Below are 72089 nucleotides of genomic sequence, written 5' to 3' on the forward strand. Positions count from 1 at the left end.
ACAGTTTTTAGATATTGTAGTTGTATGAGTTGAGAATTATTCTCTGGCAAAAACAAATAGCTGAAATAATGAAATAAACAATCATAAAAGCGTAACACAACCTGCTTCTATCAATGCTCATGCGAGACTGACTGTTTTTATACAATGTGTGTGCTTGCGTACATGTGAAAATAAAAACAAGAGAGCTCATTGCATTTCGCTGTACTAGATTCTAGCGAGTAAACCGTTAACGGGTCCTTAAATATTGTTTGCCACCATATTATGCTTGTTATTTTAGCATTAAAAAACACTTGTCAAATTGTCTTCGACATAAGCACTACGTGCATCTTACTGAAAAACTAAATGTATATATGGGTCCAACTCTACCGACAATGTAAGTGAAGGTCGGATGGGTCCAACTCCACTTACATTGTAAGCGAAGGTCGGACTCCACTGACATTTAATCGTCTTAAATTTCTCTTTCTGAAGCCGAATATTTCTTTTAATATGAAAAACACACAACAACACTTGCTATTTTTAATTTATTCTTAATTATTTATTTTTAATGCCACAATCACGGTTAAACCACTTGTACTTTCAAAAACAATTTACAATATGAAATTTTTCTTTGAAAGAATAGAAAAAACAAAGAAACATCAAAAAATAAATAACGGGACAACGGATGAACCAAAACAAACAACAAAACTATATTAACAATATGATACTACATTACTTAGCCATCCAATTCAGATGCAAGTACGATGACAACATTTTGTTCGATTTTGTCTTGTTCTTTAATTCTAATATGTATTTAATTTTACAATGGAATAGCAATAGGACTCATCTGAATCGGATGCTAGTTGTATGCTCTTAACCAATTTTATTTTATGTTTTCCTATTGACATAATAGTATACATTTGGATGTGTTTTAAATTGTAATAACCTGCGGACTGCTGGGATACTACTTGTATGTGAGAAGAGAGAGAAGTTGTTGTTGTAAAAAAATTAGAGGCTTCCCTTCTTGTTATTCTTTGTAGAGAAACAACAAGAGCGGAAACTAGAAAAAAACTCAAACCAAAATTTTACTCAAAATAATCACACATACGAGTGTTGTTTTTGTTTTCACATTATTTTATTTACTAATACATTTTCGCCACGTAGGTTTTTGACAACTGAGTTAGGTCTTTGACAGCAGAGTTTTCGCTCTATGTATATTTCTCTGTGGTATGAAACACGATACAACAATATTACGAAGTATAATCATTAAGGGGCCCATAAACACACTGCTCATGCAATAAGCATTTGTTAGTAAATTTGAAATTTTTGTTTATGTTTGCGACACACAGACAATGCAGTATGAAAAATCAAAATAGAAGATTAATTGAAGTTTTTGAGAATGATATTAACTCTAATTTGGAGCATATTAGACTTTGGATGACTGCCAATTCATTAAAGGTTAACACAACTAAGACTAAAGCCATGATGTTTGGTCCTACTAACCGTTTCTTTTCTAATTTAGATGTGTTCTTATGTGACGATTCTATACAATTTGTTGAACATCATAAATGTTTGGGTGTGGTTCTAGACTCTAAACTCTCCTTCAAGAATCATATTGACACCGTGTCGGGTAGAATTTGGGGTTCTTTACGTAATATTTATCGTACTAATCTGTTTTTATCTAAGGATGTGAGAACAAAATTAGCACACGCGATTCTGATGCCACAGATTCTTTACTGTTTTGAAGTTGTATCCGGGACTATCGGTTTGTGTCTTACTAGATTGAAGCGCTTGGTTAATTCGATAGTTAGATTTGCTTTTAACATTCGACGTAGAGAACATATTCCGAGTCTGTGAAATGCTTTCTTGGTTGTTCTTTTAATGAATTTGTAAAGTTTCGTAATTTGCTAAAGTTTTATAAAATTATGAAAACTGGTAGACCTTCTGTTATATGCGATGCATTTATTTTTTCTCCTCGCAACAGGAATCCTCACTTTGTTCCCCCTAGGATATTTAAATCTTTTTTCAGTAGGTCTTTTGTTGTTAGGATCACAGGTTATTGGAATAGTCTGCCATTAGAGTTGCGTGTTTTCACGCACTCTAATAATGTTTTCAAAGTAAAACTTTTACAATATTTTTCAGACCCTTTGTGATCTCCTCAATTAATATTGTTCTTGTTTTCGTTATCCCTAACTGGACCGTATTTCATTTGTCTCTTTTTTTCTATTAAATCTTGACATACTTATCTATACTTTTTTTTATCACGGCTGGGGAGCCCATTTGAAAGTATTGTAACATGAAATTTATTGAATATTTAAACCTTGTTTTTATACTTAGGTTTCTTGCATTACTATGTAATATTATTTTGGCCAAATTGGCTTTTTATTACTGAATAAAAAATAAAATAGTTTTGATTTTGAAATGAACTCGTACTGCTGACAGTTGTTCAAATGAACAATAATATCATTTTTTATAATTTTTACAGCTTATAGCTTCGTTTTGATAATAATTTATTTTTTACGCATATTTATACTTAAGATAAATAAAGTTATAATCGTACTAAGATGAATAATAAAAAAACTTAATATTTGTTAGTGTTTGTCTTCATTCAAATTAAATGCTTTACAATATTTTTGTTTTGAAAACAATTAGTTGGCAAACTGTATGTATGTAGATGACATAAAGAAAAAAGTCAAAAATTTATTTGAATTCAACATTTTTTACATACATATGTATGTAAATACATTTTTTATTTTAATTCAACATTCTTTACATACATATGTACGGGCCTTTTCGGAAATGCATCACTGCACTGCATTTGAAGCGCATCTGTGATTAGTTTGCGATGCTGATGCAAATCAGCTGAAGCTGTTGCGCAGACAATGCATCAGCCATTTTTGTGATGATTGTTTGATGGTTTTTTGCGCATCATCTGTTTCTCTGTTGCTTTTTAGAACTCAAGACATCTTCAATCCTGCTAACTTTTGAATTTTAGAACGCACTGCGCATCAGATGCAGCGCAGTGATGCTTTTCCGAAAAGGCCCTACATTAGGAATATAACTATTGATATTTTTTGCAAATATGCAAATTGGCATAGCAAGTCGAATAGAGCATTAAAAAATATGAAAAACCATGGTATTTTTTCGCGGTTGTTAAAAAATTTCACGCACCAAACGCAATAAAGATTTTCATAAAATATTTTCAATTATTTTGAAATACAATATATTTTATTTTAATAATAACTGCGGATATACTTCAAAAGATAATTTTTAAATAAGGGAAGAATCCCTCACACTTTGTTGGGATTTAGCCTCTAATATTCAATTGAAGACACGTCACTTGTTATCATATCAAAGGTTTATTCTTGAATGAAGTTAAATTTCAGTTAGTTTAAAAATACAAAGTAGAACATAAAGCAAAAAGAAAAACAGAGTAGTAAATATTCGCATTGTTAAACAGAGTTGTATCATATGTGCATATTACATCTCAACACTTCTCCTCAATGCCAATATTTATATTCCAATACAATATAAATAAATAAGAATTACATAACTAAACCCAGAAGTTTAGAAAAACGTTCATGATTAACCTTTTGCAAATTCTTGGTTAATACATCAGCAATCATATCCTTAGTATTACAATATCTTAAACTTATCAGCTTCCTCTCATACAAATCTCTAACGTGGTGATACTTTATGTCAATGTGCTTACTACGAGCATGGTATATGGGGTCCTTCACCAGTTGTAACGCTCCCATATTGTCTCCTTGGATTTCAATGACTGCATTGTCGTATAATTTGATTTCCTCTAGCAATTTACCGATGTATGTTGCCTCCTTGGCTGCAGAAGATAATGCCATATACTCAGCCTCAGTATTTTATAAGGCCACTGATTGTTGTTTTCGGCTTTCCCATGAAAAATTCGCACCTGCTAAAAGGAAAGTGTATCCTGTACAGGATTTGCGATCAACAGCATCTCCTCCCCAATCTGCGTCGACGTAGCATTCGATTGGATGGCCAGTTTTATAATATTTCAGTTGCATATTTTTGGTCTTGCTTAGATACTTTAGCACTCTTTTCAATGCGGTGAAATGTTCCATGTGTGGATCGCTGTTCTTCTGAGATAATTTTGAAATAGAGTGTATGATATCAGGTCTGGTACATAGACTAATGTACATAAGAGATCCAAATAACGACTGGTATTCAACCTGGTCCACTCTTTCACAATTGTCGTTATCGCATGCGATGTGGAAATTCGGATCCAAAGGTGTTGTCACTGATCGACAGCTATCCATATTATATTTCCTTAACAACTGTTCAATGTTCGACCTTTGACTAATTGCAATTGAGCCTGTTGGTCCATCTCTCTCTATCTCGATATTCAAAAAATGGCTTACTCGTCTCATACCTTATTTATTCGATAGAGCTTCATTTACGGTTTCGGGGACGTTGATATTTTCTGAACACATCAAATTAACGGAGTTGTATATTTGGTGCACCTGTGCGACAAATTTTAGGCCTTCCAGGTCTCCTCCTTTCTGGAACTTCTTCGAAACCTTAAAATTCATCTGCTGACTCATAGTCACCTTCACTTTGAGTATTAACTTCAACATTTTCCATTATGTCATCATTTTCTCGTTTTTCAACTCCTTTTGGCAACAGTTTAATGTCAACAAATTCCTTTGGTTCCGTTTCTATGAAATAAACGTCTCTGCTTATGATTACCTTACCGGTAGCCTTTTCATATAAATGATAAGCTTTAGCAGTATCTGAATACCCGACCATAATGTATTCCTTACCCTTCGGTTTAAATTTATTATGCTGTTTCTTGTCCAGAGCAATAGCAATTGACCCAAAAGTTCTCAAGTGCTTAACTACTGGTTTACGTCCATACCAAACTTCACACGGCGTAACGTGGCCTAATGCTCTCGTGGGGCAGCAGTGTTGATTGCTTCAGCCCAAAGGCTTTCTGTAACGCCTCCATCAACCAGCATACATCTCGCCATCTCCACCAGCGTGCGATTAAACCTTTCTGCGACGCCATTTTGTTGGGGTGTATAGGGTACGGTCAACTGCCGAACAATTCCATTCTCCTTCAGGTTGTTATCAAATGCTCCATTTACATATTCGGTGCCATTGTCGCTGAGCAATAAATTAATTTTCTTATCGACCTGCCGCTCAACCATTGATTTAAATTCCTTAAATTTCTCGAACACATCAGATTTATTTTTCAAAAAATAAACAAACACATATCGGCTTTTGTCATCGATGAAGGTTAGCACATACTTTGCACCGCCACTGGAAAATGTTCTCATAGGGCCACAAACGTCGCTGTGTATAATTTCCAGCAAATCATTAGCTCTGTTCTCCGAATGTTTAAATGGTCTGACACTTCATTTACATTGCAAGCAAACATTACAGCTTATGTTGTCAGGGATGTTGAGATTCACGCCAAAAACCATTTCCTTATTTATTAATTGTCGCAAGCTGGCAAAATTCATCCAAAACGTTTATGCCATTTCATTGCCTCCTCAGTAGTCTCACATGAAAAGAAACATTCATTATTATTTACACCACATAAGAATAAACCGCCGACCCTTTTAGCCGTTAACAAAACCTTACTGCCTTTCCCTATTACAGCCTCCGTGTCGTTGAAAGTTACAGTACAACCATTACTTACAGCTTTACCAACCGAAATAAAATTACATTGCAAACACGAAACATAAAGAACCTCCTTCAATGTTATGTCGAATTCTCTTATGTAAACCTGCCCTTTTCCCTTGGTTTGAATTCTGTTACTACCAGCAAGTATAATTTCCTCCGAATGTTCTTCAAACTCGTCAAACATGTTGCGGTAGCAACACAAATGGGCAGAAGCACCGCTGTCGACGCACCAAACGTTCTGTCGCACCACACACTCGTTTGATATAGAAAAAGCACGATGTGTTTGATCATCTTTCTGTTCTGCTTTTGAATTTTTTTTTTTGCATTGCGCTGCATAGTGACCACCTCTGCCGCAACTAAAACATTTAAAATTTTTTCCTCGAGAACCGTTGTTTCCGTTGCTATTGTTGTTGTTCTTGTTATAACTGTTTCGTTGATTGCGTTTTTTTTCTTTATTCTCCCGCGCCATAAAAGCTTGCACGCTATTGTCTGCACTTGTTTCGTTCTTGTTAATCTTTCTGCGTTCACCTTCCTCAATCAGTTTCACCTTCAGTGTCGATAATTTTGGGAGATCATCCCTTGCCTCAAGGGCCACTACTAGGTTCTTGTAAGATCTTGGTAAGCTAGCGAGTAACATAATCACATACAGCTCCTCCTGAAGGTTGACACCAATTCCGCCAATTTGTCAACGATCGAGCCAAAATTACATATGTATTGTTGAACACACTCATCTTCTGTCATACGGGTTTGTAGAGGCTGCTTAAACAACGTAACCTTTCGTACGGGTCCCTTTGGACGGTGCACATACTTTAGTGCTCTCCAGGTATCACTAGATGTTTCACAATTCTTTATGTGAGCAATCTGCATTGGTGTTGAACACAATATTATCGTAGATGTTGCCTTCTCATACTTGGGAATCCATTCAGCTAATCCGTTCGTGCTACTTGGCACAGGCTTTGGTAAAGTTCCTGACACAACCGACCACAAATCTTGGTGGATTAGCACGCTTTTCACCTGAAGACTCAAAGAATCATAGTTCGTGTCATCCAACTTCGGAACATTAAACATAGAGGCCATTTTCATATAATTTATTAATTTATTTCATCCTATGCCACTGGGCCCATAACCTGTTGGGATTTAGCCTCTAATATTCAAATGAAGACACGACACTTGTTATCAAATCAAAGGTTTATTCTTGAATGATGTTAAATTTCAGTTAGTTTAAAAATACAAAGTAGAACATAAAGCAAGAAGAAAAACAGAGTAGTAAATATTTGCATTGTTAAACAGAGTTGTATCATATGTGCATTAGAGTGACAGCCGATTTTTTTTTTTAGATTTCGAAGATTGCCGGGTTGAATATTGTGACACTAGGTCTAAAAGTTAAGTGCTGAAAATTTGGGCCAAATCGGACAACGATTTCTGGACGCGCATCGAGGTCAAAGTTCAGATATATGCTAAATTTTACTATTTATATGGAATAAATAGGTAAATCTCGTTAACTTTCTGCATTGTTTTCTAGAAATATGTAGATTTATTTATATTAATGAATATTACATTAACATTTTTTTTTTGGAAATTGACCCTGTATCTCCTTTCGGTCAAAATGACCCAAAAACTGTATTTTTCAGTTTTTTTTTTTTAAATTTTGCTACTAAAAAAATACTTTTGCAATTGAATGCCAAAGAATCGAAATGTGTACGTAATTATCGTTGTAATGAGATATAAATGACAAAAGTTGGTTAAAAAAATGGTAAAGTTATTACAAATTCGCCAGACCATTAACGTGTCTCAGGCCACTTGAACAAGAAATTTAGGAAAAAAAAATTAACATATTTCGAGAAAAATTAAAATAAAAGCTAATTTTTATTTAAAATATATCCGTATTTACTTGTGTATGAGTTTTTGTTTTCGAAGGATACCGTTAACCTATTCGCAGGTATTACCAAAAAAAAATATTTTTTTAACGGCTGTTTCGAATCTCCATTTTCAAATTTTTAAAAATTTTGTTAAACAAATGTCAGAATTTTTCGATCATCACATTGGGATTTATTGAGATCATAATAGGGAATAAAAATATGAAAAAATTATGTCAATACCTGTTACAGTTTTTCCGTACCTGCGATTTAAATTTTGCGATTTTCAAGAAAAACTATTTATTTGTCCATATTTTGGCGAATGAGGCCAATTTTTTTACTGTTATACATTTTAAGTAAAATCTATTCATAATATTATAGCCCTGGTAATTTTAAATATAGTCTGAAAGTTTTACTAAAAGCGGATAACGTTAACCTTTAAATCGTGAAGGTCAAAGGTAAAATTTTTCAATATTTGGAATTTCAAATGAAAATATAGCAAAATGTTATATATTTTGGGCCGATTTTAATGAAACTTGAGGAAAATATAACATAAAGTCCAGAATTTAAAATAACAGCACAAAAATGGAAATTAACCCTTAGCCGCACTTGGGGTCCAAATGACCCTCAACTTTTAAAATCTCGAAAAACACAGCCATTTTGACCCCAAGTGCTCTTAAAGGTTAAAATCCATTTTTGCACTGTTGTTGTAAATGATAGACCCCAATGTATAGTTTCCTAAAGTTTCATTAAAATCGGCCCAAAATATATAACATTTCGCTATCTTTTCATTAGAAATTCCAAATATTGAAAAATTTGATCTTTGACCTTCACGATTTAAAGGTTAACGTTTTCCGATTTTAGTAAAACTTTCAGACTGTATTTAAAATTTGTAACAGTAAGGAAATTGGGCTCATTCGCAATCGAAAAACTCTGAAATTTGTTTAACAAAATTTTTAAAAATTTAACAATGGAGATTCGAAACAGCCGTTAAAAAAATAATTTTTTTTTGGAATAAGTTAACGGTATCCTACGAAGACAAAAACTCATACACAAGTAAATACGGTTATATTTTAAATAAAAATTAGCTTTTATTTTAATTTTTCTCGAAATATGTTAATTTTTTTTCCTAAATTTCTTGTTCAAGTGGCCTGAGACACGTTAATGGTCTGGCGAATTTGTAATAACTTTACCATTTTTTAACCAAATTTTGTCATTTATATCTCATTACAACGATAATTACTTACACATTTCGATTCTTTTGCATTCAATAGCAAAATTTTTAAAAAAACTGAAAAATTTGCATTTTTCCCGAATTTTGGCGATAATACAGTTTTTGGGTCATTTTGACCCAAAGGAGATACAGGGTAAATTTCCAAAAAAAAATTTAATGTAATATTCATTAATATAGATTTTTGGTAATTATTCGAACTTTTTATATATATAATTTGAAAGTAAATTTTTTAATTAGGCCTAATTAAAAAATTTACTTTCAAATTATATTCATTAATATAAATAAATCTACATATTTCTAGAAAACAATGCAGAAAGTTAACGAGATTTACCTATTTATTCCATATAAATAGTAAAATTTAGCATATATCTGAACTTTGACCTCAATGCGCGTCAAGAAATCGTTGTCCGATTTGGAATTTTCAGCATTTAACTTTTAGGCCTAGTGTCGCAATATTCCACCCGGCACTCTTCAAAATTTTAACAAACATTTTTTTCCATACAACTGATTGTCACTCTAATGTGCATATTACATCTCAACACACTTGCAAAAAAAAAAAATGAAATTATTTATATAATTTTTCAGAGAAAAAAAAAATGGTTTATTTTAGAATTTGGTGTTGGTGCGTGATGTTTTTGATTCCAATTGACCTAAAAAAAGGATTTTCATTACTTATTCAACATTGGCCATCACGTGGTGGTATGCCAAAAATTTCGCCAAATTTAGTTAAATCCCTAATGTACATATGTATGTACTTTACAGAAAAACCCTGTTGGCCAAGTCTTCAAGACATCATCGATGATGCGTACAGGACAATGTTAAATCATAAATGGTTTGTTGTCGACAGCCACACAGTGCGGCCAAAGTAGGATTGCCAAATGTCTCGATTTTCGCGGAATTGGCCCGCTTTTAGTCATGAAATCCCGCTTTTTTGGATTTTCTAAATTTAAACAATTAGTAGTGGAACTGATATGTATATATTTCCCGTGAGCAAATATTTATTCAGAAGAGTTCGTATACTTAACCAGTTATTTCTTAATGATCAATCGGCTCTGAATACCCATGAATTGGAGGCGTTAGTCAATAAAGATAATTGCCAAACTCAACAAGAGCTTGCGAAATCATTTGGAACTACTGAGTCAGCAATTTCAAAATGTTTGCAGGAAGCAGTATTCATCCAAAAGCAGGGAAATACGAATTGAAGCTGAGACACGTTGAAAGAATTCTGAAATGCTGCAGTACCTGTTAAAAACCACTTAAAACAAAGTGGTTGGGTAGTTTTGCTTCATCCGATTTATAGTCCAAACGTTGCCCCCTCCGACTTCTATTTGTTTCAATTGAAGCAGAACGTTCTCTCTGCAATACGCTTCACTTTGGAACAGAGTATCCGATATTGGCTTGATTCGTTCTTGGCCTCAAAAGATGTGCAGTTATTTTGGCTCTCAATATTTTCCAATATATTTTTTTATTTTTTGTATGGAAAATTTCCAAATCAAGTTAAAGTAGCAAACAAAACAACAAAACATGTTACGTATTTTTTATACTGGACGAAATTTTCTTTAATTTAACTCTATTAAATGATTTACACATTTATTGCGTAAATTTACAATTTGGGAAAAATACAGTAGCGGAGTTCACTATTAAGTGAGAAATTGCAAATGCAAAATTTTACCGTAATCCAATAATAAAATAAACAAAAAACCTTTACAATTTTGCATTTGCAATGATGCAAGACCATTCGCACTTAATAGTGAACTCCGCTAGTGTTAAGATAGTTGAGGTATAATTTATTATCTTTTGTCCCGCGAAAGTTTTGAAAATTCCGAAATTTTTCACCTATTTTTAAAATTGCCCCGCTTTTTGCAAAATGTTTACAATGGTGAAATGCAATATCGCGATGTTAGAGTGCATTCAACAAATACATGCATACGTATTTGTACTTTCGTTCACGTTTTCGAAAGTTTACTGTATATATAAATGTGGTGTTGTATTTTATGTTATTTCATGTACATTAAAGCGTACCACCTTACAAGCAAAAAATGCGCTGCAAATCCTTTAGTAAGCATTTTTGCAAGGTAGTTTTTTTGCCGAACGTAGGGCAACTTGCAAATACTTGCAGCTAAATTTTATTTTATTTGTTAAATAATACTTTGACTTATTACTTCCAATAGCTTGGAATCAGGAAAATGCAAGAAAAAAATTTTCACTCAATCACATCAATTTTGTTTAACAAATTAAAAAATAATACTTACATATCACTTTCTAACAATTTACTATTTAGAAATTTACATTCAGATTTTGATTTTACGTATTATACTTACCTTCAGCAGTAGAATCCATTTTGTTTCGTTAGATTTGCTTGATTACAAAAACTTTGACACTTAACAAATTCATCAATGGATAGAGGATTTTGTTTCCAATAATGTATATAACTTTTGAAAATTAACAAATTCATGGAATACTTTTTTGAAAAATATGACAAAAAATGATTTTTAATGAGTTTTGGTATAGATACAAATTTTTCAAATTGAAATAAAATTTTTATTTATGAATATTTTGTAATGAAATTTTCACTTACATAGATTTTTTTTATTGAAAATGGAAAAATGAAAACAAATTTTGAAATTTGTAATCAGGAATCCCGCAATTCCCAAAAAAGCATTGAAAAATTCCAAAAATAGGATTTTTTTGTTTTTTGGCTATAATATCCATACTAGGGGCGGGGTTATGGGAACCCTTTACAAAATAATTCAGAACATATTGGGCCATCTAAAATAGATTATTATAATTTGATATCGACTATGCGATTTGAGAATTTTTGCTCTAAAGTTGAATTTTACATAAAAATAGGCATTTTTTGAATGGACTTGGTTCCCTCGGTATCAAAAATTATAATTTTTTTCCATTTAAAATATTTGATGTAAAGAAATTTTTTAGATAACTTAAAAAGAATAAAAGTACTCTTTTCCCCAAAAAAATAGCGAAAAATCGCCAATTCTTTCTTTATTTGATATACACATCTGTTGTTAATCCAATTAAAAAAAGTGGAGAAATTCGGGAAATATTTGGAACCGCGGTCATCAAAAAACAGGAGTAAGGTGGGTAGAAATGTTGAAAATTTAATTTTCAAATGCGAATATCTCCTAAGCTATAAGAGATAATTGATAGATATTCTATATATGTAAGTTTTTTGAAATTGGAACACAAACGAAGAAATATGATCATTTTTAAAATTGAACATACCCGAGGTGTCCTACTTTAGGGACCCCTGGTCCCGCTCGTGGTTGAGTCATGATGTCCGAGTTCAAAACTTAAACACGACAACACTTCCTCTTTACGCATTGGAAATTTCGTTTAAATTGGACTAAGGGTTTAGAAATTACAGATTTGTTTCCGTTTTTTTTTCTCATACCACTGTGTGGCATTTGAGGCAAGGGACCTTACTATAATAATTTTTTATCTCCTAGAGCATTTCTTTAACCAACCCAATGACAAAAAACCCCCAACTAAAAACTGGTTTTTTCGACTTTTGCCCGGACAAAGGTGCCTTTGGCCGCACTGTGAGCCGGAGCAAATCACTGACGAGTTTTTCGAACAAAGGGCACTTTTTTCCTGTCGGACAATATGAGCGACATTACAATGCATATTGCATATTGTCATCGACGAATATATAAACGAAATTTTTTCAAACTTGTCATTGACGACTGTTTAGCGACAGTATCCTCCCATAGTATCGTCAGTGACAGTATAGCGGAAACAACCATAACATGATCATCGACGACAAATTGGACGACAAAATACTCACCAAATGATTTCTTTTTATTACAACTTGCCTTTATTGCTTAAAGTTACCTTTAACTATAAAGGCAAGTTGTAATAATGGGTCTAAGAGTTTTATTTAAACATAAAATTTTAATTTTCAATGGTGAATATTTCGTAAACTATAAAAGATAAAATATAGTTATAGTAATATTTTTTGTATCTCTCTTCTAATAGATTCTACATACATTTATGCAAATATTTCAAATCGGATCGAGAACAAAAATTTGGCATCATTTTTAATTTGTAATATACCCAGACACCCCAATTTGGGGTCTTGAGTCTCCACCCACCTTAGTGTTAAAAGTCCAAATTAAAAACTTAAACTCACCATCATCGGGTCAAGTTTATTGTTAATCTTCACCATTTGCAAAGATTCATCTTTTCCATCTTTTCCGCCTTGCTTTCATTTCGAACAAGCCCAAACATAGTCAAGTTTCTTAAAAGGCTCAATAAAATGTTAGCATATTGTTACGTTTTAACCTTTTCAAAACGTTTGGTTTATTTCCTTTAAATAAACCGGATACTTTTGATTGCAAATAAAAGCCGTTTAGTAGTTTATGAATTGTAACAACTCTTTATTTATTTAAAATGTACAACAACAGAATTGAATAGTCACTCAATGTTTTTTTATACACGTTTGTAAATTCGCAGAAATACAGACACAATTTATAATGTACACGAATTTACTTGAAAAACACAACACACTTTAAGGCACTCAGTTGATGTTTATTCGAAAAGCGTCTCTGATAAACTGATTCACGACTGCAACCTCTGCCACTATTTATAACACTGCCATCTGCACTCTAGATCGTTCTTTAACTGTCAAAATTCGAATATTCTAGATCTTACTAATACATACGCCATCTGTGGTGTACTTTCTACAATGTTCTTTAGCCGAATATTCGAATTCGAATACAGCGTTGCCATCTGACGATCAAATCAACTGAAAGCTTTTATTTAATAATGCCCACAGATATGTTACAGTTTGCTATTACAGCACTGTTATTTGAAAGCATTATGCTACTTTTAAATCAGCCCTTAAAATCGTTATATTTGAATTCAAGTACAATTTCGTAACACTGCCCCCCCTTAAGCCTGTCCCGAATAGGCATAGATTCACTTCTCCCATAGGCGGCTAGTCGTTCTAGATGTACGACCTTCATTTTAGATCTCGGGCTCTTTTCTTTCTGTATTCTGTACACCACGTCGTTTAATTTCTTATCCCATCCCAATGGGTTTGTAGTTTGGGAGACAGTCCTTTCTTGCGTTGTGGGTTATACAGCAATACAAGTTGGCCTTCATTAAATCCCTCAGAATTCGCTGCTCGATCGTATCTGGCTTTCATTTTGTCGCTGGTCATTTTTATTCGTCTGCGTACGAATTCGTGAAGTTCGTTAAGATTCTTGCTCTTGGGAAGTGTTTTCATTATTTGATGAGGGCTTAATACCGAATTCTAAATCACCAGGCAACTTGAGTTCTGTCCCGAAGACAATTTTTGCAGGTGTTCGAGAGGTCGAGTCATGAACAGCTGACCTGTATGCCAATAGAAATTTTGGTATGTGTTCATCCCAGTCCTTCTGGTGTGCACTGACCACTTTTCTTAAATATTCCTTCAGGGTGCGATTGAATCTTTCGACCATGCCATCAGATTGAGGATGCAGTGGCGTTGTTCTGGTTTTTCTTATTCCGTATAAATCGCACATTTCCTTGAATACGGCGGATTCAAAATTTCTACCCTGATCCGAGTGCAACTCCAGTGGAACACCATAGCGACACACCCAGTTGTTCACAAATACGCTTATAACCGTTTTAGCTTCCTGATTGGGTATTGCATATACCTCTGGCCATTTGCTGAAATAATCCATAACCACTAAAACATAACGGTTTCCAGCATCACTGACAGGGAAAGGGCCTGCTACATCCATCGCAATCCGCTCGAATGGCGCACCTGAGTTATACTGCTGAAGTTGTCCACGACTTCTTCTTCGCTGCTATGCATTGTGGACAATTGGCTACCCAATCAGCTACTGCTTGCTGACAACCCACCCAATAAAAACGTTGTTTTAGCTTCTCTAAGGTTTTTGTCACACCAAGATGACCACCACTGGTACCGTCATGAAACTCATTACTTCGTTTATTTTGCGGGCTGGCCTTCTGCCTTCTTCTTTTGCCGATATTATTTTTGACAGTATGGGGTCATTTCTCTGCGATACAGACCAATCTGCACTGTACTCTATATGCATTAGTCGAACGTCAATGACACATTCCTTTCTCTCGGCTTTTGAGCAATGCTTGCATTCCACGTTGCAAGACCGTCTTGAGAGCGCGTCCGCATTGCCGTGTTTCAAACCCTTCCGGTGCTCGATGCTAAAGTCATAGCTCTGAAGCCGCTCAATCCAACGAGCCAGTTGCCCTTCAGGTTGTTTAAATTGCAACAACCACCTGAGGGCAGAATGATCGGTTCTCAGTTGGAAGTGCTGACCATACAAATACTTGTGGAAATGCTTCACACACTCTAATACTGTCTAACACTCTCTCAGGCTTGGAAAGTATTCGGCTGTAGTAGCCTATGACCTTTTCCGTCCCGTTGATCACCTGCGAAAGCACACCGCCTATTCCGTATCCACTCGCATCGCTGTCTAGCACAAATTTTGCCCCTGGGATGGGATATGCCAAAATTGGTGCTGTACACAACAATTCCTTTAAGTGAAGGAATGCCTGTTCATGAGATTCACTCGCGACTTCTGCGTTAGCTCATGTAGGCTTGCGGCAACACTGGCAAAATTCGGTACAAATCGTCGGTAGTACGTGCAAAGGCCTAGATAACTGCACAATTAGTGAAGATTCTCGGACGAGGCCAGTCCTTTACGGCCCCTATTTTATCCTTATCTGTTGATATGCCGTCTGCAGTTACGCGATGCCCTAAATACTTAACTTCTTTCTGGAACAATGCACATTTCTTTACGCTAGGTTTTAGTCCAGCCGCAGCTATTCGTTTAAGGACTTCTTCAAGGTTTTTCAAGTGTTCATCGAAAGACTTTCCAGACTCCCCATGACAATTATATCATCGAGGTACACCAAGCATGTCTTCCAGTGAAGTCCTTTCAACACATGTTCCATTAAACGCTCGAATGTGGCTGGAGCATTGCAGAGTCCAAAGGGCATCACATTAAACTGCCATAATCCATCACTAGCACTAAACGCAGTTTTCTCTTTGTCTTTTTCTGCAATCTCTACTTGCCAATAACCACTTTGCAAGTCCAATGTGGAGAACCATTTTATTCCAGCTAATGTGTCCAGGGTGTCGTCAATTCTTGGTAGCGGGTAGCTGTCTTTCTTGGTAACGTCGTTCAGCTTTCTATAACCGACGCAAAACCTAGTGCTGCCGTCTTTCTTTTTAACTAACACAACAGGCGAGCTCCAAGAACTTGAAGATGGTTCGATTACTCCATCGCGCTCCATTTCATTAACCAGCTCCTTCACCTCACTTCGTTTTGCTAGAGGAATACTTCTGGGCGCCTGCTTAATGGGCCTCGCTTCGCCAGTATTTATTTGATGCTTTACAATTGCCGTTCTACCTTGGCTTTGACTTTTTAAGGTGAAGACCGTGGTATGTTTCTTCAGAAGCTGTTTGGCCCTATTTCTGTCGGGCGGCGCTAATCTTCCTACCCATTTCCCCACATATTCCGCTAGTAGCTCGTGTTCCTTGGTAGATTTATTGACATGTTCCGGGTTTTTCTCGCAATTGATAACTCCCTCTGCTGAAGTGCATTGACCTATTTCGGAATTTGGCTTAACGACTTTTTCATAGCTGGACAGGATAAGCACTCTTACAGGAACTATTTTGTTGTAGCAGGGTTTAGCGAGGGCTTTTGCTATTATAAGATCACTTTTTATTTCTGCTGGTTCTACCACCCACAAACTGTTGTCCTCACATTCTCCCTCCATACGAGCCCATACTAAAGTTTCTGACTGTGGTGGTAGTCTCTGATGCTCGACGGTAACTAGCTTTCTTACTTGAGTCCTATTTTCATAACCCACGTCAAGGGGTATTTCCACATTTCGCCAAATCATAACTTTTTGTTCCATATCCAAAGTAATGCCGTTAGTAATCATGAAATCAGCACCAATGATTACTTCGTCCACAATATCGGCAACAATAAATACATGATTGACGCTAACATTGGCAATGGTTATTTTCACATTTACTTTACCATAGACAGTGGCTGGCTCCCCAGTAGCTGTGCGCAGACTTACCCCACGTAATGGTTCAATTGTGTTTTTGACTAAATCGGGCTTGACGACGGACTGCGACGATCCTGTGTCTATAGTATAAATGTGCTTCTGACCGTTGATGTATCCACTAGCCGTAAGATTGCTATTTTTCTGCTGCATTACTGATATGAAGATTGTGGGGCCCTCAGATGTGGGAGCTAGCTCTTGCCCCATAGTGCTAGCTCGTTTTAGTTTAAAGGTGATTCTTGTGACGATTGATGATTTGATGTCTGGTTGTTTCTTGGAGGCGAAACAGAACTGGTTCGTTTTCTCGGTGCTTTGCAGTTTCGCTGAATATGACCAGATTTACCGCAATTATAACATTTTACTCTGGCTTAGCTATGCTTATCATTAAACGCCTCCAAGACCTTTTTTAATTCGTCGACTATATTTCTCTCGTCTTCAGCAACAACCTCGATATTGCGCACCTTGCAAATTTGCGGCTTTGAAATTATTTTCGCCGTTTCTTGCGCCAGTGCTGTTTCAGCAAATGATGGTTTAGGGTTTTATTTCAGGATCGCGAATGCCATTGACGAATGCCTCTATCTTGATATGGTCCAAAAATGGGTTGTTTTCCCCTGGATAAGTAAGCTGTAGCAAACGCTCGATTTCCAACGCAAAATCTTGTAGCGTCTCATTGGCATAATTCTTTTTTATGTTCACCACCGTACTTACGTTGTAGCGCCTCCATTATGTCATCATAACAATTTCTGTTGCTTGCTGGCACGCTTTCAAGAACTACTGCTGCATTCCCTTTTAAGGCCAATATTAATTCTATAGCTTTTTCTTCATTGTTACACATGTTTCTAATGGCAACTGTATCAAACTGGAACTTGAAAACATTATATGGTGTAGTGCCATCAAAACTAGGGGCCTTTATTCTACTAGAGGATTCTGGAATAATTCGTAACGGTCCATCTTGGCATTGAAGATTATTAACCTTTTGTTTCTAGGTCATGCAGTTTTTGATCAACACCATTTTCTAAATCTGACACCTTCTTGTCAATACCATCCACTCTGCTGTTAAAAGCTTTAGACATTTCCTGAATTTTCTCGTCTGTGACTCTAGATGATTCTTGAAATTTCGCTTCCATTTCAGCTAGGAGTTTCTCGTTGTTGACTTGAACTTCAGCTAATAATTTTTCATTGTTGACTCTAGAAGTTTCTTGAAATTCTTCTTAGACTTCAGCTAGAAGTTTCTCGTTGTTTATTCTAGATGTTTTTTGAACTTCAGATTTAACCTCAGCAAACTGTTTCGAATTTTCGTTCATTTTCTCCATCATGGCGGCAAACATTGTGTTTAAGTCCATGTTGCTCGTTGTTGAACGGGTACATATCTCAGCTTCTTCTTTGTACTCAAATTCGTAAGCACCAATGTCAATATCACGCCGCTTGAATTCATCTATTAGCCTTTTTTTGCAATTCTGCCTTGTTACCTGCTGTTGGTACCTCCAACTTACTCAATTCTTTCTTGAGTTGTTCAACTTTTAGTTCTTCAAACTTCATGCTTATTAATTTGCAATCCCACTTCTGACACCAATTGTTTGTTACGTTTTAAACTTTTCAAAACGCTGGTTTATTTCCTTTAAATAAACCGGATACTTTTGATTGCAAATAAAAGCCGTTTAGTAGTTTGAAAATTGTAACAACTCTTTATTTATTTAAAAATGTACAACAACAGAATTAAATAGTCACTCAATGCTTTTTTATACACGTTTATAAATTCTCAGAAATACAGACACTTTATAATGTACACGAATTCACTTGAAAAATACAGCACACTTTAAGGCACTTAGTTGATGTTTATTCGAATAGCGTCTCTGATAAACTGACTAATGACTGCAACCTCTGCCACTATTTATAACACTGCCATCTGCACTCTAGATTTCTCTTTAACTGTCTAGAGCCATGGTAGGCGTTCATATTGTTCAGGTTACGATGATTTTCGTCAAACAACCCGAATGTGAACAAAAGAGAGTAATAGTTTCAGTTTCTTGATGTTGTTGTGGATATTTTATTTTTTACCCAAAAGAGCACACAAATTAAATGCCTCTTTTTGCCTACCAATGGTCTAGAGGTTTCTAATACATACGCCATCTGTGGTGTACTTTCTACAATGTTCTTTAACTGAATATTCGAATTCGAATATACGGTCGCAGCAAACAGCGTTGCCAACTTACGATCAATGGTCAACTGAAAGCTTTTATTCAATGTTAATAATACCCACAGATATGTTACAGTTTGCTATTATAGCACTGTTATTTGAAATCATTAGGCTACTTTTAAATCAGCCGTTAAAATCGTTATATTTGAATTCAAGTACAATTTCGTAACAATATTTTATATAAATATAAAGTCACTTCTTCAATTGAGGTTATTATTGCAATAAATTACAAAATGTTGACTTAAATTTTCAAATAAAAATCGTTGTCTTTTGGATCTGTAAACTTTTTTATACATAGAAAATGTTCTTTTGACATCAACTGATGTTATAGGAGCAAATTTAAAAGATAATATTTCGTTAACATTTAATTTTGAAACCTATGTTGAGGAAATTCCTTTAAACTGTATACAAATGCTTTCTATAATTTTTAATCCTTCATTTTCCTATTATTTGTTCAAATTTTATTTTAATATTAGTTTTAACACTACAATTTGGTATTTTATCAATATTTTTAAATGTTTGTTCCACTAAATTATACTGTTCGGTCATTGTAAACCCAGCTGTTTCAAGTTTTTTAATAAATGTTTCAATAAATCTAAAATTTTACGTTAAAAAATTAAGTAATTTTTTATTGCAGGTGTTAATAAACTGAGACTCCTCAGCATTGAAATCAAATTTTTTCAAAATTGTTACAAGTTACAACAGGTTCTGGTAGCAATTCTAGAGCAGGATACATTTCTTTTAATCTATCAATCCTATTTGGGGCTTTTAAAAATACCTTTTTCACAAGTGTGAGGGATACTTCCCTTATCTTTTGAAGTATGTCCGCAGTTATTATTAAAATAAAATATATTGTTTTTCAAAATAATTGAACAAATTTAATGAAAAACTTTATTGCGTTTGGTGCGTGAACTTTTTTAATAACCGCGAAAAAATAATGCCGTGGTTTTTCATATTTTTTAATGCTCTATTCGACTATGCTATGCCAATTTGTCAAAAGTTATATCCCTAATGTATAACCTTGGGATAAAAAATCATGATAGAGGTAAAGCTATTATGATTTTTTATCCCTTAACCATATACGGATATTTTTTTCGTACTAACTTTGACAGTAAACAGTAGGGTGGGTCAACATTTTTTTTCTAAATTTTTGAAAGGCTCAGAGATAAAAATGTGCCAAATAGTGTATCTAATATGTATCTAAAATTTTATTGCATTGTTTTAAGTTTTACTGCCTCCGGATCGCGATTGAATTTTTGGAAAGAGTAAATTTTTTACACCACATTAATTATACATTTTTATGCGAAATAATATTAACTACTGATACCAATATAAAATTTTACCATTCAAATCCGGATTTTTACAGTTACATTTCAGCAGAACACGTATTTACATATTTCGAAAGATTAGGGAAAAAGTGCTATTATTTATTTGGTTTTCATAATCTAAGAAGTGGAATAGTTGGAAGTGTCCCTTATTTTTTTGTTTTGTGTGATTTAAACAAATAATATAATTATAATAAATATAAATATAAAAATAATACTAATTATGAGTGGACCATACTTAGCAGGAAACTAGAGAGGGAAACTAAAAAAGAGCCAACATATAAAGAAATAGAAGCCATCGATATTGGAAAACTGATATAAATATGGGAGAAATCGTCAATAGCTTCTGTATCTGTTAGACGAATGAAGGTTATGATACGAACATATAATTTAAAATTTAAAAATCTTTTAAAGTCTTACCAGAAAATTCTTAAAGAAAGTTTGGAAAAGATCCTTTGTGAAAGCAAGACTTTGTTTGATATTTCGGCATGTAAGTGCAAAGATTTTCTGAAATGTACTTGCATTACACAAATGGCTATAAGTAGCCAGATACTTATATTGAGCAGTGCATCTGAACTTGAATATGGTGTATCACTTAATTTTTTAATTGTATATTCGTTTATTAGAAAAAAGATTTGTGTGTTGCATATGAATGAACTGCCATTCAGACACCTGTTTTAACATATTGTTACGAAATTGTACTTGAATTCAAATATAACGATTTTAACGGCTGATTTAAAAGTAGCATAATGCTTTCAAATAACAGTGCTGTAAAACTGTAACATATCTGTGGGCATTATTAAATAAAAGCTTTCAGTTGATTTGATCGTAAGTTGGCAACTGTGAGGGTAAGGAATAGTTTTATTTTTCTCTCAGTGTAACTACTTTTTCATTAATTTATATTTTTTTTTTTGAAGTAGACTTTGTTATTTTTGAAATAAAAAAATTCAGGAGAACATGAAAATTTAGATCAGAACATACAAATTTTTTGAAGAGTAAAGTCACTTTAAAAGAAAAATTATTTTAAAAAAAGAATTATTATAAGTGGTGAAATATAAATTATATTAAAAAAAAAAAAAAGACAAAGACAAAAATTTTAATCTGAGAATTATATTCTCTTGCCAAAATTTGTTGAATTGCTCTGAGAAGATCCATCTAAAAGATTCAATTTTTATACAATCCTGCAAAATTTGAAGATCTGGCTTCAATCTGCAAGGTAAAATCTCCTGGTATTCACTTCTCAAGGAAAAATGGCGGCAAACGAAATTCCTTCAAAGCCAAATTCAATTTTTTAAAATCTGAAGAAGAATTCAAGATTCTAATAACGATTATACTCCAGATACAGAGTGTTCCAGAGTTGATTGTCTTAACTATTTATTTATTCACCCTAAAATCCATATACTCTTCAAATACATTAACTGCAAACATATATATGTATCTTCTAAAATAATTATAATTCAATTTTTTTTAAATAATTTAATATCTGACTTTTGGATGTCTTGTATTAGAGTAGCCATAACTTTTTGTAAATTAATTATAATTTTATTTTGTTCCTAAAATTTTGTTTATATAATTTCCTTTGCTATTTTTTTTTATTACTTATTTTTTTTTGTAAATATACTTTTGAAATTTTGGTCATTTTGATTCTAATTTTGGTCTAATTGATTTAATATTATATATGGGGGATTTCATGTCAAGTGAACCAACTTTTGAAATCGATGTCTTCCGATCGGGATGAAATTTGCACCAAGGTTAGCTCTATTGGATAGTAACTCAGACACAATTTTTCAACAACATCGGTCGAGAACTCTCTGAGTTATAGGGGGTAAAATTTTGACAATTTGGTCAAACAGGGGTTTTTTCTTATCCATGTAACTTATTACCTATTGTTCTTAGCAAAATGTGTTCCAAATAGTATAGATAGCTATTTCTTCGATCTTTCGAAAAAAAATATTTAAAAAAAAAAATAAAAAATTTTTAATATTTTTTTCCGAAATCAAAAACTTTTTTGACTTTTTTTTAAAATACGCTATTTTTTTTTTTCTTAAAATAAAGTTTAGATATTTTCCTTGAACACCTACTTGGTCGCTTAGTGGGATGCGAGTGGGATATCTATCAAAATAAATATTTTGTAACTCAAAACATAAAATTTTTGACTTTTTTTGCAAAATCAAAAACTTTGTTGACTTTTTTTTTCAAAATGGACCCTTTTTTAATCTTTTTTTTTAGGTCAAACAAAAGCTTAGATATTATCCTTGAAGACCCTTTTGGTCGCTTAGTGGGATGCGAGTGGGATATCTATCAAAATAAATATTTTTTAACTCAAGACTTACAATTTTTGACTTTTTTTTTTGCAAATACGATTTTTTTTCCAAATGGGCCCTTTTTTTAAAATTTTTTTTGTAGTCAAAAGAAAGCTTAGGTCCATTCCTTTAAGATATTTTTAGTCCCTTAGTGGGATGCGAGTAGGATATCTATCAAAATAAATATTTTGTAACGCAAGACATACAATTTTTTAATTTTTTTTTGCAAAATCAAAATTTTTTTCCAATATGGGCCCTTTTTTAATTTTTTTTTTTGCTCAAAAGAAAGCCTAGGTCCATTCCTTTAAGATATTTTTAGTCCCTTAGTGGGATGCGAGTGGGATATCTATCAAAATAAATGTTTTAACACAAAAATTGTATGTCTTGAGTTACAAAACATTTATTTTGATATATATCCCACTCGCATCCCACTAAGCGATCAAAACCATCTTAAAGGAATAGGCCTAAGCTTTCTTTATAGCAAAAAAAAAATTACAAAAAGGGCCCATTTTAAAAAAAAGTCAAAAAAGTTTTTGATTTTGCCAAAAAATCAAAAATTGTATATCTTGAGTTACAAAATATTTATTTTGATAGATATCCCACTCGTATCCCACTAAGGGACCTAAAATATCTTAAAGGAATGGACCTAAGCTTTCTTTTGACTAAAAAAAAATTTTTAAAAAAGGGCCCATTTTGAAAAAAAATTCGAATTTGCAAAAAAAAAGTCAATAATTGAATGTCTTGAGTTACAACATTTTTATTTTAATAGATATCCTACTCACATCTTCCTAAGTGACAAAATAGGTCTTAAAGGAAAAGACCTAAGCTTTCTTTTGAGCAAAAAAAAATTTTAAAAAAAAGTCCCATATTGGAAAAAAATTTCGATTTTGCAAAAAAAAATTAAAAAATTGTATGTCTTGCGTTACAAAATATTTATTTTGATAGATATCCCACTCGCATCCCACTAAGGGACTAAAAATATCTTAAAGGAATGGACCTAGGCTTTCTTTTGAGCAAAAAAAAAAAATTAAAAAAGGGCCCATATTGGAAAAAAATTTTGATTTTGCAAAAAAAAATTAAAAAATTGTATGTCTTGCGTTACAAAATATTTATTTTGATAGATATCCTACTCGCATCCCACTAAGGGACTAAAAATATCTTAAAGGAATGGACCTAAGCTTTCTTTTGACTACAAAAAAAATTTTAAAAAAAGGGCCCATTTGGAAAAAAAATCGTATTTGCAAAAAAAAAGTCAAAAATTGTAAGTCTTGAGTTAAAAAATATTTATTTTGATAGATATCCCACTCGCATCCCACTAAGCGACCAAAAGGGTCTTCAAGGATAATATCTAAGCTTTTGTTTGACCTAAAAAAAAAGATTAAAAAAGGGTCCATTTTGAAAAAAAAAAGTCAACAAAGTTTTTGATTTTGCAAAAAAAGTCAAAAATTTTATGTTTTGAGTTACAAAATATTTATTTTGATAGATATCCCACTCGCATCCCACTAAGCGACCAAGTAGGTGTTCAAGGAAAATATCTAAACTTTATTTTAAGAAAAAAAAAAAAAAAAAAAAAAAAGGACGCATTTTAAAAAAAAGTCAAAAAAGTTTTTGATTTCGGAAAAAAAATATTAAAAATTTTTTATTTTTTTTTTTAAATATTTTTTTTCGAAAGATCGAAGAAATAGCTATCTATACTATTTGGAACACATTTTGCTAAGAACAATAGGTAATAAGTTACATGGATAAGAAAAAACCCCTGTTTGACCAAATTGTCAAAATTTTACCCCCTATAACTCAGAGAGTTCTCGACCGATGTTGTTGAAAAATTGTGTCTGAGTTACTATCCAATAGAGCTAACCTTGGTGCAAATTTCATCCCGATCGGAAGACATCGATTTCAAAAGTTGGTTCACTTGACATGAAATCCCCCATATATATATGGGTAAATTCAAAATCTCATCCACATAAACATACACAAACAAAAGAAAATTTTAAGACAATTTACAGCAGTTCTCTTCGTCTTCTGGCGCCGGATGACATCGAGGGATATATAAATATATGTAAGTCTTTAAACATATAAATATACTTAAATATTAAATTCGATACAAAAAAAAACATATAAATAATGATAAACTGGTATTAATAACAATATATTGAAACAAAAACACTTTAATTTATTATTATTTCATAGACAAATTATATTGTTGTTAATATTAGTTCATATATGAAATTTCTATTATTAATATCACTATTATGAATACCCCTACTATTATTGATAATTTTTTTTTATTACATTAATATTGATGTTAATAATTATTAAGACAATTACAAAGATAAACAATATTAAATTTTTAATATATATTTATTTATAAATCTAAATTAAATATATATAATCTACAATAGTTGAGAATTAAGGTGACCATAAGTTCATTATTGATTTTAAATTTCAAAATTATAAATTAAATTCACTTGTATAAACTTAAACTTTCAATACTATTTTAACATGAAATAAATTTGTTATTGTTATTATTGAGTTTTCAAAATGAAATACTAATTTTGTTGTTATTTGTGAAAGGTGAAATTAGTGATATGGGTTAGGTTACATTTATTATGTGATTTTGTTTTTTGGGTCTGACAACCATTATTACTTTAAGTCAGCATGGCGGGTGGGCACGGACATGTGTAGCAAATGACACCTATAGCTACACATCAGTCATCATCAGATAGGTATTTCCTCTTCTACTTAATATCTATATGTGTTATTGTTAATAATTGGCTACCTAAAGTTTAAAATTTCTTGTAATCGATTCAAAATTTATTTATTTACATTAACTGGGAACGTGAACAACCCTCCCCACCGACGAGCACGGCCGATATAGTAGGTAGCCCTGTTCCCAAATTGATAGACCACATGTAAGAGAATCGTTACAGAGATTTTTGGCGCCCAACGTGGGGCCTCAGTAGTCGTATTTTTTAAGATTTTTTTTGTGCAATTTTCACCTAGTTACTGAGGGCCTTTGAATCTTCTGTATGGATATTTTCTTGCAACATAATTTGTTAGTTTTGGACAAAATTGTTCATTGTTTCCTTTCATGATGATCAGTTCCTCAAATGACATGTATGTTTCCAGTTTTATCAGGGTTTGGGTTCGAGCTTGAGATGTTGAACTGGTTTATATTGGCTCAATTGTCGTTCGTCCCGAATTCTTTCTATATACTTCTTTTTTGTTTCTTTTCCTCTTCTAAATATTCTTTTTCAACATTTACGTTTTACTATTCCAGCTGTTTGGACTTAAAATATATTGGTTATGATCGATATTTTCCCGCAGTACATAGTTAACATCTGTTACATTTTAATATAACTTAGTATGTTTTGGATATGATGTTTTTGGCATCTGTCAAATACATCCAACATATGAGTTATTCTATATATATTGCTTATTCTACATTTGTTGATGACTGATCAGATAATTATTTTTTTTTATTTTAGTAGATTATCTTTTTAATTTTATTATCACTTATGATTTTAATGTTATTATTATGATTTCATTTCTTTTTATTTGCAAAACATACCCATATCATAATATTTCACTGAGTAGCAATGATTTTCGTAATATTTATATTAGATATTTTGAGTGTTTGACATTTGATATTTTAGTTAATTTGTATATATAGGGACATAATTTAATTGATTGATTTAGGTCAATATTTCCTTCTTTTTTCAAAGAGAAAAAAAAAATATATACAGTCTGATTTTTTTTTTTTTGACATTAAACGAAGTCACAAGATTTCTCGTTTGTATATCTAAATTTTGATTGATTTCGATTTACTTTTAACAATGCCGTTAGTTCGTAGCGTCGGGGATATTCCTTCTCAAATCGAGCACGACGAAGAATTAGGTGCTGGAGGTGATTCTGGGGTTCCTATAAATCCAGTAAATAGACCAATGACTCGTCAGCAGACTCGAATAGAGGCTATGGAGCAAAGTAGGAGAGATGATAGAATACGTCATATTGTGGACGAATCTTTAAGAGGTTTTAGGGATGAGGTTATTAATATGATAGCAGACGGATTTCGGGATTTGTCAATGACAAATCAAGGACCGGTTATACAAGATATACCTCCTGTACACAGGGAACATAATACCAACCAGGGAGAAGGAGTTAATAGAAGCACTAACTCTCGGAATGGACGATTTGAACGTGAAAATAGGGATTCCCATTTTAATAATAGTGACATTGACCGAAATTCAGAAAGAGTGCTTAATATAATTCGTAATTGGCGAATTCGTTTCACAGGGGATACATCAGAAGTTACCGTCGATGAATTTATATATCGAATTAATACCCTTACGGATGCAAACTTGCTCGGTGATTATAATCTTTTGTGTGAACATGTCCACATTCTTTTTGAGGGAAAAGCATTGAAATGGTTTTGGCGTTTCCATCGAAACCATGGTGAAATAGAGTGGGACGAATTGTGTGAGGCTCTTAAGCGGCAATACAAGGATTACAACACCGATTTTGACATCAAAGACGATATTTTACGAAGAAAGCAACGAAACAATGAGACGTTTGACGAATACTATGACGCAGTTATGGTATTGTGTGATAGGTTACGCGTTCCTTTAACGGATTACGAATTATGTGAGACATTACAAAGAAATTTGAGATCTGAAGTGAGGCATGAGCTGCTACATCTCGAAATCACTCGTGTTGCTCAACTTAGACGAGCGGTCCGAAGACATGAAAAGTTTGTAAAGGACATGTCAGGGTCTAATTTAAATAAACGATCGTATCAGAAGGGACATGTATCTGAAGTTTGTGACAAAGATAATATTAGAAATAGGGACAAAGAGGACAATTTGGTTGATGAAGATACCGAGATTTGTGTTGTGTTACGAAATGGACAATGCTGGAATTGTGATAAGGTTGGTCACAGTTTCATTGACTGTCTAGAACCCAAGACTGTTTTCTGTTACGGCTGTGGAGCGAAGAACACATATAAACCTAAATGTCCAAATTGTATCCAGAAACAGGGAAACGTATTGAAGGATGTCCGTACGAAGAAGGACGGGCATCCCAAACGAAATTAGAAAATGTTAATCCCATTTTACCTGCTGTAACCGACCAAATTATGTCTTCGAAATTACCTGCTTTGACAAATTTATCGGAAATGACAAATAAACCAGATATGACAAAAATTCACCCATTACAACGACCTTACCATGTACGTATGGAAGAGTATAACCGTGCAAGAAATAGGATTTTTAATAATATCGACATTGTACATAAACCTAATAGATCCTCAAGAAGGATCAGGGAGTACTACAGTCGTAGAAAACATCTAAATAAGTGTGTTATATCTTCATTAATAAACAAAACTAATGACAACAGACCGTATATTTTGTTGAAGATACTCGATAAGGACCGTTTTGCACTGTTGGACAGTGGAGCCAATGTAAACGTTATTGGTGGTACGTTATGTTCCGAAATAGTTGAAACCAGAAACTATTTGCATGGTATTGGTAACGTCAAAACTGCCGACGGACAAAAGCAACGGATTTTGGGTACAATAGAACTGGAAATTGAGTATAATAGTCAAAAGAAACCAATAAAATTTTTATTAATTCCAGCAATTACTCAGGAAATCATATGTGGTATGAGTTTTTGGGAAAGTTTTGATATTCAGATAATTTCTAAGAACGATATTTGCGAAATTGTTTCAGATATAGATTCCGACAAGATACCTATGACTTTTTTACAAAAACAAAAGTTAAGGAAAATAGTTGACTCATTTCCGAACTCTGAAGTTGATGGTTTAGGATGTACATCTTTAATCGAACATAGAATCGATACTGGTGAAGCAACTCCGATCAAACAAAGATATTACCCGATATCTCCTGCTAGGGAGAAACTTTTGTGCGGGGAAATTGATCGTATGTTGAAATTAGGTGTAATAGAAGAGTGTCCGACTTCTCCGTGGTAATCTCCTGGCGTTCTAATAGTAAAACCTGGGAAAGTGCGATTTTGCTTGGACAGTCGTAAATTAAACACAGTGACGACAAGAGACGCTTACCCTATTCCGAACATTGACGGACTAATTTCGAGGCTTCCTCCAATTTATTTTATCTCCAAAGTAGATCTTAAAGATGCCTTTTGGCAGATTAAATTGGACGAAGCTTCAAAACCTAAGACGGCGTTCACAATTCCGAATCGGCCATTATACCAATTCACAAGGATGCCTTTTGGATTGTGTAATGCGCCACAAACAATGTGTCGACTGATGGACCAAGTCATTCCGTATAATTTAAAGTCAAATGTTTTTGTTTACCTGGACGACCTGTTGATAATTTCGAAGGATTTTGACGAACACATTCAGCACTTACAGGAGGTGGCTACACAACTTAGGAGAGCCAATTTGACCATCAATGTAAAGAAGAGTTGTTTCGCTATTAGACAAGTTCAGTACCTGGGTTATATTGTCGGTGAAGGTTCTTTAAAAGTCGATCCTGGAAAGGTTACGGCTATTTCCCAATTTCCAACACCCAAGTCAGTTCGACAACTTCGCCAATTTCTAGGTATGGCTGGCTGGTATCGTCGGTTCATTGATGACTATGCCACTATTTCCTTCCCTCTGACTGAACTTTTATCTAAACGCAAAACTTTCTTGTGGACAGAAGAGGCCCAAAAGTCGTTCGAGACAATCAAGGAAAAGTTAATATCTGCACCCGTATTAGTACACGCTGACTTTGAGAAACCCTTCATCCTCCAATGTGATGCAAGCACATACGGTATAGGAGCAGTATTGGCACAACTTGACGATGATGGAAATGAAAGGCCGATTGCATACATGTCGCAAAAGTTAAATAAGGCCCAGAGAAAGATTTTTTTTTGTGCAATTTTCACCTAGTTACTGAGGGCCTTTGAATCTTCTGTGGGTGGTAATTCATATGGATATTTTCTTGCAACATAATTTGTTAGTTTTGGACAAAATTGTTCATTGTTTCCTTTCATGATGATCAGTTCCTCAAATGACATGTATGTTTCCAGTTTTATCAGGGTTTGGGTTCGAGCTTGAGATGTTGAACTGGTTTATATTGGCTCAATTGTCGTTCGTCCCGAATTCTTTCTATATACTTCTTTTTTGTTTCTTTTCCTCTTCTAAATATTCTTTTTCAACATTTACGTTTTACTATTCCTGCTGTTTGGACTTAAAATATATTGGTTATGATCGATATTTTCCCGCAGTACATAGTTAACATCTGTTACATTTTAATATAACTTAGTATGTTTTGGATATGATGTTTTTGGCATCTGTCAAATACATCCAACATATGAGTTATTCTATATATATTGCTTATTCTACATTTGTTGATGACTGATCAGATAATTATTTTTTTTTATTTTAGTAGATTATCTTTTTAATTTTATTATCACTTATGATTTTAATGTTATTATTATGATTTCATTTCTTTTTATTTGCAAAACATACCCATATCATAATATTTCACTGAGTAGCAATGATTTTCGTAATATTTATATTAGATATTTTGAGTGTTTGACATTTGATATTTTAGTTAATTTGTATATATAGGGACATAATTTAATATTTCTTGAAATTTGTTTCGCTACTGATTTAATTGATTGATTTAGGTCAATATTTCCTTCTTTTTTCAAAGAGAAAAAAAAATATATACAGTCTGATTTTTTTTTTTGACATTAAACGAAGTCACAAGATTTCTCGTTTGTTTATCTAAATTTTGATTGATTTCGATTTACTTTTAACAATGCCGTTAGTTCGTAGCGTCGGGGATATTCCTTCTCAAATCGAGCACGACGAAGAATTAGGTGCTGGAGGTGATTCTGGGGTTCCTATAAATCCAGTAAATAGACCAATGACTCGTCAGCAGACTCGAATAGAGGCTATGGAGTAAAGTAGGAGAGATGATAGAGTACGTCATATTGTGGACGAATCTTTAAGAGGTTTTAGGGATGAGGTTATTAATATGATAGCAGACGGATTTCGGGATGTGTCAATGACAAATCAAGGACCGGTTATACAAGATATACCTCCTGTACACAGGGAACATAATACCAACCAGGGAGAAGGAGTTAATAGAAGCACTAACTCTCGGAATGGACGATTTGAACGTGAAAATAGGGATTCCCATTTTAATAATAGTGACATTGACCGAAATTCAGAAAGAGTGCTTAATATAATTCGTAATTGGCGAATTCGTTTCACAGGGGATACATCAGAAGTTACCGTCGATGAATTTATATATCGAATTAATACCCTTACGGATGCAAACTTGCGCGGTGATTATAATCTTTTGTGTGAACATGTCCACATTCTTTTTGAGGGAAAAGCATTGAAATGGTTTTGGCGTTTCCATCGAAACCATGGTGAAATAGAGTGGGACGAATTGTGTGAGGCTCTTAAGCGGCAATACAAGGATTACAACACCGATTTTGACATCAAAGACGATATTTTTCGAAGAAAGCAACGAAACAATGAGACGTTTGACGAATACTATGACGCAGTTATGGTATTGTGTGATAGGTTACGCGTTCCTTTAACGGATTACGAATTATGTGAGACATTACAAAGAAATTTGAGATCTGAAGTGAGGCATGAGCTGCTACATCTCGAAATCACTCGTGTTGCTCAACTTAGACGAGCGGTCCGAAGACATGAAAAGTTTGTAAAGGACATGTCAGGGTCTAATTTAAATAAACGATCGTATCAGAAGGGACATGTATCTGAAGTTTGTGACAAAGATAATATTAGAAATAGGGACAAAGAGGACAATTTGGTTGATGAAGATACCGAGATTTGTGTTGTGTTACGAAATGGACAATGCTGGAATTGTGATAAGGTTGGTCACAGTTTCATTGACTGTCTAGAACCCAAGACTGTTTTCTGTTACGGCTGTGGAGCGAAGAACACATATAAACCTAAATGTCCAAATTGTATCCAGAAACAGGGAAACGTATTGAAGGATGTCCGTACGAAGAAGGACGGGCATCCCAAACGAAATTAGAAAATGTTAATCCCATTTTACCTGCTGTAACCGACCAAATTATGTCTTCGAAATTACCTGCTTTGACAAATTTATCGGAAATGACAAATAAACCAGATATGACAAAAATTCACCCATTACAACGACCTTACCATGTACGTATGGAAGAGTATAACCGTGCAAGAAATAGGATTTTTAATAATATCGACATTGTACATAAACCTAATAGATCCTCAAGAAGGATCAGGGAGTACTACAGTCGTAGAAAACATCTAAATAAGTGTGTTATATCTTCATTAATAAACAAAACTAATGACAACAGACCGTATATTTTGTTGAAGATACTCGATAAGGACCGTTTTGCACTGTTGGACAGTGGAGCCAATGTAAACGTTATTGGTGGTACGTTATGTTCCGAAATAGTTGAAACCAGAAACTATTTGCATGGTATTGGTAACGTCAAAACTGCCGACGGACAAAAGCAACGGATTTTGGGTACAATAGAACTGGAAATTGAGTATAATAGTCAAAAGAAACCAATAAAATTTTTATTAATTCCAACAATTACTCAGGAAATCATATGTGGTATGAGTTTTTGGGAAAGTTTTGATATTCAGATAGTTTCTAAGAACGATATTTGCGAAATTGTTTCAGATATAGATTCCGACAAGATACCCATGACTTTTTTACAAAAACAAAAGTTAAGGAAAATAGTTGACTCATTTCCGAACTCTGAAGTTGATGGTTTAGGATGTACATCTTTAATCGAACATAGAATCGATACTGGTGAAGCAACTCCGATCAAACAAAGATATTACCCGATATCTCCTGCTAGGGAGAAACTTTTGTGCGGGGAAATTGATCGTATGTTGAAATTAGGTGTAATAGAAGAGTGTCCGACTTCTCCGTGGTCATCTCCTGGCGTTCTAATAGTAAAACCTGGGAAAGTGCGATTTTGCTTGGACAGTCGTAAATTAAACACAGTGACGACAAAAAACGCTTACCCTATTCCGAACATTGACGGACTAATTTCGAGGCTTCCTCCAATTTATTTTATCTCCAAAGTAGATCTTAAAGATGCCTTTTGGCAGATTAAATTGGACGAAGCTTCAAAACCTAAGACGGCGTTCACAATTCCGAATCGGCCATTATACCAATTCACAAGGATGCCTTTTGGATTGTGTAATGCGCCACAAACAATGTGTCGACTGATGGACCAAGTCATTCCGTATAATTTAAAGTCAAATGTTTTTGTTTACCTGGACGACCTGTTGATAATTTCGAAGGATTTTGACGAACACATTCAGCACTTACAGGAGGTGGCTACACAACTTAGGAGAGCCAATTTGACCATCAATGTAAAGAAGAGTTGTTTCGCTATTAGACAAGTTCAGTACCTGGGTTATATTGTCGGTGAAGGTTCTTTAAAAGTCGATCCTGGAAAGGTTACGGCTATTTCCCAATTTCCAACACCCAAGTCAGTTCGACAACTTCGCCAATTTCTAGGTATGGCTGGCTGGTATCGTCGGTTCATTGATGACTATGCCACTATTTCCTTCCCTCTGACTGAACTTTTATCTAAACGCAAAACTTACTTGTGGACAGAAGAGGCCCAAAAGTCGTTCGAGACAATCAAGGAAAAGTTAATATCTGCACCCGTATTAGTACACGCTGACTTTGAGAAACCCTTCATCCTCCAATGTGATGCAAGCACATACGGTATAGGAGCAGTATTGGCACAACTTGACGATGATGGAAATGAAAGGCCGATTGCATACATGTCGCAAAAGTTAAATAAGGCCCAGAGAAACTATTCGATTACCGAATTGGAGTGCTTAGCGGTCATTCTGGCAATTAGGAAATTTAGGGCATATATTGAGGGGCACGAATTTAGGGTCATAACAGATCATGCAAGCCTAAAGTGGCTCATGAGGCAAAAGGACTTGTCTGGACGATTGGCCAGATGGGCCCTCAAATTACAAGGATTTGATTTCGTAATCGAACACCGAAAAGGAAAAGACAATGTTGTGCCTGATGCTCTCTCGCGAGCTTTCGAAAACGAATCAAACATAGATGAGTTAGATTTGGAAATCCTTCCTTCTATTGACCTCGAATCTAAAGCCTTCGAGAGTGATAATTACATACATTTAAGGGAAGAATTTGCAAATTCACAATTACCAGACTATCGCGTTATAGACAAATATATCTACAAAAGAACAAACTTCTCAACGGGAGATGTTGATGAGTCTGATTCGTGGAAGCTGTTTGTTCCCGAGGAACTTAGAAACGATGTCATATATGCAGCACATGACACTCCTAACACAGCACATGGTGGTGTAGCCAAAACGATTAATCGAATTCGTCAATTTTTTTATTGGCCCCGGCTAGTCACCGATGTTAAGAAATATGTGATGAATTGTGTTTCCTGCAAGACATCGAAAGCTCCGACTTCATCTCTTAAACCACCGATGGGTGAAATGGTTAACACGGAAAGGCCATTTCAACGCCTTTATATGGACCTTATTGGGCCTTTTCCACGAAGTAAAAATGGGAATATAGGCATTTTTATTATTTTAGACCATTTTAGCAAGTTTATCTTTTTGAAGCCTTTAAGAAAATTTATAACAAGACCTATAGTTGATTACCTTAAAAATGAAATTTTCCCATGTTATGGTGTTCCAGAAATTATCATATCTGATAATGGAAGCCAGTTTAAGTCCAAAGAATTCAATACATTATTAGACAAATTTGGCATACACCATCAGTATACCGCTGTCCACAGTCCGCAATCTAATGCAAGTGAGAGAGTAAATCGATCAATTAATGAAGCTCTCAGATCGTTTATCAGTAATGATCAACGAAAATGGGACGAATATTTGTCAAGTATTGCTTGTGCAATTCGCAGCAGCGTACACCAAACGACGAGTCGTACTCCATATGAATTAGTGTTTGGACAGACGATGATAAATCATGGCAATGACTATACAATTCTTCGAAATCTGAAACTTTTGGCAGAAACTGACACGAAAATTGAAAGACAAGACAGTTTTCAACTTTTGCGAGATTCTATACGAACAAAAATTAAGGAGGCGTATGATCGAAATGTAAAATCCTACAACTTAAGATCTCGCAGGCGAGAATTTAATATTGGCCAGCTAGTAATTCGCCAAAATTTTGTACAGAGTTCTTTGGCAGATAATTTTAACGCTAAACTTGCTCCGGTCGGAATAAGGGCAAAAGTTAAGAGACGTATAGGTAATGTTAATTATGAGCTTGAAGATGTTAATGGTGGACATAGTGGTATCTACCACATCAAGGATATCTGGGTATAATTTTTTTTTGTTTTGGTTCATATTAACGAGTATTGATTTTTTTGTTGATCTGTTTCTCTTTAATGTCACCCTTTTTCAGTTTAAGTACAGCAGCAAGCTTGGCTCTTAAACTGCTTTGTGAGGAGGAATAGTTTTATTTTTCTCTCAGTGTAACTACTTTTTCATTCATTTATATTTTTTTTTTTTGAAGTAGACTTTGTTATTTTTGAAATAAAAAAATTCAGGAGAACATGAAAATTTAGATCAGAACATACAAATTTTTTGAAGAGTAAAGTCACTTTAAAAGAAAAATTATTTTAAAAAAAGAATTATTATAAGTGGTGAAATATAAATTATATTAAAAAAAAAAAAAAGACAAAGACAAAAATTTTAATCTGAGAATTATATTCTCTTGCCAAAATTTGTTGAATTGCTCTGAGAAGATCCATCTAAAAGATTCAATTTTTATACAATCCTGCAAAATTTGAAGATCTGGCTTCAATCTGCAAGGTAAAATCTCCTGGTATTCACTTCTCAAGGAAAAATGGCGGCAAACGAAATTCCTTCAAAGCCAAATTCAATTTTTTAAAATCTGAAGAAGAATTCAAGATTCTAATAACGATTATACTCCAGATACAGAGTGTTCCAGAGTTGATTGTCTTAACTATTTATTTATTCACCCTAAAATCCATATACTCTTCAAATACATTAACTGCAAACATATATATGTATCTTCTAAAATAATTATAATTCAATTTTTTTTAAATAATTTAATATCTGACTTTTGGATGTCTTGTATTAGAGTAGCCATAACTTTTTGTAAATTAATTATAATTTTATTTTGTTCCTAAAATTTTGTTTATATAATTTCCTTTGCTATTTTTTTTTATTACTTATTTTTTTTTGTAAATATACTTTTGAAATTTTGGTCATTTTGATTCTAATTTTGGTCTAATTGATTTAATATTATATATGGGGGATTTCATGTCAAGTGAACCAACTTTTGAAATCGATGTCTTCCGATCGGGATGAAATTTGCACCAAGGTTAGCTCTATTGGATAGTAACTCAGACACAATTTTTCAACAACATCGGTCGAGAACTCTCTGAGTTATAGGGGGTAAAATTTTGACAATTTGGTCAAACAGGGGTTTTTTCTTATCCATGTAACTTATTACCTATTGTTCTTAGCAAAATGTGTTCCAAATAGTATAGATAGCTATTTCTTCGATCTTTCGAAAAAAAATATTTAAAAAAAAAAATAAAAAATTTTTAATATTTTTTTCCGAAATCAAAAACTTTTTTGACTTTTTTTTAAAATACGCTATTTTTTTTTTTCTTAAAATAAAGTTTAGATATTTTCCTTGAACACCTACTTGGTCGCTTAGTGGGATGCGAGTGGGATATCTATCAAAATAAATATTTTGTAACTCAAAACATAAAATTTTTGACTTTTTTTGCAAAATCAAAAACTTTGTTGACTTTTTTTTTCAAAATGGACCCTTTTTTAATCTTTTTTTTTTAGGTCAAACAAAAGCTTAGATATTATCCTTGAAGACCCTTTTGGTCGCTTAGTGGGATGCGAGTGGGATATCTATCAAAATAAATATTTTTTAACTCAAGACTTACAATTTTTGACTTTTTTTTTTGCAAATACGATTTTTTTTCCAAATGGGCCCTTTTTTTAAAATTTTTTTTGTAGTCAAAAGAAAGCTTAGGTCCATTCCTTTAAGATATTTTTAGTCCCTTAGTGGGATGCGAGTAGGATATCTATCAAAATAAATATTTTGTAACGCAAGACATACAATTTTTTAATTTTTTTTTGCAAAATCAAAATTTTTTTCCAATATGGGCCCTTTTTTAATTTTTTTTTTGCTCAAAAGAAAGCCTAGGTCCATTCCTTTAAGATATTTTTAGTCCCTTAGTGGGATGCGAGTGGGATATCTATCAAAATAAATGTTTTAACACAAAAATTGTATGTCTTGAGTTACAAAACATTTATTTTGATATATATCCCACTCGCATCCCACTAAGCGATCAAAACCATCTTAAAGGAATAGGCCTAAGCTTTCTTTATAGCAAAAAAAAAATTACAAAAAGGGCCCATTTTAAAAAAAAGTCAAAAAAGTTTTTGATTTTGCCAAAAAATCAAAAATTGTATATCTTGAGTTACAAAATATTTATTTTGATAGATATCCCACTCGTATCCCACTAAGGGACCTAAAATATCTTAAAGGAATGGACCTAAGCTTTCTTTTGACTAAAAAAAAATTTTTAAAAAAGGGCCCATTTTGAAAAAAAATTCGAATTTGCAAAAAAAAAGTCAATAATTGAATGTCTTGAGTTACAACATTTTTATTTTAATAGATATCCTACTCACATCTTCCTAAGTGACAAAATAGGTCTTAAAGGAAAAGACCTAAGCTTTCTTTTGAGCAAAAAAAAATTTTAAAAAAAAGTCCCATATTGGAAAAAAATTTCGATTTTGCAAAAAAAAATTAAAAAATTGTATGTCTTGCGTTACAAAATATTTATTTTGATAGATATCCCACTCGCATCCCACTAAGGGACTAAAAATATCTTAAAGGAATGGACCTAGGCTTTCTTTTGAGCAAAAAAAAAAAATTAAAAAAGGGCCCATATTGGAAAAAAATTTTGATTTTGCAAAAAAAAATTAAAAAATTGTATGTCTTGCGTTACAAAATATTTATTTTGATAGATATCCTACTCGCATCCCACTAAGGGACTAAAAATATCTTAAGGGAATGGACCTAAGCTTTCTTTTGACTACAAAAAAAATTTTAAAAAAAGGGCACATTTGGAAAAAAAATCGTATTTGCAAAAAAAAAGTCAAAAATTGTAAGTCTTGAGTTAAAAAATATTTATTTTGATAGATATCCCACTCGCATCCCACTAAGCGACCAAAAGGGTCTTCAAGGATAATATCTAAGCTTTTGTTTGACCTAAAAAAAAAGATTAAAAAAGGGTCCATTTTGAAAAAAAAAAGTCAACAAAGTTTTTGATTTTGCAAAAAAAGTCAAAAATTTTATGTTTTGAGTTACAAAATATTTATTTTGATAGATATCCCACTCGCATCCCACTAAGCGACCAAGTAGGTGTTCAAGGAAAATATCTAAACTTTATTTTAAGAAAAAAAAAAAAAAAAAAAAAAAGGACGCATTTTAAAAAAAAGTCAAAAAAGTTTTTGATTTCGGAAAAAAAATATTAAAAATTTTTTATTTTAAATATTTTTTTTCGAAAGATCGAAGAAATAGCTATCTATACTATTTGGAACACATTTTGCTAAGAACAATAGGTAATAAGTTACATGGATAAGAAAAAACCCCTGTTTGACCAAATTGTCAAAATTTTACCCCCTATAACTCAGAGAGTTCTCGACCGATGTTGTTGAAAAATTGTGTCTGAGTTACTATCCAATAGAGCTAACCTTGGTGCAAATTTCATCCCGATCGGAAGACATCGATTTCAAAAGTTGGTTCACTTGACATGAAATCCCCCATATATATATGGGTAAATTCAAAATCTCATCCACATAAACATACACAAACAAAAGAAAATTTTAAGACAATTTACAGCAGTTCTCTTCGTCTTCTGGCGCCGGATGACATCGAGGGATATATAAATATATGTAAGTCTTTAAACATATAAATATACTTAAATATTAAATTCGATACAAAAAAAAACATATAAATAATGATAAACTGGTATTAATAACAATATATTGAAACAAAAACACTTTAATTTATTATTATTTCATAGACAAATTATATTGTTGTTAATATTAGTTCATATATGAAATTTCTATTATTAATATCACTATTATGAATACCCCTACTATTATTGATAATTTTTTTTTATTACATTAATATTGATGTTAATAATTATTAAGACAATTACAAAGATAAACAATATTAAATTTTTAATATATATTTATTTATAAATCTAAATTAAATATATATAATCTACAATAGTTGAGAATTAAGGTGACCATAAGTTCATTATTGATTTTAAATTTCAAAATTATAAATTAAATTCACTTGTATAAACTTAAACTTTCAATACTATTTTAACATGAAATAAATTTAGACAATAAAGACAATTACAAAGATAAACAATATTAAATTTTTAATATATATTTATTTATAAATCTAAATTAAATATATATAATCTACAATAGTTGAGAATTAAGGTGACCATAAGTTCATTATTGATTTTAAATTTCAAAATTATAAATTAAATTCACTTGTATAAATTTAAACTTTCAATACTATTTTAACATGAAATAAATTTGTTATTGTTATTATTGAGTTTTCAAAATGAAATACTAATTTTGTTGTTATTTGTGAAAGGTGAAATTAGTGATATGGGTTAGGTTACATTTATTATGTGATTTTGTTTTTTGGGTCTGACAACCATTATTACTTTAAGTCAGCATGGCGGGTGGGCACGGACATGTGTAGCAAATGACACCTATAGCTACACATCAGTCATCATCAGATAGGTATTTCCTCTTCTACTTAATATCTATATGTGTTATTGTTAATAATTGGCTACCTAAAGTTTAAAATTTCTTGTAATCGATTCAAAATTTATTTATTTACATTAACTGGGAACGTGAACAACCCTCCCCACCGACGAGCACGGCCGATATAGTAAGTAGCCCTGTTCCCAAATTGATAGACCACATGTAAGAGAATCGTTACACAACGCTGTATTCGATTTCAAATATTCAGTTAAAGAACATTGTAGAAAGTACACCACAGATGGCGTACACTGAGGGAAAAACGACGTTACAAAATCGACAACGGTTGGTGTCATTTTGTAACCATACGTTGTCAATTTTTTTCGACACCATACGTTTACAATTTGTAAACATATGGTTACAAATCGACAACGCAATGTTGTTAAGTTAAACGCCGGCGCATCCCAACTTTAGTTGTATTTTAAACGACGGGCGCCGCTACTGAATTACTTCTTTAAAGTCGCGCCGCCGCCATTGTTATAAGCTGAAGCTATAATTATTATGATTAAGGTAAACCAACGCCGACAAGTTATTGTCAAAGTGTTGCGGCGAAACTTTTTGTTTCACTTTGTAATTATAAGTGTGTTTATGTTTCAGTAACAAGTTACAAGTAAAAATATTTTAACAAAAAAAAATGGAAAATCAAAGTGAAATTAAGAAATGGTTTCCAAACCGAAATATAAGTGAAGTTATAGTGTTTGACAGCGATTTGGTAATGGATGCAGATGATAATTCCGGCAACGAAACAAATGAGATAGCAGAATCCAGTGACGACATGCTACTCAAAAATTTTTTGAAAACAATAGACATGTCTTCAATTTTTGTATATTTAAAAGGTAAGTAGAGATACATGTATATATAATTAACAAATTAACGATAATATATAATCTATAATACAATAATACAATAATTATTTGTTTTATTTTTTAGAATCCCAAGTAACGTTTAGGAGCTTGCGCTATTTAAAGAAAGAGGATCTGAAGGAAGCAGTGCCACCATTAGGGCTACGAGTGGAGTTTCGAGAAAAACTCTTAGCTTGGAAGAAAAAGGAGGTAATTATCTTTTGCAATTTAAAAAACGCAACATATATTAATGTTTATTTACATTTAGTTTGGGGTGGATGATGAAACAATGTCAGTGCCGTCAAAAGTGGAAGAGTGGCTGAAAAACAATGACATTATTACCACCACTCCGGTGTCGAAAGTCGGCCGATGTTTATCACAGGTAAAATATATTCTATATGTAATATTATAGTTTAATTTATATACAATTTAATGTAGGATTTGAAGACAATATTAAACCAGACTTCGAAAGGGAAAGCAGTCCTAGATTATGCTAAAAGGAATCATAAATTAACGTGTGAGCAAAGAGACGATTTAATTAATATAATAATAGAAGAAATTTTTAGCAAAGACGTTGTGTTATGTACACAAGATTTTAAACGTTTGTTGGATGATATTTGTTCTGTTTTTCCATTTGAAAAGGCTATGAAGGTATGTTTAATATAGACCTAAGGATATTTTGCATCAATATATTTCTGAAGAGTTTATTATTGTGAATTTTATGACGGTATCAAAAATATAACATTTGCAAGTATTTTTTCGTTTACAATTTATACAATATTCATTTACGACAATATCAAATGTATATATTATGAATTCTAATATATATTAGAGTTGTGTCGCTTTGAACTAAAATGAACTAAAACGCTCTATTTTAGTGATTCAGTTAAAAGGTTATACTACGCCTACCAAACAATTACAAAAACAACAGACACATTGTTTTAGTGTAACACAATCAAAATAAGAATTTGGCTGTTCTTTTTTTTGTAATTGTTTTGTAGGCGTAGTATAACCTTTTAACTGAATCACTAAAAAAGAGCGTTTTAGTTCATTTTAGTTCATAGCGACACAACTCTAATAATATATGGAAGTCGTTTTAGCCATCAGAAAAAAATAAATCAAAAATTTGTTTAAAAAAAATTATATACATACATTAATTAAAATATGGATTTCATTTCATGTGTATTGTTTTAATTTATGTTAACGAATCGACCATTCTAGAATAAGTAACTATTTCCTAAAAACGAATTTTATTAAATTATGAGATTGACATACAATGTACATAAACAAAAGGCATTTGCAAATAGTTTAATGAAACATTCCCATTGTAATAGAAACGTTAAACATTTTTGATAATTGGTTATAATTGTTTATATTCATTTGGAGCAATAATGATAATTTAGTTTATCAAAAACATTTTCTGGTACATAACAAATGATTTTGTTTTGTTTTTGTGTATATTTTCAAACAGAAATTAATTACACATAATTTTTTGTAAACTTAACAAAAACTACTTACTTTTTTGTAAGAAATTATTTCACTGTTTGAACCATATTTAAAAATAGGAACGACATATCAAGCTCACAAAAGTCATAAATCTGATACGTTTCAAATTATTTAAACTCTCAAGGATATAAATATGGGGGATTTCATGTCAAGTGAACCAACTTTTGAAATCGATGTCTTCCGATCGGGATGAAATTTGCACCAAGGTTAGCTCTATTGGATAGTAACTCAGACACAATTTTTCAACAACATCGGTCGAGAACTCTCTGAGTTATAGGGGGTAAAATTTTGACAATTTGGTCAAACAGGGGTTTTTTCTTATCCATGTAACTTATTACCTATTGTTCTTAGCAAAATGTGTTCCAAATAGTATAGATAGCTATTTCTTCGATCTTTCGAAAAAAAATATTTAAAAAAAAAAATAAAAAATTTTTAATATTTTTTTTCCGAAATCAAAAACTTTTTTGACTTTTTTTTAAAATACGCTATTTTTTTTTATTTTTTTTTTTTCTTAAAATAAAGTTTAGATATTTTCCTTGAACACCTACTTGGTCGCTTAGTGGGATGCGAGTGGGATATCTATCAAAATAAATATTTTGTAACTCAAAACATAAAATTTTTGACTTTTTTTGCAAAATCAAAAACTTTGTTGACTTTTTTTTTTCAAAATGGACCCTTTTTTAATCTTTTTTTTTAGGTCAAACAAAAGCTTAGATATTATCCTTGAAGACCCTTTTGGTCGCTTAGTGGGATGCGAGTGGGATATCTATCAAAATAAATATTTTTTAACTCAAGACTTACAATTTTTGACTTTTTTTTTTGCAAATACGATTTTTTTTCCAAATCGGCCTTTTTTTTAAAATTTTTTTTGTAGTCAAAAGAAAGCTTAGGTCCATTCCTTTAAGATATTTTTAGTCCCTTAGTGGGATGCGAGTAGGATATCTATCAAAATAAATATTTTGTAACGCAAGACATACAATTTTTTAATTTTTTTTTGCAAAATCAAAATTTTTTTCCAATATGGGCCCTTTTTTAATTTTTTTTTTTGCTCAAAAGAAAGCCTAGGTCCATTCCTTTAAGATATTTTTAGTCCCTTAGTGGGATGCGAGTGGGATATCTATCAAAATAAATGTTTTAACACAAAAATTGTATGTCTTGAGTTACAAAACATTTATTTTGATATATATCCCACTCGCATCCCACTAAGCGATCAAAACCATCTTAAAGGAATAGGCCTAAGCTTTCTTTATAGCAAAAAAAAAAATTACAAAAAGGGCCCATTTTAAAAAAAAGTCAAAAAAGTTTTTGATTTTGCCAAAAAATCAAAAATTGTATATCTTGAGTTACAAAATATTTATTTTGATAGATATCCCACTCGTATCCCACTAAGGGACCTAAAATATCTTAAAGGAATGGACCTAAGCTTTCTTTTGACTAAAAAAAAATTTTTAAAAAAGGGCCCATTTTGAAAAAAAATTCGAATTTGCAAAAAAAAAGTCAATAATTGAATGTCTTGAGTTACAACATTTTTATTTTAATAGATATCCTACTCACATCTTCCTAAGTGACAAAATAGGTCTTAAAGGAAAAGACCTAAGCTTTCTTTTGAGCAAAAAAAATTTTTAAAAAAAAGTCCCATATTGGAAAAAAATTTCGATTTTGCAAAAAAAAATTAAAAAATTGTATGTCTTGCGTTACAAAATATTTATTTTGATAGATATCCCACTCGCATCCCACTAAGGGACTAAAAATATCTTAAAGGAATGGACCTAGGCTTTCTTTTGAGCAAAAAAAAAAAATTAAAAAAGGCCCCATATTGGAAAAAAATTTTGATTTTGCAAAAAAAAATTAAAAAATTGTATGTCTTGCGTTACAAAATATTTATTTTGATAGATATCCTACTCGCATCCCACTAAGGGACTAAAAATATCTTAAAGGAATGGACCTAAGCTTTCTTTTGACTACAAAAAAAATTTAAAAAAAAAGGCCGATTTGGAAAAAAAATCGTATTTGCAAAAAAAAAAGTCAAAAATTGTAAGTCTTGAGTTAAAAAATATTTATTTTGATAGATATCCCACTCGCATCCCACTAAGCGACCAAAAGGGTCTTCAAGGATAATATCTAAGCTTTTGTTTGACCTAAAAAAAAAGATTAAAAAAGGGTCCATTTTGAAAAAAAAAAGTCAACAAAGTTTTTGATTTTGCAAAAAAAGTCAAAAATTTTATGTTTTGAGTTACAAAATATTTATTTTGATAGATATCCCACTCGCATCCCACTAAGCGACCAAGTAGGTGTTCAAGGAAAATATCTAAACTTTATTTTAAGAAAAAAAAAAAAATAAAAAAAAATAGCGTATTTTTAAAAAAAGTCAAAAAAGTTTTTGATTTCGGAAAAAAAATATTAAAAATTTTTTATTTTTTTTTTTAAATATTTTTTTTCGAAAGATCGAAGAAATAGCTATCTATACTATTTGGAACACATTTTGCTAAGAACAATAGGTAATAAGTTACATGGATAAGAAAAAACCCCTGTTTGACCAAATTGTCAAAATTTTACCCCCTATAACTCAGAGAGTTCTCGACCGATGTTGTTGAAAAATTGTGTCTGAGTTACTATCCAATAGAGCTAACCTTGGTGCAAATTTCATCCCGATCGGAAGACATCGATTTCAAAAGTTGGTTCACTTGACATGAAATCCCCCATATATAAAATTGTTTTAGTTAAAAGAAAATAGCCAAAAACTTAAAAAAACGAAGTCACACATAAACTTAAAGAACTAAAACTAATTCTGGACACATATTTTTAAAAGCTAACATTTATTTTATATATGATAATTTTACATGTTTTTATGTACATTCCAAATTCTTTAGGATTACTATTACATTTCAAGAGAAGGAAAGAATAATGCAAGTGGAAAACTTTATTCAAAATACAGAAGCAAGAACCTAAAAAGAAGAAGACTCTTGGACTCATTACCAACTTCAAGCAACGCTGAAAGCACTGGGTCGTTGCAATCTGCTGAGAAAGAATCTGTTGAAATTGATGAATCAATTGCTGTTGCATTAAAAACTTCATTATTAAGAGACTGTGCTAATTGGGATGCGGTATGTGAAAAGTGGAAAAGAACTTTCCATATGCGCCAAAAAGAATTAAAGAAATTTAACAGCCATGAGTTTCTTCAGGAATGGCCTAAATTATCAGATTCAAGGGCTCCAGAATTGGTGAGTATTAATTAATCTTAATATTTACCTTTGCTAACTATTGCTTTTTTAGATTAATATTGATTTTGATATTATGTACCCATCAAAAGGACATCTTCTACATTCCAAATGGGATAAATTTAAGGATAAGGTTCGTAACTTTTATGCAAATAACATCCATAACGAATATTGCAAGCAACTGCTTTCTAATCTTTCATCGGCGACAAATATAGGTTAGTAACCTTGATTGTAATTAATTGTTTGAATGTCAATTACATTATATCTACTTCTCCTACAGATACACAAGACTATATATATACTATATTGCTTAAAGCTGTATTACCATCACCAGCTAGATTTGAATGCGGAAGTGGAAAACGTAATAAGAAAGTAACGATAGTGGATTCACAGGAGAGTGACTATTGCCGACTATCAATGATTATAAACGTCAAATTGATGCAGCCGTGGAAAAATACTATTGTGCTGGTTTGACAATACAGCCATTTATAATTGTAGAAGGTTTGTCTGATATAGATATAAAAGGTTTTTATATATTTTTTAATAACAATTTGCTTAAACTCAATTCATTTATTGAATGCTTGGATACATGTTTTAAAATTTTTCAAACGTTATCTTTAAAATATCCAGAAGCATGCCAACTTCCATGGATTTTTATTCAAAAGTTTTTCTATGAAATTAATTTAGTATACGATTTAAAGTCAGTTAACATAACATCTCTCTTTAATTTCTGTAGCAGTAATTAATATCTTATTCCAACAAATTAATTAATTTTTATAGCAATACTTAATATTTAATTTCAATATGTATATATGTTTTCGGTGCCGCAAACAATTTGATAAAGCAAATATTTTGATAGTACATTTTAAAGTCGATCATTTGATGTCAACAAAACTGCTAAAAGTTCAATGTGTTCAGAATAATTGTAATCAAACATTTACTAGGTTTACTTCATTTCGAATTCATTTAGAAAAACAACACCAAGTTGTCAGAAAAACTAACGCAATTTCACATGCAGAAACTTCTACAATTATCACCAATGATTTGCCACAATTAAACGTGGAATTTATTGATAACAGAAGAACAGAAAATTACAAGCAATCTTTAGAAAATTTGAAAAAAAAGCGTTATGTCTATCTTTGCAATTATATCAAGAAAACTACATGCCTAGAAATCGGGTTTTAGAAATTCAAAATTCTGCAGCGATATTAATCTCATCTATATCAACTACAATAGAACAATATATAAATAATGATGAAATGCATGAAGATTTGAAATGTCTATTCCATTTTTGTAAAAATCCGTTTGAAGAAATTAAAACTGAATATAGACTTTTCAAAATTTTAAAAGAACTAGGGTTATATGAGGCACCAAAAATATTTTTAATAAACAACCAGATTTCTGAAATCGTTGTTAACGGCAATCCAAATTTGGGACCTAAATTAGCCAACATTTACATAATGCCTTTGAAATTCATGATTGAAGCTATTTTTAAAATTCCTAATATCTTAGATTACACATTGGAAAATTCCAAAAAAAATTTGAACTCAAATATTTTACTTAATTTTACGAGCGGTGAATTGTTTAAAACCAAAGTTCGGAATTATAATTTTGATTTAATTATTCCTTATGTTATCTATTTTGATGATTTTCAAATAAATAACCCCCTTGGAAGTCACACTTTTTCTATATGCGGTTGTTACTTTAATTTTCCCTCAATGCCACAGCATTTATTGTCTAAACTAGAATATATATTTACGGCAGCTTTCATATCGTCTACGGACTTAAAAATGCAAGGAAATGTAAAAGCCTTTTACCACTTAGTAGAAGAGTTAAAAACTTTAGAAGATGGCATAGAAATTGTAATTGAGGGTAAATTGCGTAAAGTACATTTTATTTTGGGTTTAGTGGTTGGAGACAATCTAGCCGTAAACAGTATATTAGGTTTCGTTCAATCATTTAATTCTAAACGATTTTGTCGTGTATGTACAAGAACTAAATACCAAATGCAAAGTGATGCATCGGAGTGTTTAGATTATTTGAGGAATGAAACAAATTATCAACAACATTTATTAGAAAACAATTTCCAGGAAACAGGAGTTAAAAATAATTGTATTTTTGAATCTATACCAAATTTTCATGTGACGGAAAATTTTTGTTTCGATATTATGCATGACATTTATGAAGGAGTTTGTGTTTACGACGTATGTAACATATTACTTGCATTAATAAATGACAAAATTATAACCTTAAATTGTATTAACAGCAGAAAGTCCCTATTTCAATTTGGAGAAATTGAAGTTGGAAACAATTCTATTTCATTGGACTACAACAGATTAAAAAACTATAATTTAAAAATGAGTGCTAGTGAAACCATTTGCTTTATTCATTTTTTGCCACTAATGATTGGCGATTTAATTCCTCATGGTAACCGCCATTGGGAAGTTTTTACAATTTTATTGCAAATAATTGATTTACTTTCGAAGCCAAAGTACTATGAAGAAGATTTGATTAAATTACAAGATCTTATTAAAAATCACCATATACTTTATTTGAATTTATATGGTTTTTTAAAGCCAAAGCACCATTTTCTTGTCCACTACCCAACTGCTATCAAGAAATGTGGATCACTTAGGTATCTTTGGACTATGCGATTTGAAGCCAAGCATAAGGAGGCAAAAATTTATTTCAATAACTCTACATCAAGAGTAAATCCTTGTCAGTCATTATCTATAAAAGCTGGACTTAAATTTTCCAACTTTTTACTCAAACATGAAGATAACATGGAATCTATTTTAATTGTAAATTCGTCTAAAACTGTAAATTTATCAAGAGAGGTTTTATTATACAAATCAAATAAGCCCAACTTAAATTTGGAGAGTTGCGAAGTTTCTGATGAAATTGTATTTAAGGGTACACGATATCGAGCAAACTATTACTTAGCAATGAATATAACGTTTATTGAACTTTTCAAAATTAAAAGTTTTATTATTCAAAATGAAGATATTTATGTTTTATGTAATCAAATTAATATTAAAAATTTTGATTCTCATTTTCAATCATATGAAATTGGTTCATTGAACAATAATATTTATTTAATACATATTTCTGAATTTATAACACCCCCTTTTCATTTATATCCAATAAATAACGGCAAAATTTATTTTAGACTTAAGTATATTTAAGTATTTTTGTATAAAATTTTTTTTGTAAAATAAATGTAAAAAAATTTAAAAAATATTATTTCTTTTAATCGCTATACAATAATAAGTGGGTTAATCAAAAATGAAAAATTGACAACGATCTGGTATCAAATCGTACACGAACGGTATAAAATCGACAACATATGGTGTCAAATTGTCAACGGATTGGTGTCAAATCGTACACGAACGGTATAAAATCGACAACGTATGGTGAGAAATTGCCAACGGATTGGTGACAAATCGTACACGAACGGTGTCAAATTGTACACGAACGGTAACAAATCGACAACGTATGGTGTCAAATGGTCAACGGTGCGGTATCAAATTACCAACGGTCTGTTATAAAATCGTACACGAACGGTGTCAAATCGACAACGGATGGTGTCAATTCTGCAACGGAATGGTGTCATTTTATCGTTGTCAAATTGACACCGTATGTGTACAATTTGTACACATACGGGGTTGATACACTATTGACACCGAATGGAGTCAAATCGTACACGGATGTGTTCATTTTTTCTCTGGGTGTATGTATTAGAAACCTCTAGACAGTTAAAGAGAAATCTAGAGTGCAGATGGCAGTGTTATAAATAGTAGCAGAGGTTGCAGTCGTTAGTGAGTTTATCAGAGACGCTTTTCGAATAAACATCAACTAAGTGCCTTAAAGTGTGTTGTGTTTTTCAAGTAAATTCGTGTACATTATAAATTGTGTCTGTATTTCTGAGAATTTATAAACGTGTATAAAACAAAAACATTGAGTGGCTATTTAATTCTGTTGTTGTACATTTTGAATAAATAAAGAGTTGTTATAATTTTTAAACTACTAAACGGCTTTTATTTGCAATCAAAAGTGTCCGGTTTATTTAAAGGAAATAAACCAAACGTTTTGAAAAGGTTAAAACGTAACAATATTGATGGTGGAACATCAAGACCACAAACATTTTTAGGAGAAATTGGCAAAAAACTTGAAAACTTTAAAAAGGGTAATAGTGAAGCTTCATCCAATTCCCACGAACTTACCAGAGCTTTGCGTTGAAGATATAAGTGCAGACCTTCATCTATATTTCAGTTGAAAACAAATCTAACAACTCTTGCAATATATTTTGTAAAGGTTTAGTTCCAGAGTGGTTTTCTATAAAAACCCTCCCAGCTGTAAAGACGGACCTCGACACCTTTTTGAACTAATCAAACTTAGCAGATATTTACCAACAACTTTGAAGGTTTGTCGGCCCAGTGATTCAAAGAAACAGTTATTTAGCACATCCTGAAAACTTATTAATTGTAATTTTAACATATCCCCAACAACATATTCGTGAAATTGCTGTATATCGAATTTTGAAAAGTAGATTCACATCGTCAAATAAATTACACAGAAAAAATTATTGCCAAAATATTTTCAAACAAACACCTGTCTGAAACTAATTTTATTTTCTATAAATATTTGTATAGATTCTATTAATGGTTTTGTTTGATTTTTATTTTAATACAAGACTTGGGATAAAACAACAACACAATCAAGTAAATAAGGTTGTTTGTTGTTATCATGTGCATATTAGGCAAATTGGGTAATTTCGTTTGCATGTGTGTTTTTATAATGTGTGGATATAATTCTCATTTGGTTTAAAATATTGTATATATAAGTAGTTTTGGTTTTGTCAAAGACTTAAAAAAATATGTGAATTGTCTGATAAACAGATAATAGCATTGTTTAATGTTTATTTATGTTTTTCTCTACTTTCCTATTTTCTCTTTTTTATTTGTAATTTTTAAAAAAAATTTTTAATTTAGTTTAAAAATATTATTTAAAACAGACAAACTTTTTAATGAATCAGTAAAACTAAAAAAATTCAAAAAACCAGAATCAGTGAAATTTTTGTCTGTTTTAAACAAATATTTGTTTGAAATTGTGTATAAATTCAAACAAAATTTTTAATCAATATCATATTTTTTAATTGAAGAAATATTGTTTTTTATACCCTCCACCACCATAAGTGGTGAATGAGGGTATATATAAGTTTGTCATTCCGTGTGTAACATTGAGAAATATTCATCTGAGACCCAACAAAGTATATATATTATTGATCCTTATGAAATTCTAAGTCGATTGAGCCATGTCCGTCTGTCTGTCTGTCTGTGTAAAACACGCTCACGTCCAAAATATAAAAATGTTTATTGTTCTCCTAAGCAGTTTGGTATTGAAAATCAGCAAAATCGGTTCAGTGGAACCAGAGTTATGAACCAAAATGTGAGACAACCTAAAAAAAACTTGATAATTTTAACATAGTTTTCCTTATTTGTGCAAATATATTGCAGATAATACCATAAAATTGCACACACGTTATTTTTATGTTAAAGGGACTAACTCTGACGAAAATTATAAGAATCGGTCCATGATTTCTCCTATCCCCCATACAAATTTCTTCCCGAAATATGGTTATTAGGTCTGTAAATGCCTACAAAATTGCAGTATCTACACAAAATTCAAGAGAAATAAGTTTCGTGCTTAAAAAAATTACAACCCCAAATTTTTTGTGGATCGGCCCATATTTGACCGTCGCCCCCATATAAAGTTCATTTCCGAAACTCACTTAAATAAGCATAAATGTCTTATAGATATCGGTATTAAGTTGAAATTCGTCATAAATAGTCCCCATATATACCAAAATCGCTTTACCTAATTCTATGAAGATCGGCCGATAATTGGTTATAGCTCCCATATGAGGACCACTTCCGAAAAACACAATAATCTACATAAATATCTAAAAAATATCAATATCAAAACAAAATTTTACATAGATCCATAATTTATACTTAGAAATCATACTACAGGATTTTGTGAATATTGGTCCATATTTGACCATAGCTCCCATATAAGGTCCACTTCCGAAAATCAGTTAAGTACTCATAAATCTCTTACAAACATCTTTATCATGCTAAAATTCGACAAAAATAATACTCATATACATAGAAATCACTGTACTAAATTGTATGCAGATTGGCAGATAATTGGTCATAGCTCCCCTATAAGGCCCATTTCCGAAAAAGATATTAACCTTAAAAAATATTTAAAACATATCGATATCAAAATGAAATAACGCATAGGTCAGTAATTTGTATCCAGTAATCATAAGTTCATAAAAATCGCGTTAAAATATTTTATGACAATCAAATCATAATAGGTCATAGCTGCCATATAAGTCCCACAACCAAATATTTTGAAATTTGTGTAAATATATTTGTATACCATTTTTTATACTCTGTTTCTTCACTTGATGTTAAAAGGGAAAAATGTTGATCCAAACGTATTAACTGATTATTAAGTATATAAATTATTAAATTTCATACGTTCTAATAGGAATTTCAGTTACAAATTGCTGAATTAGATACAATTTTTTGTACATTTGGAATAAAATATCTCCTGCGTAAACTATATCCAAAAAAATCTGTACTGAACCAAAACTTTACTCCGATCAGTAATTTGTATCCAAGAATCGAGCTACAAGATTTTTTAAATATTGGTCCATAATTCGGCATAGCTCCCATATAAGGTCCACTTTTGTTAATAGCGTTGTTTATATGAAATTCTACAAAAATAGCCCTCAAATACTTAGGACTATAATAGGTCATAGCTTCATATATTGAACCAAAATAGATCAGTAATTTGTATTCAAAAATCATAATACTGAATTTTGTGAATATCGGTACATAATTGGCCACAGCACCCATATAAGTTCATAAAAATCACGTTAAAATATTTTATGACAATCAAATCATAATAGGTCATAGCTCCCATATAAGTCCCACAACCAAATATTTTGAAATTTGTCTAAATATATTTGTATACCCTCCACCACCATAAGTGGTGAATGAGGGTATATATAAGTTTGTCATTCCGTGTGTAACATTGAGAAATATTCATCTGAGACCCAACAAAGTATATATATTATTGATCCTTATGAAATTCTAAGTCGATTGAGCCATGTCCGTCTGTCTGTCTGTCTGTGTAAAACACGCTCACGTCCAAAATATAAAAATGTTTATTGTTCTCCTAAGCAGTTTGGTATTGAAAATCAGCAAAATCGGTTCAGTGGAACCAGAGTTATGAACCAAAATGTGAGACAACCTAAAAAAAAACTTGATAATTTTAACATAGTTTTCCTTATTTGTGCAAATATATTGCAGATAATACCATTAAATTGCACACACGTTATTTTTATGTTAAAAGGGACTAACTCTGGCGAAAATTATAAGAATCGGTCCATGATTTCTCCTAGCCCCCATACAATTTTCTTCCCGAAATATGGTTATTAGGTCTGTAAATGCCTACAAAATTGCAGTATCCACACAAAATTCAAGAGAAATAAGTTTCGTGCTTAAAAAAATTACAACCCCAAATTTTTTGTGGATCGGCCCATATTTGACCGTCGCCCCCATATAAAGTTCATTTCCGAAAATCACTTAAATAAGCATAAATGTCTTATAGATATCGCTATTAAGTTGAAATTCGTCATAAATAGTCCCCATATATACCAAAATCGCTTTACCTAATTCTATGAAGATCGGCCGATAATTGGTTATAGCTCCCATATAAGGACCACTTCCGAAAAACACAATAATCTACATAAATATCTAAAAAATATCAATATCAAAACAAAATTTTACATAGATCCATAATTTATACTTAGAAATCATACTACAGGATTTTGTGAATATCGGTCCATATTTGACCATAGCTCCCATATAAGGTACACTTCCGAAAATCAGTTAAGTACTCATAAATCTCTTATAAACATCTTTATCATGCTAAAATTCGACAAAAATAATACTCATATACATAGAAATCACTGTACTAAATTGTATGCAGATTGGCCGATAATTGGTCATAGCTCCCCTATAAGGCCCATTTCCGAAAAAGATATGAACCTTAAAAAATATTTAAAACATATCGATATCAAAATGAAATAACGCACAGGTCAGTAATTTGTATCCAGTAATCATACTTCTGAATTTTTTGAATATCGGTCCATATTTAGCCATAGCTCCCATATAAGGTCCACTCCCGAAAATCACTAAAATCCTCATAAATTTGTTACAAATATAGTTATCAGGTTGAAATTCGAAACAAATTTATTCAATATATACAAAAATCGATGTACCAAATTTTATGATGGTAGGCCCATTATTGGTCATAGCCTCCATATAAGAACTACTTTAGGAAAACACATTAACCTGCACAAATATCCAAAAAAATCTGTACTGAACCAAAACTTTACACCGATCAGTAATTTGTATCCAAGAATCGAGCTACAAGATTTTTTAAATATTGGTCCATAATTCGGCATAGCTCCCATATAAGGTCCACTTTTGTTAATAGCGTTGTTTATATGAAATTCTACAAAAATAGCCCTCAAATACTTAGGACTATAATAGGTCATAGCTTCATATATTGAACCAAAATAGTACACAGATCAGTAATTTGTATTCAAAAATCATAATACTGAATTTTGTGAATATCGGTACATACAGTGGTGGCCAGGAATTTAAGACAAAAATTGTTTGCTAAATTCCATGTAATTGTCAATTATTTTTACAAATATTTCCACAAATATGTATGCATGAGGACTGTTTTAACACACAAGTGTATTTTATTCGACTGTGTCAATTCATACATATTCACCATGAACACATAAAATTTTTCTACAACTTGACCAAAAAATTATTTTTTTTAATAAACATATTTTCTCACATTTATATCATTATAATTTTATTATTATAAAATATTCGGACCAAATTTCGTATTTTTAGTTCCATTAGTTTCGGTCATATCATGTTATTAACAGCGGATGTTCGCTGAGGTGGGTCAACGTATTTCAACATATCTTTGTCCATATATGTTTTACCGATTTTTCCAAACATTCAGAAACTAGAAACATTAATAATAAATTTCATACCGTTAGAGGTCCTTTTATTTTGGCTCTATCGCACTTAAAATTCAGTTGATGAAAATCACGTTAAAATATTTTATGACAATCAAATCATAATAGGTCATAGCTCCCATATAAGTCCCACAACCAAATATTTTGAAATATGTCTAAATATATTTGTATACCATTTTTATACCCTCCACCACCATAAGTGGTGAATGAGGGTATATATAAGTTTGTCATTCCGTGTGTAACATTGAGAAATATTCATCTGAGACCCAACAAAGTATACAGTCAGCGTCTGAAGAAAGTGTACAACTTGTTTTTACTTTTAAAACATTTTATTTACATATTAAAAAACTATTTTTTCTCCAGTTCTAGTATATTTAACAAAACATTTAATTGTTCTCTTGCAATATATAAACAAAAAACTAAACTAGTTCAACTGCAACAAAAACAGTAACAACAAAACCAAAAATACTCCATTTTTAACGCGTCAAAAGAAAGCGTACAGTTTAGGGAAATTAGAAGAAAAAACGGTTTAGTATTTTATTTGACATCTTTTGGGTTTTAAAACAGTTTCAAGCCTCCTCCTCCATTGTTTCTACCAATTTTGATGTCACCTATGTTGGGATTTTGAACCACTCTTCCTGCAGGATTTCGTGTAGAGAGTCATTGCTGGTAATATTTCATTTTCTGATCTGTCTGTCAAAATGCTCCCACAGATGTTCAATGGGATTAATGTTCGGTGACTGTGGGGGGTGTTCCAGTTGTTTCGGTGTATGATACAACAACCATTCTTTAACAAGTTAAGAAGTATGCTTCGGATCGTTGTCCTGTTGGAAGATCCAGATTCGGTCTAGATTTAATTTTCTAATGATAGGTTCCATATTTTAGGTAATCGGTTTTGCTCATCAAACTATCAATAAATATGAATTTTCCCATGCCACTTGCCGTCATACACCCCCACACCATCACCTAACCACCACCATCATTACGGTGGATAGTACATTTTTTGGTCGAACTCTTGATTTTTGCTTCTCCAAATTTTACTCCTTTTTTTACTTCGGAAAATCTCAAACTTGCTTTCGTTCGTAAACAGCACATTATTCCAAAACAATTTTCTTGGTTTTTATACCTGTTTGCGAATTCTCGAAGTCGCTCTTTATTTCGTTTGGAAATGTGGGGTTATTCTCCCGGAACTCCATCATATAGAGCATTTGGGTGTAGCGCTCGGCGAACCGTACTGTTACTAACTCTCACTCCAGACGAATCTGTAAATTCTTCGCATAATTTTACTGCACTTACTGTGAATACTTTCTTCACTGCTCTCACAATCGATCGTATTTAAAGGTTGTTAAGGCGTTTTGGTGTTTTGGCACGTTGCTGATCTTCTAAAATTCAAAAAAAATAGAGGAGATTTCACGTGACGATTTGCCTTCATTTTTAAATTTTATGACTTACTTTCTTGTTTCAATTGCAGTTTGTTTTCCCATTTTGGTTTTAAAGTTCTCGCGATCAAAGAAGTAAAGCTACTATCTTAAAATCTCATGAGACTAACAGCAAGATCGACAAAAAATTATAATCTAGGCAAAAATAAAGAATAACAATATATTTTTTTTATGTAGCTAGAAAAATCTTATTGCAATTCTAAATGTGTACACTTTTTTCTGACGCGTTAAAAATGGAGTATTTTTGGTTTTGTTGTTACTGTTTTTGTTGGAGTTGAAATAGTTTAGTTTTTTGTTTATATATAGCAAGAGAACAATTAAATGTTTTGTTAAATATACTAGAACTGGAGAAAAAATTGTTTTTTAATATGTAAATAAAATGTTTTAAATGTAAAAACAAGTTGTACACTTTCTTTAGACGCTGACTGTATATATTATTGATCCTTATGAAATTCTAAGTCGATTGAGCCATGTACGTCTGTCTGTCTGTCCGTCTGTCTGTCTGTGTAAAACACGCTCACGTCCAAAATAGGCAAACAAAATTGGTAGACTTGCAAACAAAATGTTTATTGTTCTCCTAAGCAGTTTGGTATTGAAAATCAGCAAAATCGGTTCAGTGGAACCAGAGTTATGAACCAAAATGTGAGACAACCTAAAAAAAAACTTGATAATTTTAACATAGTTTTCCTTAGTTGTGCAAATATATTGCAGATAATACCATAAAATTGCACACACGTTATTTTTATGCTAAAGGGACTAACTCTGGCGAAAATTATAAGAATCGGTCCATGATTTCTCCTAGCCCCCATACAATTTTCTTCCCGAAATATGGTTATTAGGTCTGTAAATGCCTACAAAATTGCAGTATTCACACAAAATTCAAGAGAAATAAGTTTCGTGCTTAAAAAAATTACAACCCCAAATTTTTTGTGGATCGGTCTATATTTGACCGTCGCCCCCATATAAAGTTCATTTCCGAAAATCACTTAAATAAGCATAAATGTCTTATAGATATCGCTATTAAGTTGAAATTCGTCATAAATAGTCCCCATATATACCAAAATCGCTTTACCTAATTCTATGAAGATCGGCCGATAATTGGTTATAGCTCCCATATAAGGACCACTTCCGAAAAACACAATAATCTACATAAATATCTAAAAAATATCAATATCAAAACAAAATTTTACATAGATCCATAATTTATACTTATAAATCATACTACAGGATTTTGTGAATATCGGTCCATATTTGACCATAGCTCCCATATAAGGTCCACTTCCGAAAATCAGTTAAGTACTCATAAATCTCTTATAAACATCTTTATCATGCTAAAATTCGACAAAAATAATACTCATATACATAGAAATCACTGTACTAAATTGTATGCAGATTGGCCGATAATTGGTCATAGCTCCCCTATAAGGCCCATTCCCGAAAAAGATATTAACCTTAAAAAATATTTAAAACATATCGATATCAAAATGAAATAACGCATAGGTCAGTAATTTGTATCCAGTAATCATACTTCTGAATTTTTTGAATATCGGTCCATATTTAGCCATAGCTCCCATATAAGGTCCACTCCCGAAAATCACTAAAATCCTCATAAATTTGTTACAAATATAGTTATCAGGTTGAAATTCGAAACAAATTTATTCAATATATACAAAAATCGATGTACCAAATTTTATGATGGTAGGCCCATTATTGGTCATAGCCTCCATATAAGAACTACTTCAGGAAAACACATTAACCTGCACAAATATCCAAAAAAAACTGTACTGAACCAAAACTTTACACCGATCAGTAATTTGTATCCAAGAATCGAGCTACAAGATTTTTTAAATATTGGTCCATAATTCGGCATAGCTCCCATATAAGGTCCACTTTTGTTAATAGCTTTGTTTATATGAAATTCTACAAAAATAGCCCTCAAATACTTAGGACTATAATAGGTCATAGCTTCATATATTGAACCAAAATAGTACACAGATCAGTAATTTGTATTCAAAAATCATAATACTGAATTTTGTGAATATCGGTACATAATTGGCCACAGCACCCATATAAGTTCATAAAAATCGCGTTAAAATATTTTATGACAATCAAATCATAATAGGTCATAGCTCCCATATAAGTCCCACAACCAAATATTTTGAAATTTGTGTAAATATATTTGTATACCATTTTTATACCCTTCAGCTTCGTGAGAAGGGTATATATAAGTTTGTCATTCCGTTTGTAATTTCTACATTTTTCATTTCCGACCCTATAAAGTATATATATTCTGGATCCTTATAGATAGCGGAGTCGATTAAGCCATGTCCGTCTGTCTGTCTGTCTGTCTGTCTGTCTGTCTGTCTGTCCGTCTGTCTGTTGAAATCAATTTTCTGAAGGCCCCAGATATCTCCGGGATCCAAATCTTCAACAATTCTGTCAGACATACTTTCGAGAATTTTGCTATTTAAAATCAGCAAAATCCGTCCATAAATAACGGAGATATGAGCAAAAATCCGAGACAACCTCTGAAAATTTCATCAAAAAACACAATGTATTGCATGCTTTGACAAAAAAACAACAAAACGTATGGTTGGATGTGCAAGCTTTGCGTATTTTGTTTTTTTTTATGTTTTGTTTCTTTTGGCGTTGTTGTTGTTTTTTATACAACTAAACGTTAGTTTGGTTGTGTGTTGGTTTTTTTGACAAAAAAACATCAAAACGTATGGTTGGATGTGCAAGCTTTGCGTATTTTGTTTTTTTTTTTGTGTTTTGTTTCTTTTGGCGTTGTTGTTGTTTTTTATACAATTAAACGTATGTTTGGATGTGTGTTGGTTTCATTGCCTTGCGTATTTTGTTTTTTTCTTTTGGTGTTCTGTTTGGTTTGGCGTTGTTTTTTGTGTTCTTGATAAATTTAGGATGCTGTACGTTGAAAGTGGGCAATGTACATACATATATACTAATTATAAAAAATAATAATGCATCCACAACAAAGGTGAAGGGTATATAAGATTCGGCATAGCCGAAACTCTGTTTATTCACTTGATGTTAAAAGGGAAAAATGTTGATCCAAACGTATTAACTGATTATTAAGTATATAAATTATTAAATTTCATACGTTCTAATAGGAATTTCAGTTACAAATTGCTGAATTAGATACAATTTTTTGTACATTTGGAATAAAATATCTCCTGCGTAAACTATATCCAAAAAAATCTGTACTGAACCAAAACTTTACTCCGATCAGTAATTTGTATCCAAGAATCGAGCTACAAGATTTTTTAAATATTGGTCCATAATTCGGCATAGCTCCCATATAAGGTCCACTTTTGTTAATAGCGTTGTTTATATGAAATTCTACAAAAATAGCCCTCAAATACTTAGGACTATAATAGGTCATAGCTTCATATATTGAACCAAAATAGTACACAGATCAGTAATTTGTACTCAAAAATCATAATACTGAATTTTGTGAATATCGGTACATAATTGGCCACAGCACCCATATAAGTTCATAAAAATCACGTTAAAATATTTTATGACAATCAAATCATAATAGGTCATAGCTCCCATATAAGTCCCACAACCAAATATTTTGAAATTTGTCTAAATGTATTTGTATACCCTTTTTATACCCTCCACCACCATAAGTGGTGAATGAGGTTATATATAAGTTTGTCATTCCGTGTGTAACATTGAGAAATATTCATCTGAGACCCAACAAAGTATATATATTATTGATCCTTATGAAATTCTAAGTCGATTGAGCCATGTCCGTCTGTCTGTCTGTCTCTGTAAAACACGCTCACGTCCAAAATAGGCAAACAAAATTGGTAGACTTGCAAAAAAAATGTTTATTGTTCTCCTAAGCAGTTTGGTATTGAAAATCAGCAAAATCGGTTCAGTGGAACCAGAGTTATGAACCAAAATGTGAGACAACCTAAAAAAAAACTTGATAATTTTAACATAGTTTTCCTTATTTGTGCAAATATATTGCAGATAATACCATAAAATTGCACACACGTTATTTTTATGTTAAAGGGACTAACTCTGGCGAAAATTATAAGAATCGGTCCATGATTTCTCCTAGCCCCCATACAATTTTCTTCCCGAAATATGGTTATTAGGTCTGTAAATGCCTACAAAATTGCAATATCCACACAAAATTCAAGAGAAATAAGTTTCGTGCTTAAAAAAATTACAACCCCAAATTTTTTGTGGATCGGCCCATATTTGACCGTCGCCCCCATATAAAGTTCATTTCCGAAAATCACTTAAATAAGCATAAAAGCATAAATAATCGCTATTAAGTTGAAATTCGTCATAAATAGTCCCTATATATACCAAAATCGCTTTACCTAATTCTATGAAGATCGGCCGATAATTGGTTATAGCTCCCATATAAGGACCACTTCCGAAAAACACAATAATCTACATAAATATCTAAAAAATATCAATATCAAAACAAAATTTTACATAGATCCATAATTTATACTTAGAAATCATACTACAGGATTTTGTGAATATCGGTCCATATTTGACCATAGCTCACATATAAGGTTCACTTCCGAAAATCAGTTAAGTACTCATAAATCTCTTATAAATATCTTTATCATGCTAAAATTCGACAAAAATAATACTCATATACATAGAAATCACTGTACTAAATTGTATGCAGATTGGCCGATAATTGGTCATAGCTCCCCTATAAGGCCCATTTCCGAAAAAGATATGAACCTTAAAAAATATTTAAAACATATCGATATCAAAATGAAATAACGCACAGGTCAGTAATTTGTATCCAGTAATCATACTTCTGAATTTTTTGAATATCGGTCCATATTTAGCCATAGCTCCCATATAAGGTCCACTCCCGAAAATCACTAAAATCCTCATAAATTTGTTACAAATATAGTTATCAGGTTGAAATTCGAAACAAATTTATTCAATATATACAAAAATCGATGTACCAAATTTTATGATGGTAGGCCCATTATTGGTCATAGCCTCCATATAAAAACTACTTCAGGAAAACACATTAACCTGCACAAATATCCAAAAAAATCTGTACTGAACCAAAACTTTACACCGATCAGTAATTTGTATCCAAGAATCGAGCTACAAGATTTTTTAAATATTGGTCCATAATTCGGCATAGCTCCCATATAAGGTCCACTTTTGTTAATAGCGTTGTTTATATGAAATTCTACAAAAATAGCCCTCAAATACTTAGGACTATAATAGGTCATAGCTTCATATATTGAACCAAAATAGTACACAGATCAGTAATTTGTATTCAAAAATCATAATACTGAATTTTGTGAATATCGGTACATACAGTGGTGGCCAGGAATTTAAGACAAAAATTGTTTGCTAAATTCCATGTAATTGTCAATTATTTTTACAAATATTTCCACAAATATGTATGCATGAGGACTGTTTTAACACACAAGTGTATTTTATTCGACTGTGTCAATTCATACATATTCACCATGAACACATACAATTTTTCTACAACTTGACCAAAAAATTATTTTTTTTAATAAACATATTTTCTCACATTTATATCATTATAATTTTATTATTATAAAATATTCGGACCAAATTTCGTATTTTTAGTTCCATTAGTTTCGGTCATATCATGTTATTAACAGCGGATGTTCGCTGAGGTGGGTCAACGTATTTCAACATATCTTTGTCCATATATGTTTTACCGATTTTTCCAAACATTCAGAAACTAGAAACATTAATAATAAATTTCATACCGTTAGAGGTCCTTTTATTTTGGCTCTATCGCACTTAAAATTCAGTTGATGAAAAAAATTCAAGTATTTGTCTTAAATTGGTGGCCACCACTGTAATTGGCCACAGCACCCATATAAGTTCATAAAAATCACGTTAAAATATTTTATGACAATCAAATCATAATAGGTCATAGCTCCCATATAAGTCCCACAACCAAATATTTTGAAATATGTCTAAATATATTTGTATACCATTTTTATACCCTCCACCACCATAAGTGGTGAATGAGGGTATATATAAGTTTGTCATTCCGTGTGTAACATTGAGAAATATTCATCTGAGACCCAACAAAGTATACAGTCAGCGTCTGAGGAAAGTGTACAACTTGTTTTTACATTTAAAACATTTTATTTACATATTAAAAAACTATTTTTTCTCCAGTTCTAGTATATTTAACAAAACATTTAATTGTTCTCTTGCAATATATAAACAAAAAACTAAACTAGTTCAACTGCAACAAAAACAGTAACAACAAAACCAAAAATACTCCATTTTTAACGCGTCAAAAGAAAGCGTACAGTTTAGGGAAATTAGAAGAAAAAACGGTTTAGTATTTTATTTGACATCTTTTGGGTTTTAAAACAGTTTCAAGCCTCCTTCTCCATTGTTTCTACCAATTTTGATGTCACCTATGTTGGGATTTTGAACCACTCTTCCTGCAGGATTTCGTGTAGAGAGTCATTGCTGGTAATATTTCATTTTCTGATCTGTCTGTCAAAATGCTCCCACAGATGTTCAATGGGATTAATGTTCGGTGACTGTGGGGGGTGTTCCAGTTGTTTCGGTGTATGATACAACAACCATTCTTTAACAAGTTAAGAAGTATGCTTCGGATCGTTGTCCTGTTGGAAGATCCAGATTCGGTCTAGATTTAATTTTCTAATGATAGGTTCCATATTTTAGGTAATCGGTTTTGCTCATCAAACTATCAATAAATATGAGTTTTCCCATGCCACTTGCCGTCATACACCCCCACACCATCACCTAACCACCACCATCATTACGGTGGATAGTACATTTTTTGGTCGAACTCTTGATTTTTGCTTCTCCAAATTTTACTCCTTTTTTTACTTCGGAAAATCTCAAACTTGCTTTCGTTCGTAAACAGCACATTATTCCAAAACAATTTTCTTGGTTTTTATACCTGTTTGCGAATTCTCGAAGTCGCTCTTTATTTCGTTTGGAAATGTGGGGTTATTCTCCCGGAACTCCACCATATAGAGCATTTGGGTGTAGCGCTCGGCGAACCGTACTGTTACTAACTCTCACTCCAGACGAATCTGTAAATTCTTCGCATAATTTTACTGCACTTACTGTGAATACTTTCTTCACTGCTCTCACAATCGATCGTATTTAAAGGTTGTTAAGGCGTTTTGGTGTTTTGGCACGTTGCTGATCTTCTAAAATTCAAAAAAAATAGAGGAGATTTCACGTGACGATTTGCCTTCATTTTTAAATTTTATGACTTACTTTCTTGTTTCAATTGCAGTTTGTTTTCCCATTTTGGTTTTAAAGTTCTCGCGATCAAACAAGTAAAGCTACTATCTTAAAATCTCATGAGACTAACAGCAAGATCGACAAAAAATTATAATCTAGGCAAAAATAAAGAATAACAATATATTTTTTTTATGTAGCTAGAAAAATCTTATTGCAATTCTAAATGTGTACACTTTTTTCTGACGCGTTAAAAATGGAGTATTTTTGGTTTTGTTGTTACTGTTTTTGTTGGAGTTGAAATAGTTTAGTTTTTTGTTTATATATAGCAAGAGAACAATTAAATGTTTTGTTAAATATACTAGAACTGGAGAAAAAATTGTTTTTTAATATGTAAATAAAATGTTTTAAATGTAAAAACAAGTTGTACACTTTCTTTAGACGCTGACTGTATATATTATTGATCCTTATGAAATTCTAAGTCGATTGAGCCATGTACGTCTGTCTGTCTGTCCGTCTGTCTGTCTGTGTAAAACACGCTCACGTCCAAAATAGGCAAACAAAATTGGTAGACTTGCAAAAAAAATGTTTATTGTTCTCCTAAGCAGTTTGGTATTGAAAATCAGCAAAATCGGTTCAGTGGAACCAGAGTTATGAACCAAAATGTGAGACAACCTAAAAAAAAACTTGATAATTTTAACATAGTTTTCCTTAGTTGTGCAAATATATTGCAGATAATACCATAAAATTGCACACACGTTATTTTTATGCTAAAGGGACTAACTCTGGCGAAAATTATAAGAATCGGTCCATGATTTCTCCTAGCCCCCATACAATTTTCTTCCCGAAATATGGTTATTAGGTCTGTAAATGCCTACAAAATTGCAGTATTCACACAAAATTCAAGAGAAATAAGTTTCGTGCTTAAAAAAATTACAACCCCAAATTTATTGTGGATCGGCCCATATTTGACCGTCGCCCCCATATAAAGTTCATTTCCGAAAATCACTTAAATAAGCATAAAAGCATAAATAATCGCTATTAAGTTGAAATTCGTCATAAATAGTCCCCATATATACCAAAATCGCTTTACCTAATTCTATGAAGATCGGCCGATAATTGGTTATAGCTCCCATATAAGGACCACTTCCGAAAAACACAATAATCTACATAAATATCTAAAAAATATCAATATCAAAACAAAATTTTACATAGATCCATAATTTATACTTAGAAATCATACTACAGGATTTTGTGAATATCGGTCCATATTTGACCATAGCTCCCATATAAGGTCCACTTCCGAAAATCAGTTAAGTACTCATAAATCTCTTATAAATATCTTTATCATGCTAAAATTCGACAAAAATAATACTCATATACATAGAAATCACTGTACTAAATTGTATGCAGATTGGCCGATAATTGGTCATAGCTCCCCTATAAGGCCCATTCCCGAAAAAGATATTAACCTTAAAAAATATTTAAAACATATCGATATCAAAATGAAATAACGCATAGGTCAGTAATTTGTATCCAGTAATCATACTTCTGAATTTTTTGAATATCGGTCCATATTTAGCCATAGCTTCCATATAAGGTCCACTCCCGAAAATCACTAAAATCCTCATAAATTTGTTACAAATATAGTTATCAGGTTGAAATTCGAAACAAATTTATTCAATATATACAAAAATCGATGTACCAAATTTTATGATGGTAGGCCCATTATTGGTCATAGCCTCCATATAAGAACAACTTCAGGAAAACACATTATCCAAAAAAATCTGTACTGAACCAAAACTTTACACCGATCAGTAATTTGTATCCAAGAATCGAGCTACAAGATTTTTTAAATATTAGTCCATAATTCGGCATAGCTCCCATATAAGGTCCACTTTTGTTAATAGCGTTGTTTATATGAAATTCTACAAAAATAGCCCTCAAATACTTAGATATATTGAACCAAAATAGATCAGTAATTTGTATTCAAAAATCATAATACTGAATTTTGTGAATATCGGTACATAATTGGCCACAGCACCCATATAAGTTCATAAAAATCACGTTAAAATATTTTATGACAATCAAATCATAATAGGTCATAGCTCCCATTTAAGTCCCACAACCAAATATTTTGAAATTTGTCAGTAATTGTATTCAAAAATCGAGCTACAAGATTTTTTAAATATTGGTCCATAATTCGGCATAGCTCCCATATAAGGTCCACTTTTGTTAATAGCGTTGTTTATATGAAATTCTACAAAAATATCCCTCAAATACTTAGGACTATAATAGGTCATAGCTTCATATATTGAACCAAAATATTACACAGATCAGTAATTTGTATTCAAAAATCATAATACTGAATTTTGTGAATATCGGTACATAATTGGCCACAGCACCCATATAAGTTCATAAAAATTCGAAACAAATTTATTCAATACTAGCTGACCCGGTGCGCTTCGCCACCCCAATTAGAAGAGTGAAATAGTACTGTGGCTCAGTGATGTTAACTTTTTAATTTCAATTACCGTACAGCCCTAAAAAAATTACCGTTTTTTAGGTAAAATTACCGTATCCAAAGTTTAGTACAAAAATAATAATATTTTCTTATTGAATCAGGTTTATTTTTATAATTCAATATATCGAGGGCCTATATTCAAAACTCTCTATCTTAAAAAACAACTTTTCAGGAAAGCCAAAAAACTGTTTTTTGTCGCGTATTACTTCTGTTATTAAAATTCGGTATGCTAGAGGGTTTTTCTACTCAAAATATTCAATGTGTATATAAAAATGAAAAGATAGAGGATTTTGCATTTTAATAGAATTAAATTCTTTTCATTTCATTTATGCCATCTGTCAGTTTTTAACGTGATTTATTTAAGATAACGGCTAATAATACAACATAAGATAAATTAAAAAATATTAAAAGTAGACACTTTTTAAGCAGACTCCAACTTTAACCATTTATTTTTATGCCATGGAAATTATATTTTCCAAAAACAAAATGGTAAAATATTTTCATGGTAATTAATTTTTTTAAATGATTGAAAAATGTAAAATTCATGTTCAGCATTCAAAAATTAGTAGGAAAACATGAATTGCAAGAAGAAATTTTTCCAAAAAAATATTTGAAAATTATTTGATTATTTTGCATTCGGAAAAAAATAATTGTATAACATAGAGAAATAACAAAAATGCAAATAAAACAGCAAAAGACAATAGGTTGTAAGAAATTCACACCATAGATGAGGGCTGTTTTACTGAACATTTTACTATCAAAAAGTAATTTTCGTGAATATCAAAGATAGTGGGTTTTGAATATAGGACCATGTTTGTAAAACAGCAGAATGCCATTTTTATCAACATCATTTATTTGCCTTATAATATACATTCCGTATCTATTTATTTAAATTCATCCATTTCAACAGCTTCTGGGAAATGCAAAACTAAAGGAATTATAGAAATATTGGTATCGAACAATTGGGGATTTATTACAATCAGTTTTTAATACTAATTTGTATGTTGAAATATTCATACTTGAAAGACTTGCGATTACTTTACCGCGTTATTTGTCTAGCGTATTTTGTCCTCAAAGTTATATGATTATTTTAATGAGAAATATGTACATTATATTATGGAAATATAAGGTTTAGGATATAATTTTTAAAAATTTAAACTTTTTAAAATTACCGTACAAATGTAGAAATTACCTGCCTACCGTACGGAGGTCTAAATTACCGTACAATACGGTAATTACCTTACGGTTAACATCACTGCTGTGGCTTCCGAGTTTGATTTAATTAAAAAACAACTTTTAAGAGCAACAAATATAAATTTACTTTATTTTCATTACTTAGAATTTTAACAAAGTATAATATTTAGCGATGCTTTAAAACAATTTGTTTTCACTGTCTCTTTAACAAACTCAAAATAAAAAGCCCTTAATAATTGACTACAATGCCTTTTAAAGCAGTAGACGATCACCAGATAGAACCGTTATTAAGCAATTGTACAATAAGAAAAAAAGAGTAAACAAATGCATAAACATGTATGTCTGTATGTACTTATATGTATATGTTTTGAGTGAGATGGGACAAACAAAATGTAATAAATAAAAGAAGAAAATATTGAAATAATAAATAAACAGTGGCGGCGGTAACATTCCCCCTTGTAAGCGAATTAGGAATCGATGAGCTTGCCATCCTGAGTATTACCGACATCTAGTACAGCTATTTTATACTGGAACTGGTTCTGACTTTAACACGACGAACTTGACCATCTTTTGCGGTTGTTGTTTCAGTTATTACTCCCTTGGGCCAGTTGTTTCGAGGAAGCGTATCGTCCACTATTATAACTATATCTCCAACGGATGGTGGCTTAACTTTTTCGAACCACTTGTTGCGCCGGACTAAGTTAGGACCATATTCACGAACCCACCTTCTCCAAAAGTTATTTGCAAATTTCTGAGTTTGATGCCATCGTTGTCGTAGATCGTAGTTAGTTTCACATAACGGTTTGTATCCATCTGCGGATCCGAGGAGTAAATGGTTTGGAGTTAGTGCGTCGTCTTCAGCTGAGTCTAGAGCCACAAAAGTTAAGGGACGAGAGTTAATTATAAATTCAATTTCGCACAAAGCACTTCTCAATGATTCGTCGTTAAATTTGAAGGCAGGGGCCTTTATTCAAAACTCTCTATCTTAAAAAACAACTTTTCAGGAAAGCCAAAAAACTGTTTTTTGTCGCGTATTACTTCTGTTATTAAAATTCGGTATGCTAGAGGGTTTTTCTACTCAAAATATTCAATGTGTATATAAAAATGAAAAGATAGAGGATTTTGCATTTTAATAGAATTAAATTCTTTTCATTTCATTTATGCCATCTGTCAGTTTTTAACGTGATTTATTTAAGATAACGGCTAATAATACAACATAAGATAAATTAAAAAATATTAAAAGTAGACACTTTTTAAGCAGACTCCAACTTTAACCATTTATTTTTATGCCATGGAAATTATATTTTCCAAAAACAAAATGGTAAAATATTTTCATGGTAATTAATTTTTTTAAATGATTGAAAAATGTAAAATTCATGTTCAGCATTCAAAAATTAGTAGGAAAACATGAATTGCAAGAAGAAATTTTTCCAAAAAAATATTTGAAAATTATTTGATTATTTTGCATTCGGAAAAAAATAATTGTATAACATAGAGAAATAACAAAAATGCAAATAAAACAGCAAAAGACAATAGGTTGTAAGAAATTCACACCATAGATGAGGGCTGTTTTACTGAACATTTTACTATCAAAAAGTAATTTTCGTGAATATCAAAGATAGTGGGTTTTGAATATAGGACCATGTTTGTAAAACAGCAGAATGCCATTTTTATCAACATCATTTATTTGCCTTATAATATACATTCCGTAACTATTTATTTAAATTCATCCATTTCAACAGCTTCTGGGAAATGCAAAACTAAAGGAATTATAGAAATATTGGTATCGAACAATTGGGGATTTATTACAATCAGTTTTTAATACTAATTTGTATGTTGAAATATTCATACTTGAAAGACTTGCGATTACTTTACCGCGTTATTTGTCTATCGTATTTTGTCCTCAAAGTTATATGATTATTTTAATGAGAAATATGTACATTATATTATGGAAATATAAGGTTTAGGATATAATTTTTAAAAATTTAAACTTTTTAAAATTACCGTACAAATGTAGAAATTACCTGCCTACCGTACGGAGGTCTAAATTACCGTACAATACGGTAATTACCGTACGGTTAACATCACTGCTGTGGCTTCCGAGTTTGATTTAATTAAAAAACAACTTTTAAGAGCAACAAATATAAATTTACTTTATTTTCATTACTTAGAATTTTAACAAAGTATAATATTTAGCGATGCTTTAAAACAATTTGTTTTCACTGTCTCTTTAACAAACTCAAAATAAAAAGCCCTTAATAATTGACTACAATGCCTTTTAAAGCAGTAGACGATCACCAGATAGAACCGTTATTAAGCAATTGTACAATAAGAAAAAAAGAGTAAACAAATGCATAAACATGTATGTCTGTATGTACTTATATGTATATGTTTTGAGTGAGATGGGACAAACAAAATGTAATAAATAAAAGAAGAAAATATTGAAATAATAAATAATAAATAAACAGTGGCGGCGGTAACATTCCCCCTTGTAAGCGAATTAGGAATCGATGAGCTTGCCATCCTGAGTATTACCGACATCTAGTACAGCTATTTTCGTTACGGGCCTCTCAAATATACTGGAACTGGTTCTGACTTTAACACGACGAACTTGACCATCTTTTGCGGTTGTTGTTTCAGTTATTACTCCCTTGGGCCAGTTGTTTCGAGGAAGCGTATCGTCCACTATTATAACTATATCTCCAACGGATGGTGGCTTAACTTTTTCGAACCACTTGTTGCGCCGGACTAAGTTAGGACCATATTCACGAACCCACCTTCTCCAAAAGTTATTTGCAAATTTCTGAGTTTGATGCCATCGTTGTCGTAGATCGTAGTTAGTTTCACATAACGGTTTGTATCCATCTGCGGATCCGAGGAGTAAATGGTTTGGAGTTAGTGCGTCGTCTTCAGCTGAGTCTAGAGCCACAAAAGTTAAGGGACGAGAGTTAATTATAAATTCAATTTCGCACAAAGCACTTCTCAATGATTCGTCGTTAAATTTGAAGGCAGGGCACATTGCGTAAAGAATAGTTTTCACTGTACGTACCAACCTTTCCCACGCACCGCCCATATGTGGTGCTGCAGGGGGATTGAATCTCCACTTTATATCGTCGTGTTTAGAGAAGACTTGGAGTAGGTCGAGATTTTGTTTCTCCTCGCGAAGAACTCTTTCAACAGCTTTAAAATTTGTTCCGTTGTAGGTGTATATCTCTTTCGGAGAGCCACGGCGACTTATGAAATTTTGAATACACATAATGCATGAGCTCGTGTCAAGGCTGTGGGCGACCTCAATATGAATTGCTCGAAGTGTCAAACATGTAAACAGAACACCCCATCTTTTTTCTCGGCGCCTGCCTACTGCTACATATAATGGTCCAAAAAAGTCAATACCTACGTATTTAAAAGGGCGTTCGAAGCTGGCAAGTCTTGCTGCTGGTAAAGATGCCATTAATGGCGGCCGGGGTACAACTGACTGGTTCTTACATCGTTGACAGTTGGATCGCACACTCTTATAAAGGGTTCTCAACTTGGGAATGTAAAATTTTGATTTAATTTTGCATAGTGTTGCTTCGTGAAGACAATGATGAAAATTCTCGTGGTAATTTCGGACCAACAAAAACGTAATATAATGACTATGTGGCAGAATAATGGCGTTGTTACAATTTAGAGATTCAACTCTACCGCAAGCGCGAATGATTTCGTAATCATCTAGGAAAACATTGAGCTGTTTAAGTTTACTTCCAGGGTGTATCTTCTTATTATTTCGTAGACACCAAATTTCTTCTGAAAATTCTTTGGCTTGGGCATACTTGAACAAAATATTTTTCGCCTTTTGTATATATCTGGTATTTTACTTCCACGGGTTTTAAACTTTAATTTTTCAATATATAGTAGAAATTGCGAGAGTGCCATGTATAGACGCTTCCAATTTGAGAAATATTCGATATTAATAGAGAAACTGCTTAATTTATCAATAATCAATAAATGATTTCGTATTTCTTCATTATTGGGGCCTCCTAGGTCTGGACATTTAGGCCACATATTCTTATCACCTTTCAAAAATACTGGACCATTGAGCCACATATCGTCGTCAGATGTACATATTTTGGTAGCATAGTCCGCAGGGTTTAATTTGGACGGCACCCAACTCCATTGCGTGACATTAGTAAATTCTAATATTTCGCCAACTCTATACATAACGAATGCCTTGAAGTTTTTAGGGTCTATTGAAAGCCATTTAAGAACTGTTTTTGAGTCAGACCAAAAGAAACATTCCTCACAGTTAAGGCGCGTTGCGCTACGAATTTTTAAGGCCAGTCTCGTTCCAACTAAAGCAGCTTGAAGCTCTAGACGTGGTATAGATATGGGCTTTAAAGGGGTGACTTTTGACTTGGCTGCAACAATACGAACATCGACGTCATCATTATGCTGGATTCTGAAGTAGCATACTGCAGCATATGCATTTTCACCAGCATCTACGAATGTATGTAGCTGGACATTTACCGTCAATTTCAGCAGCTTAGAGTAACATCGCGGGATGACGATTGATGTTATTTTGACCAAATTACCAAGCCATGAAGACCAATTCGGAAGAAGATCGTCGCTTAATTCATCGTCCAATTTTATTCCTGACCGCCATATATCTTGTAGAAGCATTTTGAGACCAATAGTGTAATGGGAGACGAAACCCAGGGGGTCGAAAATCGACATTAGGACTTGAAGGACTTCCCTTTTAGTAGGGACCACATGCGGCTGGAACACATCTCTTCGAAGCCTCGAAAATCTAGAATTATATTGGAAAACGTCATTATTGGATTCCCAATACATACCAAGAATTTTTTCTATTGCTTTAAATGAGGTCTGATTTGCCGAGCAATCATCAGACAGGTGTTGTCTTAATTGCGCGGAATTAGTAACCCAGTTTCTCATATGAAACCCAGCAGCTGCATGAATCATTCGAACTTGAATCGCCAGTTCCTTCGCCTCTTCTTCGGTGTTCACACTATCGACAAAATCGTCCATATAATGATAGCACTGTATCGATTTCACAGCGCGAGGGTACATGTTCTTTAAATCACTTGCGTTTCTATTTCTAACAAAGTGAGCGATGCAGGGTGCGCAGCTTATACCAAAGGTCAGGGCCTTCATTACATAAACACATGTTCGTGGAATAATGTTGCCATTTTCGAACCACAAAAATCGCTGGGCATGCATGTCTTCGTCCTTAACATTTATACGATGAAACATTTCTGCTATATCACCACAAATCGCTATTTGTCCCACACGAAACTCAATTAAAATGTTAAAAAGTGACGTAAGTAAATCAGGACCACAAATTAAAAAGTCGTTTAGAGACTTATTATGCGACTTTGCTGCTGCATCCCATACTAGACGAACTTTACCAGGTTTATTCGGATTTAGGGCAGAAAAATTGGAAGATACCAGGTACGACCTTCATGAGAAAACATTTCTGCCTCTGATACCCTTCGT

At 32.2% G+C, this 72089-nt stretch overlaps 1 pseudogene; it reads left to right on the forward strand.

Annotated features, from left to right (window-relative positions):
- The first annotated feature begins 40104 nt into the window (after nt 1-40104).
- On the forward strand, nt 40105-48299 carry LOC135951212 (uncharacterized; annotated as a pseudogene).
- The last annotated feature ends 23790 nt before the right edge of the window (nt 48300-72089 follow it).

The sequence above is a fragment of the Calliphora vicina genome, chromosome 2 (assembly GCF_958450345.1).
Source record: "Calliphora vicina chromosome 2, idCalVici1.1, whole genome shotgun sequence".
NCBI classification, from domain to species: Eukaryota; Metazoa; Arthropoda; class Insecta; order Diptera; family Calliphoridae; genus Calliphora; species Calliphora vicina.